The following is a 72,089-nucleotide window of genomic DNA, read 5'->3' on the forward strand; positions in this document are numbered from 1 at the left end:
CAGGGCACAGCTTGCTTTTATACATTTTAGGGAGACATGAGACATCAATCGATATGTATAAGATGTACATGGGTTCAGTTCAGTAATTCAGGATCTCTCGAAATGGAGGCTTTCAGATTAGAAGTAGATAACAGACAAAAGGTTGCATTCTTCTGAGTCCTTGATCAGCTTTCTACTGAGTACACAATTTAGGCTGGCTCAGTGAATCTGCACTTTTACATAAGCAATGGGCAGAGGAAGTTATCAGATAAGCATTTGTCCCAGGGGAGCCTTGGAAGGATGACTTTGAGCTCCGTCTGTCCTTTGTCCACACAGAATTTCCTTATGCACAAATTGTGACGTGGGTATGTAGCTTCTTATCTTTGTAGCTGTCTTATTGAAGAGTCAAATGGGAGGCAGTCTTGCCCAATACAGTTCCCCGCTTGCCTTTTCCCTTGGCTTAGTGATTTTGGGGAGATTTATTTTCGCTTCACACTGTGACCTGGGTGATATAGTTTGGCTCTGTCCCCACCCAAAGCTCATCTTGAATTGTGTCTCCCATAATTCCCATTGTTGTGGGAAGGACGGGGTGGGAGATAATTGAATCATGAGGGCAGTTTCCCCCCATACTGTTCTCGTGGTAGTGAATAAGTCTCACGAGACCTGATGGTTTTACAAGGAGAAACCCCTTTCGCTTGGCTCTCACTCCCTCTTTGCCTGCCACCATTTCTTAAGATGTGACTTGCTCGTCCGTGCCTTCCCCCATGATCATGAGACTTCCCCAGCCACGTGGAACTGTAAGTCCAATTAAACCTCTTTCTTTTGTAAACTGCCCAGTCTCAGGTATGTCTTTATGAGCAGCAGGAAAATAGACTAATGCATTGGGCAATGGGAATATTCAGCTGGTGAATATCCCAATAATCATAAATCACTTGAACCTAGGAGGTGGAGGTTGCAGTGAGTCGAGATCATGCCATTGCACTCCAGCCTGGGCAACAGAGCAAGACCCCATTTCAAAAAGAAAAGGGGGGGACAGGTGCAAAACGCTGTCACCCTGATCCTTCACTAAGCTATTTTTTTTTTTTGAGACGAAGTCTTGTTCTGTCGCCAGGCTGGAGCACAGTGGCGCAGTCTCAGCTCACTGCAACCTCCACTTCCTGGGTTCAAGTGATTCTTCCACCTCAGCCTCCCGAGTAGCTGGGACCAGAGGCATGTGCCAAACACCCAGCTAATTTCTGTATTTTTAGTAGAGATGGGATTTCACCATGTTGGCCAGATGGTCTCGATCTCTTGGCCTCATGATCCACCCGCCTCAGCCTCCCAAAGTGCTGGGATTACAGGCATAAGCCACTGAGCCTGGCCACTAAGCTATTAATACATAGCTATCCACGGATTGCAAGCTGAGTAACACAAGTAACTCCAGTTTCTGCCCACGAAGGAGGTCAAGGTCAAGGGAACAGTCCCATCTCAACATGACCCTTAGATTTTAAACTACTGGACAGGATTTTGAAATTAAATTTACCAAATTAATCTTACCAAAGATTACTAAAGGAATGTGAATTAAAAGTGTTTGAGCTAGCTTTTGGTTGTCTGATAAGCCCTTACTTTTCTTTAAGCCATTTGATTAGAGCTCTTTCATATGATTTGGTACTAAAATATTGCTTTCTCATGACATATAGAAACATATATGGTGGCTCATGCCTGTAATCCCAGCACTTTGGGAGGCTGAGGCAGGCAGATCACAAGGTCGGGAGATGGAGATCATTCTGGCTAAAATAGTGAAACCCTGTCTCTACTAAAAATAGAAAAAATAAGCTGGGCATGGTGGCACATGCCTGCAGTCCCAGCTATTCAAGAGGCTAAGGCAGGAGAATCACTTGAACCTGGGAAGCAGAGGTTGCAGTGAGTTGACCTCATGCCTCTGCACTCCAGCCTGGGTGACAGAGTGAGAATCTGCCTCAAAAAAAAAAGAAACGTACAGACAAGGTCAGGCATGGTGGCATACACCTGTAATCCTAGCACTTTAGGAGGCCAAGGCAGGTGGATCACTTGAGCTCAGGACTGAGACCAGCCTGGCCAACATAGCAAAACCCTATCTCCAAAAAAAAAAAAAAAAAAAAAAAAAGAAAAACAGAAAAAATTAGCTGGGCGAGATAGTATGCACCTGTGGTTCCAGCTACATGGGGGGCTGAGGGGAGGCAGGAGGATCACTTGAGCCCAGAGTTCAAGGCAGCAGTGAACCGAAATCATACCACTTCACTCCAGGCTGGGTGGCAGAATGAGACCTTGTCTCAAAAATAAACAAATAAATCAAACAAACAATATATAAACATATAGAGAGGCAGACAGAGACACATCCTATACAATTTTTCATTTGCCTGTTTTCAAAAATTCTCTGTCTTCCTTTAGACTACCAATTTAAAAAGTTACAGGAGCTAGCATAAGTTGAAGGAGAGAGTTACCATCCCAGGCCTTTTCCAAAGAGGGAAAGCTCTGAAGCAAGCAGGACACAGCAGAAGTTGTCAGCCTGAAGAATTTCAAGAAGAGACTGTGGAATTCAAAAATTAAAAACTTCTTGCAATTTCATTAAGAGTAAATCAATATTTTAAGACATTCTTGTTCTAACCAATTCTTTACTTTTGCATTACTGTATTTCTATTATCAAAATCCAACACCTAGAATGATGATTATAATTTCCTTTTATTTATAGCAAACTTAATTACATAAATTTTTTTTAATTCCTTTTTTACAGACAGTATTATGACTTGCACAGACCATATGCAACCTGCCTGGACTTTCTAATCTGTCCTAAATAACTAATTATTTTATGTGAAAAGACAAATTAAACATACAAGATTCTTTCTCATACAAAATTATTTTTCTTTTAACATATCTTACCAAAAATATCTCCTTGTAACTTTTATTTATTTATTTATTTATTTATTGAGACAGAGTCTTGCTCTGTTGCCCAGGCTAGAGTGCAATGGCATGATCTCCACCCACTGCGAATTCCACCTCCCAGGTTCAAGTGATTCTCCTGCCTCAGCCTCCTGAATAACTGGGACTACAGGTGTGCACCACCACAACTGGCTAATTTTGTATTTTTAGTAGAGAAGGGGTTTCATCATGTTGTCAGGCTGGTCTTGAACTCCTGACTTCATGATCCGCCTGCGTCGGCCTCCCAAAGTGCTGGGATTACAGGTGTGAGCCACCGTGCCCAGGCTACTTTCTTCACATCCCTTATTTCTTGGTTCCTTTAACTGTGTTTCATAAATAACCCTTAAATGAACGTGGAATCTGGCCGGGTGCGGTAGCTCACATCTCACGCCTGTTATCCCAGCTCTGTGGGAGGCTGAGGTGGGCAGACCACCTGAGGTGAGGAGTTGGAGACCAGCCTGGCCAACATGGTGAGACCCCATCTTTACTCAAAATAGAAAAATTAGCCAGGCGTGGTGGTGGGCACCTGTAATCCCAGCTACTCTGGAGGCTGAGGCAGGAGAATCGCTTGAACCCAGGAGGTGGAGGATGCAGTGAACTGAGATTGTGCCACTGCACTCCAGCCTGGGTGACAGAGCGAGACTCTGTCTCAAAAAATATAAATAAATAAATAGGCCGGGCGCGGTGGCTCAAGCTTGTAATCCCAGCACTTTGGGAGGCCGAGGCGGGTGGATCACGAGGTCAAGAGATCGAGACCATCCTGGTCAACATGGTGAAACCCCGTCTCTATTAAAAATACAAAAAATTAGCTGGGCATGGTGGTGCGTGCCTGTAATCCCAGCTACTCAGGAAGCTGAGGCAGGAGAATTGCCTGAACCCAGGAGGCGGAGGTTGCGGTGAGCCGAGATCGCGCCATTGCACTCCAGCCTGGGTAACATGAGTGAAACTCCATCTCAAAAAAAAAAAAAAATAAATAAATAAATAAATAAACCTGGAAATAGATGAAAATAACTTAGCTTTGAATAAGAATATATTTTTTAGAAAGGTTTTACTATAATATAATTTTTTAAAGTTGGAAATGACCCAGATAGTTAATGAATATCTACTATTTAACTTTAGATCTAAATTACGTTTATTTACAAGCATTTGTTTCATTACATTTACCTAATTAATTTATAAAATGTTTTACCTAGATTATCTATAAAAACCGTGATTGTCACCATTTAAAGTTATTTCCCTGTTAACCATTTTTATAGCCTATGAATTTGGTGTGTTTACCTAAGTAAAAATTTTAAAGTTAAATATATAGGTATTTTACCAATAACTTAAGATTTAGCTATTTTTATTACACCGATAACATCAAATGTCTTATTTATTAAAAAGTGCACAAAGATTATTCTGTGTTATGCTGGGTTGCTGGGCTTATGGTTTTATAAGCCTTATGTCAAATTTTGACATCTTACAATCTGTCAGAGGTAACTATGAAACCACTTGATCAACAAATGCAAACTAACATGTATGTTGACAATTTTTAAGATATTTCTAATACTATTTGACCAATAATTTTAAAGCTAGCTTATTTATTAAAGATTTATGTAAGTCATGCGAACTTGAAAAGCGTTTTGGCTTATTATTTAATTTATGAGTACTCTTTTTTTTTTTTTTTTTTTGAGACGGAGTCTTGCTCTGTCACCCAGGCTAGAGTGCAATGGCATGATCTTGGCTCACTGCAACCTCCACCTCCCAGGTTCAACGATTCTCCTGCCTCAGCCTCTCGAGTAGGTGGCATTATAGGTGTATGCCACCACACCAGGCTAATTTTTGTATTTTTAGTAGAGGTGGGGTTTCACCATGTTGGCCAGGCTGGCCTTGAACTCCTGATTTCAGGTGATATGCCCGCCTCGGCCTCCCAAAGTGCTGGGATTACAGGAGTGAGCCACTGCACCGGTCTGTGAGTACTCCTTAACTTGAAGCCAATCCGATACTTCATGGCTAAAATACATAAAAAATATATGTATGTACACATATATTTGCATGTACATAAAGACATCTAAACACACATAGACACTCATACAAAGATCCTATAGCTTTTACTTCAGCACTCTAGCCAGGAGATATCAACACAAAGTCACCAGTTTATACATACAAAAAGTTTGGATCCCAACAGTGATTTTACCTCAACAGCAGTAGAAAAGTAACAGAAGGGCCAGGCGTGGTGGTTCATGCATGTAATACCAGCACTTTGAGAAGCTGAGGCAGGCGGATCACTTGAGGTCAGCAGTTTTAGACCAGCCTGATCAACATGGTGAGACCCTGTCTCTACTAAAAATACAAAAATCAGCCAGACGTGGTGGCAGGCCCCTATAATACCAGCTACTCGGAAGGCTGAAGCAGGAGAATCATTTGAACCAGGGAGGCAGAGGCTGCAGTAGGTTGAGATCGCACCATTGCACTCCAGCTTGGATGACATAGTAAGACTCTGTCTCAAAACCAAGAAACAAACAAAAAAGAAAAGTAAACAGAAGATTTAAAGTAGGCAGAAAAGAAAATAGAGGACTTAGGAACTGTATGGTTGCAGGTTGACCTTTGGGCTGGAATCTTCTTTGATGTAATGTGTGCAACAGCTTAAAGTTTGAGCAAGCACAGACATAATACGTAACAAGGAAGTTTCTTGTTTCACCTGGTATGCCCTCAAACTTTTCCCACTGACACAAATACTTGTAAGTAGAGGAACCGTAAAACCAAAAGGGGTGCCCAAAAGGGGGTCATTCTCCCTGCTTTTCCTCATTCTTACCTGACATGTCTCCCATTTTTTTTTTAATGAGGAACTAAACTGTAACCCAAGCTTTAGTAGGGTGGATTGAAGTGTGCTGGCTGTGGGAGGGACTACAGTGTGTCACCACTGAGTCATTCCACCCTTTTACGTGTCTCAGTTTCCTTGTCCAGAGGTCTAGATGTCAAAGAGGGCTCAAAATAACAAGTGATCAGCTCTTACACCTGTTTCCTGGATGAGCCTCTTCAAATTAATTTTGTTGTCTGGTTCCCTGTAGGGTCACTGCACATCGTGGCACAAGTCAATCCCCCAGACACTCCTACTCAACCCCCACCACCCAGGGGTATTTTTGGCTGGGAGGAGCAAAGCTCCCTTTCTTTTACAAGCTGAGGAGCTCAGCCTCTCATCTACAGAAGTGGCGGTTCAGTTCTGCATGCAATTGCACACACAGGCCAATGGAGATTAATTTAGGGGGAAAATGCAGTGAAGAAGACCCTTCAGAATGCAATGCCAAACCTAAATTAGGATCCTATATAACCTAGGAGAAAGAAGCAAGAGAAAGAGCTCAGAATGAACCAAGGATCATCAACCAAATGGAAGGTCCAGAGCTCTGGAGGAGTCACTGGTTCCACTGGAGGAGAAACCTAAAGTCAGGGAGGGTTTCCAATGGCCCTGCTGGTACCTTAGCTCCAGGTTCGGGGAACTCCTTCAGGGATTCTGACTCTTTTCTGAAGCCCCATGTGTAGGGCACCAATTATTGTCCATGAAAACTCCATAAAATATTTGAAGAGAGTTATTCATGTAACCAATGCTCACAACACAGCCCCAGGAGGTCCTGAGAACAAGTGGCCAAGGTGGCTGTGTTACAGCTTGGTTTTATACATTTTTACGGTGACAGAAGACATCAATCAATACGTGTCAGATGTATATTGGCGTGGTCCAGAAAGATGGGATTCCATTCAAAGTGGGGGGCTTCCAGGTTGTAGGTGGATTCAAAGATTTTCTGATGAAAGACCTGTAATCAATAGAAAGGAAACATCTGTGTTAAGATAAGGGGTTGTGGAGACCAAAGTTTTTATTATGCACATGTAGCCTACAGGTACCAGGCTTCAGAGAGAATAGGTAGTAAATGTTTCTTATTATACTTAAAACGGTGCCAGACTCTTGTTTAACCTCTCCTGGGTCAGAAAAAATAATAGTTTTACAGTGGAGAACTCCAACAGACACCACTTAATCCAGGTGCTCAGATTTAACATCACCAGGACAAGACATAAAGATATCATGCACTCCCTAACATGACCCACTGAAAACTTGTATCAGTTCTGATTTTTTTTTTTTTTTTGCCAAAAATGCATAACCTCAATCTAATCATGAGAAAACACTGGACAAAATCAAACTGAAGATGGGTTGCAGTGCCTCACATCTGTAATCCCAGCACTTTGAGAGGCTGAAACGGGTGGATCACCTGAGGTCAGGAGTTCGACACCAGCCTGGCCGACAAGGTGAAGCCCCGTCTCTACTAAAAATACAAAACTTAACCAGGTGTGGTGGCAGGTGCCTCTAATCCCAGTTACTCTGGAGGCTGAGGCACAAGAATTGCTTAAACCTGGGAGGCAGAGATTGCAGTAAGCCAAGATTGTATCATTGCATTCTGGCCTGGGAGAATAGAGTGAGACTCTGTCTCAAAAAAGAAAAAAAAAAAACTGAAGGATAATCTATAAAATAATTGACAATTACTTAAATTGGATAGTGAAACAGAATCATATCAAATGCATCCGTTTATTTTTAACTTTTTTTTGTTTCCTTCTTTTTAATTAAGCTGCCTCTTGCACTAATGTATGTCTGGATTTTGTGATTATTTCCCCATTCAGAAAGTCTATCTTTTTAAAAAGGAATTTTTGTCCATTTATGTTTATTATGATCACTGTTATATTTGGATTGAGTCCTGGAGTTTCATTTCATGTTATTCTCTCTCTTTTTTTTTTCTTTTTTTTACATGTATCAGACTTTCAACTTCTTTGGTGTAATTCTTTTCCACCCACCTCTGATTGCATGAATCAGGTTTTCTTCAATCCATGCATATCCCATGAAGGCGCTGTATACAAATCTTTTCTAGTTTTCTGGTGGTAACCGCCTTTCAACTGCCTAAGCTGATATTTTCTATCAAATATAAAGATAGTCATTATCTATGTCTTCTTCCCAGATGAAACAAAAAAGTGAACATATGCTCATTCTCTCTTTCTTCTCTGCTCTTTCAATTATCTCCCATGTGAAACATTAATTCCAGATTATTTTCATAGCTATGGACTAACAGATTCATACTTAACATATGTGTTTTATACATATATTTATCCAGCACTGCTTCCTGTGGCTCCCTTCTTTTTATTATTATTATTATTTTGGGGCAGGGTCTTGCTCTGTTACCCAGACTGGAGTGCAGTGATGTAATCATAGCTCACTGCAGCTTCAATCTCCTGGGCTCAAGTGATCCTCCTGCCTCAGCCTCCTGAGTAGCTGGGACTATAGGCATGTGCCACTACACTCAGCAATTTTAAACAAATTTTTAGTAGAGACGAGATCTCACTTGTTGTTCAGGCTGGTCTTGAACTCCTGGACTCAAGTGATCCTCCCACCTTAGCCTCCCCAAATGCTGTGGTTACAGGCATGAGCCACTGCACTTGGCTACTCTCACCTTTCTTGGATTTGCATTCCATTTTTCTGTAGTCAATCAACTAACTTTTCCTCAAATGTCTTTGAGGGATAAAAATTTTGAGTATTTGCAAATTTGAAACACTCTGTAAAAACCAAAATGGCACATTCATTTCTTCAGTCTCTCCATACCTGAGGTGATATGGTTTGGCTGTGTCCCCACCCAAAGCTCATCTTGAATTGTAGCTCTCATGATTCCCACATGTTGTGGGAGGGACCCAGTGAGAGATAATTGAATCATGGGGTGGTTTCCCGCATACTGTTCTCATGGTAGTGAGTAAGCCTCCCGAGATCTGATGGTCTTATAAGAGGTTTCCCCTTTCACTTGGCTCTTTTTTCTCTCTTGTCTGCCACCATGTAAGATGTGCATTTTGCCTTCTGCCATGGTCGTGAGGCCTCCCAAGCGATGTGGAACTGTGAGTCCATTAAACCTTTTTCCTTTATAAATTACCCAATCTTGGGTACACCTTTATCAGCAGCATGAGAACAGACTAATACCTGTGGTATATGTTCTATGTGGCAAACATGCAGGGCAGAAAACATAAAGGCACTCTGGAGGTGTTTGTTAAATCTCCTTCCTACCACCTTAACAATTCTCAAAAATATTGCAGCAGGTTTTGGAAAATACCATAATGAAGGAAGGGGAAGGGTTTGCTCCCATCACCATGTTGCCAGCTCTCTAGCAAAACCACAAATCCCAGAAAATCTCTTCTCAGACACCTTCCAGAACTCACCTCTTTAAGGTTCATGGTATGAGGGGGGAATGTCCCTGATGAAGACTCTGTCTGTCCTTCACTCTCTCTCAACTCCCCCTGTCCTCTTAATATGTGACTTTTCACATCCCAGCATGGGATGATAGAGAGATCAGGGCAGATGGTTTGAGCGAGACTCCTGCCTCAGCTGCCTCATGTTTCTTAGACATTCATTTAACACCTCTTATTTGATCACCATTTTATTTTTATTTTTAATTGACAAATAATATGCATATATATGTGGCACACCATGGAATGCTTTGATATATGTTCACAATGTGGACAAATTAATAAATCAGTCCCCTCTCAGGAGCAATAAGCTTAGTGATCTATTGCACAGAATGGTGACCATAATAAATAATCGCGCATGGTAGGGTTTAATGACCATTTCTTCCTAATCTAAGTTCTGGGTAAAGAAAATTTAACCTCAGCCTTTCTTGTAATAAAATAAAATTACTGTCATCTTAAAGTGCTTGTTCCAGCCTCTTGTGTTTTAGCGTATTTATCTATTTAATCTTTGCAACAACTCTATAAAGTGTTTGCTATTGTAGTCATTTTTAAGTTGAGACACTGCAGTACAGAGAAATGACACTTATGTTTTACTAGCCAATAGATAGAAATAACTCGAAAAGCAGACATTGGGTTTTAGAGTCTGCATGTTTTACTACCATCTTTATTTCTCTAAAAATGCTGAATTGTGAAGGACAGATTGGCTACTTTGACTCTCTGAAATGGACATGTCTGGTTGGTAAATATCTACCATCATCCCCTGGATTAACATAAAATAAACCGAGTCTGTTACTCCTAATGGCTCAAGAAAACATCAATGACAAGTCTCTAGCAAGAATACCTGCAGCATGCTTGAACGCATTGACCAGTAGTTGAGAAATGTTTGTCTAGCGGCTCCTAGTGGCACATTAGTGAAGTGGGGCCATAATTAATTGGTTCATTCCGGTCAAAGTCTGCAGTATGGCTACAATGTAAAGAGGGATTTTTTAGAAAAAATAGCAGAATTGGGGTCGGGAGCCATGACACGCCTTAATCCTAGCACTCTGGGAGGCCAGGGTGGGTGGATCACCTGAGGTCAGGAGTTCGAGACCAGCCTGGGCAACATCACCCCATCTCTACTAAAAATACAAAAAAAATAGCTGGGTATGGTGGCGGGCACCTGTAATCCCAGCTACATGGGAGGCTGAGGCAGGAGAATCCCTTGAATCCAGGCAGAGGTGGCAGTGAGCTGAGATCCCACCATTGCACTCCAGCCTGGGCAACAAGAGCGAAACTCTGTCAAAAAAAAGAAGAAGGAAGGAAGGAAGGAAGGAAGGAAGGAAGGAAGGAAGGAAAATAGCAGACTCGGGTGGGGAGCTGCGGCTCATGCCTGCAATCCTAGCACTTTGGGAGGTCGAGGCAGGCAGATCATGTGACGTCAGAAGTTCGAGGCCAGCCTGGTCACCATGGTGAAACCCGGTCTCTACTAAAAATACAAAAATTAGCCAGGTGCGGCAGCACACGCTTGTATTCCCAGCTACTCGGGAGCCTGAGGCAGGAGAATAGCTTGAACACCTGGAGGTGGAGGGTGCAGTGAGCCGAGATTGTGCCACTGCAGAATTGAATGAAGAGAAAGTGACGGATTTGGGGTGATATAGGGACCTGCTAGCTGCTCGCTCTCTTTCTCTTTCTCTTTCTCTCTTTCTCTCTCTCTCCACACACACACACACACACACACACACACACACACACACACACACAATTTGAGAACAGCATTAAAGACAAGTAATCCAGGGGAGCTCAGTGAAATAGATTACCTTCAAACGACAAAAATTGCAAAAGATGTTGTTATTGCATTTGTTTTTTAGGTTTTTTGGAGGGGGTTGTTTTGTTTGTGAGATAAGATCTCCCTGTGTTACCCAGGCTGGAGTGCAGTGGCAGGATCATAGCTCACTGCAGCCTTGAACTCCTGGGCTCAAAAGATCCTCTAGCCTCAGCCTCCCGAGTAGCTGGGGTTACAGGAATCACCACTCTTGGCTACTTTTTTATTCTTTATAGAGATGGCTCTCACTATGTTGCCTAGGCTGGTCTCAAACTCCTGGCCTCAACAATCCACCTGCCTCAGCCTCCCAAAGTGCTGGAATTACAGGCACGTGCCACTGCGCCTGGCCCCTAGGTTGTTTATTTCAACAAAGACTCCCCTCCTTGATGAAACTTAAGCCATGCTACCCTGAGCTTTCTTCTTGGCTAGGTCTCAACCTTGGATTTACGTGTTCATCTTCCAAGCCTCACTTTAAAATCCTGCTCACTCAGTCTAGCAAAAATCCTCTACCCTTCACATACGATCAAGTTCCTCAGCTCCAACCTTTGATGTCTGAATCTTGAACTGAACTTTAGCGAGAATCCTGTTAAGCCACTTTAACAAGAACCCCCTATCCACGACGTAATTTAGTACATCATGGGTAATTATGTGCTCTTGCATTATTAGCAATCTTTCATTCACTGAGCCCCCCTCCCCCCATTTTCTGCCCATGGTTGGCTGTGAATTCCCAACTGTCTTCTTGCATTTGAAGTTGAACTCAGTTCTCTTTTAAAGCCTCTCTGCTACTGTAGTAGCCTGAATAAACTCTGTCTTACCATTTTTATTTTTTATTATTAGTAGAGACGAGATCTCACTATGTTGCCCAGGCTGGTCTGGAACTCCTGAGCTCAAAATATCTGCCTCATTCTGCTGTCCAAAGTTCTAGGATTATAGGCATCAGCCACATGCCTGGCCTGTCTTGCCATTTTTAACAAGTGTTCAATGCAACATTTTTCTCTTATGGCTAGTTGTGTGCGCATTGGATGCGGGGAGGCTTGGGTGGATGCTGACTTCTCTGGCCAAATGCTGGAGAGTGGTGTGAGAAGCCAGGTAAGTTATAATCAAGAAAGCAGCAGGTAATGTTTCACTCTAGGTGAATTTAGAGTCCAAGTTCCCACTGAGGCAAGAGGGTGGAAAAGTCTAGTGCAGTAGCATAGAAAAGGGGCCTGAGGCAGGCTTTGTAAAATGCAGTTGCTGGAGACCTTATGTTCTTGCCTGACATGAGAAATGCATAGTGCAGAACCAACACTCTTTGAGTTTCACTGCCGGCACTCCTAAGTCCAGGAGGAAGGACTGGGGAAAGAATCACATCATGCTGTCAACCTAGGTTCTCCTCCTCTTCCTCCTCCTCTGCCTTCTTCTCCTCCTGCTCCTTCTCCTCCTCCTCTTCCTCCCCCCTTCCTCCTCCTTCTTCCTTTTCTTCTTTTTATTCTTCTTCTCCTCCTCCTCCTTCTCCTTCTCTTCCTCCTCCTCCTTCTTCTCTTCCTCCTCCTCCTCCTTCCTCTTCTTCTTCTTCTGTTCCCAGGAATCTAAAACACTACAGAGCCAGGAACAGTGGCTCATGCCTGTAATCCCAGCACTTTGGGAGGTTGAAGTGGGAGGATCACTTGAAGCCAGGAGTTGAAGACCAGCCTGGGCAACATGACAAAACCATGTCTCTACAAAAAATACAAAAATTAGCTGAATGTGGTTACATGCTACTTGAGTGGCTGAGTTGGGAGGATTGTTTGAGCCAGGCAGGTGGAAGCTGCAGTGAGCTGAGATCGCACCACTGCATTCCAGCCCAGGCGGCAGAGGGAGACCCCATCTCAAAAACAATAAAATGAAATTAAAAATGAAACATCACAGATTTTGTTTATTCAACCAAGCATTCCCTCATCCAACTAGAGTAACGTGAGAAATGGATGAGAGTTGCATAACCACAACTTCTGTTGTGAAATATTTCTTCTTTCCACTGTCATGAAGTCACATTCTTTTGTGAAATCTTTGGAATGTTTTCCAAATCTAAACGAGGAAATACCTCACTACCTGGTTCTGTCTATGTCCTCACAGTTAATGTCTCACACTGCACTTTGCCTTCAGGGAAATCTAAACCAATTATCATGCACATTATTTTTAATCCGAAAGAACAATGAGAGTGCTTTTCAGCCTTTTAGCTAAAATCAAGCATAGGATCTGGATCTATTTCTATTGGTTTAATATCTGATATGTTCTCTATCCAAGGACAGTGTATTAAATGGATTTGGGGATCAGGGAGTGGGTATTGCAGTAACTATAGAGGTGGTGGGAAGAAGAAGCAGAAGTAGAGGAAGAAGAAGAAAGGAAGGAAGAGGAGGGAGGAGGAGAAGAGGAGAAAGGGAGGAAGAGGAGGAGAAGATGAAGTAGATGGAGAAGGAGGAGGAGGAGGAGTAGAGGAGGAGGAAGAGAAGGAGGAGGAAGAAGAGGAAGAGGAAGAAGAGGAGGAGGAGGAAGAACAGGAGGAGGAAGAGGAGGGAGAGGAGGAGGAGGAAGAAGTGGAGGAGGAGGAGAAGGGAGAAGAGGAGGAGGAAGAGGACGAGGAGGGAGAGGGAGAAGAAGAAGAAGGAAGGGGTAGAGGAAGAGGAGGAGGAGGAGAAAAAGAAGAGAAAACAACACAGAGGTTGCTGAGGATTCAGTCCATCTGTGTGCGGCAGGTGGAATCATGGTTACCCAAAGAAGTCCTCGCCTTAATGCTTGGAACATGTGAATATGTCATACTTCATAGCAAAAGGGAATTATGGCTGCAGGTGGAATTAAGTTTACAAATCACCTGGCCTTGACATGAAAAGGTGAACCTGCATTCTGTGGGTGGACTAATATGATCACGAGGTCCTTTTCAGTGGAAGAAAAAGGCAGGAGGGCAGTCAGAGCCGGAGAGAGGTGACAGAAAGGCTTGGCTGGCCATCGCAGGCTTCAACAGTGGAGGAAGGGGGCATGAGCTGGGGCTGTGACCAGCTTCCAGAAGCTGGGAAAAGCAAGGAGACGGATTCTCCCCTATGGACCTGGGAAGACATGAAGCCCAACCACTGCTTCAGCTTCAGCCTGGGAGACCCATGCTGCACTTCTGGTCTACAGAACTGCAGACTGTGTGCGTCTACAGTGTATGGGTTTAAGCCACTTGTTTTGCAGCACTTTGTCACAGCAGCTAAGAAAGAAGAAAATAGCAAGAAAATACACGTCGAAATATCAAGAATCAAATTTTTTCTTTGTGTGTGTGTGTGTGTGTGTGTGTGTTTTAAATAGAGATGGGGCCTTGCTCTGTTACCCAGGCTGGTCTCGAACTCCTGGCCTCAAGCAATCCTCCCATCTTGGCTTCCCAAAGTGCTGGGATTACTAGGCGTGAACCTCAGATGTTTTCTTCTAAATTAAACTGCTCTGGTGGGAGTTCAATCGTTCCCTCAATCACACAATGCTAAGGCATTTTTGGGATTGTGAATCTTGCTGTCAGCAGTATGTGCAGAACCTGAAATATACCAGGCATTTATGATGAGTTAAGCAAATGTTCTTGAATGAATCACAAAGGCAGATTTCCCTGTTTAAATGTACAGTTATCAAATCTCTCTCTCTCTCTCTCTCTCTCTCTCTGCCTCTCTCTCTCTCTCTTTCTCTCTTTTATATTTTTTAAGATGGAGTCTCACTTTGTCACCCAGGCTGGAGTGCAGTGGTGTGATCTCAGCTCACTGCAATCTCTGCCTCCCAGGTTCAAGTAATACTCGTGCCTCAGCCTCTGCAGTAGCTGGGACCACAGGCGCACACCACCATGCTCAGCTAATTTCTGCGTTTTTAGTAGAGACAGGGTTTCACCATGTTGGCCAGGCTGGTCTCCAACTCCTGACCTCAAGTGATCCACCCGCCTTGGCCTCCCAAAGTGGTGGGATTACAGGTGTGAGCCACCACACCCAGCCCATTCATTTTTCAATCGAAGACCAATTTAAGTGTTGCTATCCTTCTTATATATTTCTATGTGCTCTTTTTACCTGAAAGACACTAATATTTCATAGACATTGTTTTCATCCTGATTTTTCTTTAAATTCTATTTCTAATTGCATTTGACATTATGTGCTTATTAAAAGTCATCTAATGAGGTTTACCAGTTGTCTCTGTCTTAACGTGTCTCTGTTTCCAAGTTTAGAAAGCCATTCTCCATCCCAAAATAAATCCTTGCACTGGATGCTCCTCTGGCGATAGTTTAATTGTGCAGCCTTCACCTTTTATTTAAGCAAAGTTTGTATTTAGGTATGATGTGATGTCATCTAAATTTTTTTTTTTAGACAGAGTCTCACTCCATCACCAGGCGCCAGGCTGGAGTGCAGTGGCGTGATCTCAGCTCACTGTAACCTCTGCCTCTTGGGTCCAAGCAATTCTCCTGCCTCAGCCTCCTGAGTAGTTGGGACTACAGGCACACAGCACCACACCCAGCTAATTTTTGTATTTTAGTAGAGATGGGGTTTCTCTATGTTGGCAAGGATGGTCTCAATCTATTGACCTCGTGATTCGCCCACCTCGCCCTCCCAAAGTACTGGGATTACAGGTGTGAGCCACTGCACCTGGCCAATGTCATCTAAATTTTAAAAGAGCATCTCTTAGGCCCTAATCTTTAAGAGGATTTTTTAAATTAAAAAAAAGTAGAGGTGGTGACTATTTTTTTAATGATTTTTAATTTTAAAAATGCCTTTTAAAAATTTATTAGCACGATCCTGTGATTTCCATAGATACTTTGAATTTGAAGATTTAACATCTGCAGTTTTGATGGTTATCGGGTGACTTGGGAGAGCTAGTTCAGTATGCCTTAAATTATTATTTTTAATCAAACATATCTATTGTCAGCCAGGCATGGGGGTTCACACCTGTAATCCCAGCACTTTGGGAGGTCAAGAGATCAAGACCATCCTGCCTAACATGGTGAAACCCCGACTCTACTAAAAATACGAAAATTAGCTGGGCATGGCAGTGTGCGCCTGTAGTCCCAGCTACTTGGGAAGCTGAGGCAGGAGAGTCGCTTGAACCCAGGAGGTGGAGGTTGCAGTGGGCCAATATCACGCCACTGCACTCCAGCCTGGTGACATAGCAAGACTCTGTCTCAGAAAACAAAACAAAAAACAAAAAACCATATCTATCGTCATGAGGTAAAGCCTATTTTTTAGTTATTGGGGTCTTGGGAAATTGGTATGCATTATATTGTTCTTTTTAAAAAAAAAATTTGGCCAGGCGCGGTGGCTCACACCTGTAATCCCAGCACTTTGGGAGGCCGAGGCGGGTGGATCATAAGGTCAGGAGATTGAGATCATCTTGGCTAACACGGCAAAACCCCATCTTTATTAAAAAGAGAAAAAATTAGCTGGGCATTGTGGCACGCACGTGTAGTACCAGCTACTTGGGAGGCGGAGACAGGAGAATCGCTTGAACCTAGAAGGTTCAAGCGATTGCAGTGAGCTGAGATCACACCACTGCACTAAAATTAATTTAATTGTGGTAAAATAACACATAACAAAATTTGTCATTTTAAATCATGTTTAAGTGCACAGTTTAGTGATATTCAGGACATTCATTGTTGCTGGGCATGGTGGCTCACACCTGTAATCCTAACACTTTGGGAAGCTGAAGCAAGTGGATTGCTTGACATCAGGAGTTTGATACCAGCCTGTCTCTACTAAAAATACAAAAATTAGTTGGGTGTGGTGATGTCTGCCTGTAATCCTAGCTACTCGTGAGGCCGAGGCAGGAGAATCACTTGAACCTGGGAGGCAGAGGTTGTAGTGAGCCGAGATTTCATCACTGCACTCCAGCCTGGCTGACAGAGCAAGACTCTATCTCAAAAGATAAAGTAAAATAATAAAATAAAATAAAGAACATTCAGGCTGGGTGCGGTGGCTCACGCCTATAATCCCAGCACTTTGGGAGGCCGAGGTGGGCAAATCACGAGGTCAAGAGATCAAGACCATCCTTGCCAACATAGTGAAACCCCATTTCTACTAAAATAAAAAAATTAGCTGGGGGTGGTGGTGTGCACCTGTAGTCTCAGCTACTCAGAAGGCTGAGACAGGAGAATTGCTTGGACCTGGGAGGCGGAGGTCACAGTAAGCCAAGATCATGCCACTGTACTCCAGCCTGGCTCCTGGTGACAGAGCAAGACTCTGTCTCAAAAAAAAAAAAAAAAAAGAACATTCATTGTTGGCCACATGATGTGGTGGTTCACACCTGTAATCCCAGCACTTTGGGAGGCCGAGGCAGGAGGATTACTTGAGCCCAAGCAGCAGAAAGAGGATTGCTTGAGAAGAAGCAGCAGAAGCAGACAGAGGACCAAATTGAGGACTAGCTAAAACATGGAAGTAGCTTTTCATAAGACATGCCACCAGTGTGCCATGTCAGTTTACTGTTGCCATGGCAACACTTGGGCGTGACTGCTCTTCTGTGGCAATGACCTGAGCACTCAGAACTTACCAACCTTTTCCTAGAAATTTCTGCATAAACTGCCCATGAATCTGCACGCAATTAAAAGTGGGTATAAATATGACTGCAGAAGTGCCCTGAGCTCCCGCTCTCTGCAGGAGCAGTCACAGAACTGTGACACTACAACCTCCATAAAGCTGTTTCTCCCACCACTGGCTCACTCTTGAATTCTTTCCTGAGGGAAGCCAAGAGCCCTCCCAGACTAAGCCCTAATTTGGGGCTCACCTGCCCTATATCCATCTGTAGATCTTTGTCTTTTGTAGTCTGCAGTCACAGATGCTTCAAATTTTCTATTTATTTTTGTTTATCCTGCTTAGATTTACTTCCTATGTGTATTGCCAAATGCTTTCTTCAATGAAATAATTGTTTTATCCATGTTTCTATTTTTTTCTTAAATGTTAACTCTTCCCCATTTTTCTTATTTTGTGTTTAAGGAATCATAATTAACTGCAATTGCTGATGCTTACAACGACAGTATTCATAATAATAATATTTATTGACTGCTTATTCTACACAAGGTGATTTCACATTAATTAATGCGTGTAATCCTCATAGCAACTCTGTGAAGTAGTCATTGGTTTTCCTCATTTTACACATGAAGAAACCAAATCACAGAGACAGCTCCACAATGATACAGTTACCAGAAAGCAAAGTCAGGAACTTCAGCCCAGCATTTTTTCTCAGAACCAGATGTGTGTTGGACAGGAAAAGAAAAGAAGAAAAAAGAGAAAATCAAGAAGTCAAACTGACTATAATAGTACTACCTCAAGTTTTATGTGACCCTCGGCTTCACGATAAAATTAAGTACTTATAATGATTTATTACAAAGCTTGCATCTCTGGGTCTAGGATCTGCAAGCAGAAGCTTCTAACTTAGGACATTGGACCTGATGCTTCCGTGAATTCTAGGAACAAAAGCTCTACAAGAATCTGCTGAAGTCACCTTGATCTGCTCTTTTCCTTGGGCAATGGCACAATTATATACTAGAAAAAAATTATACAACAAATGCTCCCTTCCAGGTTCACTGTTATATGGATCCACTTTCATTTCACTGAGCTCTTGAAGAAAGAACTGAAGTCTGAGGATAAAACAATGGGTGAGGCCATCAGTTTTTATCCCAAGCGGATAAAAACTCCCAGTCACCTGACTGGGGTTATAGTCAGCTGAGCACTGCTCCTATGACCATTGTAACAGTAAGTTTGTGGTGGGTAACAAATGGTCCCCATGGTCTCAGGGAGCTGTGGGAAGGATGTCATCTTCCTTGTCACACCCACAGAAGGGGAAGGTCCCACAGCATGGCTGCAGCCATGGTTTCCAAATCGTGTTGAACACAGAGAACTGCTGTGGGGCTGGTGTTAGTGTCCCACGATGCTCTTTTATGGCCGCCTCCATCTTCTTGATCACGGAGTCAAATAATGGCTCGTTGTCAGGGTTCAGTGGAATGGCTTCCGAAGGGTCTCTTGAGATGTCAAAGAGGAGTGGTGGGTCATGGTAGGTTACATCCCCCGAACATGAGCATATTCCACTCCCATAGCAGGCACCAGTTCCTTCAGGGTAGAATTTAGGAGTCACATAATGAACTTTCCACACAGTTGCACCTAAAAAAAAAAAAAAAAAAAAAAAAAGTTGCATTGTGATGCCATCTTTGTGGTGATTTTAGGACTCTTTTCATTAAAAATGTTTTTTCTCAAATGCTTTTTCTAGTGATTGATAACACTATTCTGCCCAAAAGTACACAGCAACAGTAGCACTTCTTCAACTCTAAGAACAATGTACAATTTTACTGCAAACTTGAAGACGTTTTTAGAAATCTTGTCATGAGGACATTTGGAGATAACAGTGATGATCCAGGTGGGAATATGGTAATTCTGGGAATTCCAAATTAAAAATTCTACCTCAATCACATCACAAGTGATTGATCCCATCAGAGAAAATTCCTCCTGCAAAGAAAGTCAAATTCAACCAAGTAAGAATTCTGGAATTTCATGCAATGACTCCAAAAGACCTTTCTTTACAGGTGTAAGGCAATTAATATTATTTTTTAATTTATATTGTTTGCATGACTCCCATAGCATGAATGTGGGACAGAAACAAGCACTAGCATATTAGGAAGAAAGTGGAGAGGAGCAACTGCCATGCAGGTCACACGGAAGAATTTACTCCTTGTTGCTAGAATAATTACTTCAGTCATCCCTAAGTTCATATTCTCTTTTTCTCTCTCTCATGTATACATTCACACAAGCTAATGCACACATACACACCCACATTCATCATGTTTTCTCAATTTTCTGCATCCTATAATGTTTTGACTTTTTTTTTTGAGACAGGGTCTCACTGAAGAATTTACTCCTTGTTGCACCTTTACAGCCAGCTGAGTTTTGTATTTTTTAGTAGAGACAGGGTTTCTCCATGTTGGCCAGGCTGGTCTCGAACTCCTGACCTCAAGTGATCCAACCACCTCAGCCTCCCAAAGTCCTGGGATTATAGGAGCGAGCCACCATGCCTGGCCCGCAGTAGGATTTTAGAGAGATGTGTGTGTGAGAGAGAGATTTGTGCCCAAAGGGTTTTATTTTAAATTTTTTAAAGTTTTAAAAGATAAAGATCTTACTATGTGGCCCAGGCTGATCTCGAACTCCCAATCTCAGGCGATCCTCTCTCCTTGGCCTCCCATATGTGTGACCCACCAGTGGAAAGGGTGCAGTGAGTCACACCTTGGGAGGTAAATAAGTGTTGACACAGACAGGTCAATGCCATTGCAATATTTTCATGACTTAGATTTCCCAAGAGAAGGGGATAATACCTCACCACACGGGTTCACCATGGGAAGCACCAGGGCTTGGCCAGGAAGCAGACGCAGGAAGGAATGAAGAGCCCAGGCCACAGCCATTACTGTTAGAGTTTCCAAGGGAAAGGTCAGGCAGGACAATGTGAACAGCTTCATACTGGCTAGTTTGAGTAATCACAGTAAGTTTTGGGGCAACAGGGGCTGTCCCTAGCTGCCAGGCATCTGGTGCTTGGTTGATTTAGGGCAGAGGAAATATCAGCTTACTGCGTGAAAGTTAGATAAAGTAGGTGGTCGCTTGCTTAGGAAGGATGTGTTCCTAAGTGACTTGTGTCTCTTTGTAGTAGTCCATTCTCATGCTGCTGATAAAGACATACTCAAGACTGGGTAATTTATAAAGGAAAAAGAGGTTTAATGGACTCACAGTTCCACATGGCTAGGGAGGCCTTGCTATCATGGCAGAAGGCAAAAGACACATCTTACTTGGCAGAAGGCAAGAAAGGATGAGATCCAAGCAAAAAGGGAAATGCCCTATAAAACCATCAGATCTTGTGAGACCTATTCATTACCATGGGAACAGTATGGCAGAAACCTCTCCCATGATTCAATTATCTCCACCTGGCTCTCCCCTTTACATGTGGGGATTATTACAATTCAAGGTGAGATTAGGGTGGGGACAGAGCCAAACCATATCACTATTTTTAGTAATTAACTAGCCCTGGGAGGAGCAGTCTTTACCCAAGTCGATAAGGCCCCTCAAGCTGTCAAAGTACTAATCTGGTACAGCGGCTTACAGGTGCCATCTCAGCGCTTTAGGAAGCCAAGGTAGGAGGATTATTTAAGACCAGGAGTTTGATGTCAGCCTGGGAAACATAGCAAGACCCTGTCTCTAAAAAAGAAAAAAAATTAGTCAGGTATGATGGCACACAGCTGTAGTCCAGCTGCTCTGCAAGCTGAGTGGTAAGTTTGAGGCTGCAGTTGGCAATGATTGTGCCACTGCACTCCAGCCTGGGCAACAGAGTGAGACCCTGTCTCAAAAAATTAGTCAAAACATTATAGGATACAGAAAATTAAGAAAACATGATTTTTTTTAATTGCATTTTAGGTGTTGGGTACATGTGAAGAACATGCAAGACTGTTGCATAGGTACACATGTGGCAGTGTGATTTGCTGCCTTCCTCCCCTTCACCTATATCTGGCATTTCTCCCCATGCTATCTCTCCCCACCTCCCCACCCCCATGTCCCTCCCCCATTTCCCTCCAACAGACCCCAGTGTGTAGTGCTCCCCTCCCTGTGTCCATGTGTTCTCATTGTTCAACACCTGCCTATGAGTGAGAACATGCTGTGTTTGATTTTCTGCTCTTGTGTCAGTTTGCTGAGAATGATGGTTTCCAGGTTCATCCATGTCCCTACAAAGGACACAAACTCATTGTTTTTGATGGCTGCATAATATTCCATGGTGTCTATGTGCCACATTTTCCCTGTCCAGTCTATCGTCGATGGGCATTTGGGTTGGTTCCAGGTCTTTGCTATTGTAAACAGTGCTGCAATGAACATTCGTGTGCATGTGTCCTTATAGTAGAATGATTTATAATCCTTTGGATATATACCCAGTAACGGGATTGCTGGGTCAAATGGAATTTCTATTTCTATGTCCTTGAGGAATCGCCACACTGTCTTCCACAATGGTTGAACTAATTTACACTCCCACCAACAGTGTAAAAGTGTTCCTATTTCTCCACATCCTCTCCAGCATCTGTTGTCTCCAGATTTTTCAATGATCGCCATTCTAACTGGTGTGAGACGGTATCTCAATGTAGTTTTGATTTGCATTTCTCTAATGACCAGTGATGATGAGCATTTGAGAAAACATGATGAATGTGGGTGTGTATGTGTGCATTAGCTTGTGTGAATGTATACATGAGAGAGAGAGAAAAAAAGAGAATATGAACTTAGGGATGACTGAAGTAATTATTCTAGCAACAAGGAGTAAATTCTTCCGTGTGACCTGCATGGCAGTTACTCCTCTCCACTTTCTTCCTAACATGCTAGTGCTTGTTTCTGTCCCACAGTCATGCTATGGGAGTCATGCAAACCATACAAATTAACAAATAGTATTGACTGCCTTATGCCTGTAATCACAGCACTTTGGGAAGCCAAGGTGGGTAGATCACCTGAGGTCAGGAGTTCGAGACTAGTCTGGCCAACTTGGTGAAATCCCGTCTCTACTAAAAATATGAAAATTAGCTGGTCACGGTTGTAAGTATCTGTAGTCCCAGTGACTCAGGAGGTCGAGGCAGGACAATCACCAGAACCTGGTAGGCAGACGTTGGACATAAGCCGAGATTGCACCATTGCACTCCAGCCTGGATGACAGAGTGAGATCCTGTCTCAGAAAACTAAAAAATAAAATAAAATCCTACTGCAGTACACTATCTGTTTATGTGGCTTTCCCAGCAGAAAAGAGCCACCACGGCTGGGCAATATCTGCATGTGACGCAGTTTCCCCCAGGAGATGAAGGAGACAGGAACAGGGCCCTTATCATCTTCCCACGTGTCCACGGTCTTCATACTTACAGTCCTTCTGATGCCACCTGACCGTGTGCAAATAGACCCCGCAGTAGTGGAAGAGGAACTCGTGGTGGGAATGAGACGCCCTTCCTTCCAGCAGGGGCATTAGGTTCTGGCCGTCAATCACTCTTGGGAGAGATGGGGGTGTGCAGAAGGTGATGAGAGAGGCATGGTTCAGTCAAGCATTTTTTTTTTTTTGAGACGGGGTCTCACTCTGTTGCTCAGGCTGGAGTGCAAAGGCGAGACCTGGGCTCACTGCAATCTCCACCTCCCAGGTTCAAGCTATCCTCCCACCTCAGCCTCCCAAGTAGCCAGGATTACAGGTGCATGCCATCATGCCAGACTAATTTTTGTATTTTTAGTAGAGATGGGGGTTTCACCATGTTGACCAGGCTGGTCTTGAACTCCTGACCTCAAGTGATATGCCCACCTCGACCTCCCAAAACTGCTTTATACATGTGTTTTTATTCAGTAATCATTTAACACTTAATTGCTTAATGGTCTAGAAGCTGTTAGGGATGTGAGGATAATCAGATCCCACCCATGAGAACGGTCAAACACATGCATGCACAAGTGTCATATGACAAAGGATATTAAGGTCCAGCATGCATCAAGGGGAGAAAGACATCTGGCCCTATGGGCAGAATATTGATAATGAAGTAATATACTATGTACATACACACACACATAGAATTATCAAGTATGTCCACATGTGTCCAAATATATCTCCCTAGGTTAGGAGCAACTGTTGTTTCCATACCTGTCCTGGGGCAAGATCCCTCCACCTATATAAGACAGCGTCGGGTAGATGTCCATTAGGCTGGTGGGCTCACTGATCACTCTCCCAGCCTCCAAGACCGTCGGCCACCGGAATATCCCCGGCACACGAATACCTCCTTCCCATCCTCCCATTCCTTTGCCACCTAAAACCAAAGATTACAACACAACCAAGGATGAGTTAAAACCTAACCATATCAGCTGAATGCAGTGGCTCATGCCTATAATCTCAGCACTTTGGGAGGCTGAGGAGGGCAGATCACTTGAGGTCAGGAGTTCAAGACCAGCCTGGCCAACATGGTGAAACCTGTCTCTACTAAAAATACAAAAAAAATAGCCAGGCGTGGTGGCAAGCACCTGTAATCAAAGCTACTTAGGAGGCTGAGGCAGGAGAATAATTTAAAGTCAGGAGGCAGAGGTTGCAGTGAGCTGGGATGGTGCCACTGCACTCCAGTCTGGGCAACAGAGTGGAACTCTGTCTCAAACAAACAAACCCAATCATGTTATTCTCTACTGAATAGAAAATTGAATCTATATGTAACTTTTTGGAGGTCTTACTCTATTCTGTGTGCTGTGTTCACAGAGAGATACAAAATAACCATGAGATAGCATTCTTGCCTTCCAATAGTTAAAACATTAGTTGTCAACTTTTAGCATACAGGTGATATGTTCAATAACAATAAATGAAAATAAGCGCCGTCTTAAGATAGCACACTATATGTGGCAATTAATGAGATGAACTTTCAATATTATAAGACGGGAAAGGAGGACATTTGATAAACTGGTAAGTTCGTAGTCCTTATTGGAATTAGAATGGGCTTGAAAGATAGAAAAGGTCAACTCTGTGTTTGGCATGCAAAGGCAAACTAGGACACATTTTGCCAGGCGTCTTGACACACGCTTGTAATCCCAGCATTTTGGGAAGCCGAGGTGGGAGAATTGCTTGAGCTCAGGAGTTTGAGACCAGCATGGGCAAGATAGCGAGCCCTCATCTCTACAAAAAAGTTTTTAAATCAGCCGGGCATACTGGGAGGCTGAAGTGGAGGTATCACTCGAGAAGAGGAAGTGGAGTTTGCAGTGAGCTGAGACTGTGGCGCTGTACTCCAGCCAGGGCAAGGGGTGAGACTCTGTCTCCAAAAAATAAAAAACTAAAAGAAAAGAAAAGAAAATGACAGGTTTTATCCATGTTATAATGGTCCTTGAGGAACACGCTAAAAAAATTTGACTTTACCCCGTGATATCCCATATAGAGGAAGCAAGAGAGGAGTGTGAGTAGAAAAATGGTCAGAGGCAGAAAACATGTTGAGAATCACTTGTTAGACAAAAGGCCCCTTGGACATTTCTCAGCACCAAGCAAATAATGAAGCCCTTGCTGTAAGATCAATCGTGAGACTGACGCATCTGTTACAGAATAGAAAAATGGCCCTATGCCAAATGCCGTTGCCAAGACCATATGTCTAGACTCTTTAAGAAAAAATAGGAGCCTCTCTGGGGGAAAAGATCTCTTCCTATGTGAAATGTTCATTGAACGCCTTCTGTGTGTGGACCTGTCTGACAGGCAGCATTACAGAGAAAACACAAAACCAGAGCCTCTAGCAGAAAATGAGGTAAAAGTCACTGCAGACACGTTCACTGATCTAACCACTGTTGAAAGGCATCTCAGCTTCTTGGCACCATCTTTTTTTTTTTTAGACACTGTCTCGTCCTGTCGCGCAGGCTGGAGTGCAGTGGCATGATCACAGCTCACTGGAGTCTCCAACTCCTGGGCTCAAGCGATCCTCCCCTCCTCAGCCTCCCGAGTAGCACCATTCTAAAGAAGAAAACTTGATAAAAAGAAAAACTTGACAAGCTCCCTGAACCAAATCTATGTGTTTTTAACACACAATCATAAAGCCATCCTGATGTTTTCTTCATCTTGTTTAATAACCTGTATCTTTGTGGGGCAGAGCTGCGGGATGTAACTAGACTAGAACAAAACCCAGCGTCTACCCAGGAGATTGAAATCTCTCTATCCAGTGAATTCGTTGCTTCACAGGAAGCACCTGAGAAACAGGTAACCTGTCCCAAAACGTGAGAAATGCTCGCAAGAATTTTGCCAGGCCTATTCCAGGGTTATGTGTGCTTTCTAAAGACAGGGCTTTACACTCACACATCCTCATGCAATCAGAATCATTATTATAATATATAATATATAATATGTACCGTTATTACAATCATCATGATTCGTCATGATTGTAATAATCACGTTTCATTAGAGGGCATAGAAATGGTCATCCAAATCTGTTCCTCACTTTTTCTACTAGGCTTAGTAGCAATTAATCTTTGCTAATTACAGTTATGACTACAGCAAGTTCGCATGACAAGCCAGAGGATGTGAATGCTTTCAGAGGCTCACTTCTAATAATTTACAATGTATGATCTAGTACATACAACCCTATATGTCATCCTATCTGTGTGTGCATATACATAGGATTTTCTATTGTAAATATATCATGAATATATATTGAATTATATATATTATACATAACGGATATAGTGACTGTATACACATAGTAAATACATATAGGATTATGTATATTATATTGAATACAGTGAATAGATAAATTATAGTATACACAATGAATATAGTGCATATATATGATTATGTGTAATATGTAATGAATATAGTGACTATATACAGTGAATATATAGAATTATATATACTATATATAATAAATATACTATGTAAATAGTAAATATACGTAGAATTATATATATTATATATAATGAATATATTAAAAAATAATGGTCTATACAATAAATATAGTAAATCTATAGAGAATTATGTGTGTTATATATAATGAATATAATGACTGTATATACATAGTGAATATGCACAGGATTATGTCTATTATATATAGTAAATGTGTAGAATTACATGCATTATATATAATATAGTGAATATATATAGGATTATATGTGTTATATGTAATGAATATAGTAACTACATAAAAATAGTGAATATATATAGGATTATATGTATCACATATGACATATATATGATATGTTTTATTATGTATAATTAATATGGTGAAAATAGACACAGTGAATATATATAGGAAAATACATATATCACACACACACACACACACACACACACACAAACACAAACTTTTTAATAAAATACAAGGAAGTCCAGACATTCTGATTTTATAATGATGACAATTTTGATACCCTGTTAGTTTTTTTGTTTTACGTAGAAGGTTAGAGGGTAGGGGGAAAATAGCAAATACCAAATTCTTTTTTAAATGATTCTTTCTGTTGGCATGGCTTTGTTTGCTGATGTCTAAGAGTGGGTGCCACGGAGTTCTTGAACAACACAACGTGAAGTCTATCAAAGTGAGCTGGAGGTAGGCACCCCAGTCAAATGAATAACTCTTTTTTTCTGATCCACATCACACTCACTAAAGCATAATGAATAGCATCATCGATGTTACTGAATTAAAAATGTGCATCTGGGTATCCAAGTGAGGATTAATCCAAAGGAGCACTTCTCACCCAGAGCCCAGGGATGCTGTTCAACCCCTACAATGCACAGGATGCCCCCAGCCAGTGAATCCTCCAGCCTCAAATGTCAATCGTGCAGAGGCTGGGAGAGCTGCCACAGATGATCACTGAGACCCTACGCTCCCTCTCATGGGGTTGGCATTGCCTCACACATTTTCATTTGAAGCTCTTGGAAACTGCCCCAAAATTTGCAGCTTTTTCCCCCCCTTTGTCTAGCATAGTAAGAGTCTAACTCACATAAAAATATCTGAACAGCGTGGCAAATGAATTAAAGCAGATACAAAGCCAATAGAGACTACAATCACCTTTGTAGATCCCGTTCCAGCCACCCAGCTGGGTATCCCCGTCCAGGGACTCCAGGTGGCCTCCGTTGTCAGAGGTGAAGTACACCAATGTGTGGTTGGCCAGGCGCTCCCGGTCCAGGGCATCCAGGATTTTACCTGGTGAGGGTCAGAGACACAAAAAAGTTGACCTCTCAATGAAGATCACCACTGCTTTATTACATGTCTGTTACTATGCACTTATTACTCACAGCGTTGAAAGCTTATTCTGCATTACACAATATTGTATAATTAATAACTATTATATAATACTGTAATCTAGACTATTTTAAACTGTATGTAATATAGTGTATATAATACACATATCCAGCAGTTAAAATGTTTAATATATAATGTAATGCAATCTGTATATGTAATGTAATAATGTACAATTTTATTCATTTTAAATTACTAATTATATATTTATTATATATTATAGGATGCATGGTACATATTTCTTCCAAGTACATGTTAATATATAACATGATATTTTAGTAATGCATAAAGAATTGTTATATATTAAAATATAATCAACTATGGAATAGAACAAAATATATTGTAGTATGTATAATCAATACATATTATGTATTATTATACCATATGATTTTATGATACTAGAAATGTATCATTATGTAATAGTTTGTAATGATTATTAATAATACCCTATATCATTGTGTAAAAATTGTTATATAATTATATAACGTATTATTTTATAATATAGTATTTTGTGTATCAGTGTAACACGTAAAATTATATGTTTATACAAAATATAAGAAAATATATTACGTATAAGATAAAATATGAATATATGTAATAAATATATACTATATAATAAATATATTAAATTTTATAACATATCTAATATATAAAATTTTATCATAAATTTATCATTTATAGAAATATGCACTGTGTTATTTTAGATAATTGTATATGTGTCACATATTATTATATTAATTAATCTTATATTGATGTAATTATAAATATATTATAAATATTAAATATATTAAATACACTATATTAATTTAAAATCTAGAATAGTTTATATATAATATACAAAGTATTGGTTTATTATATAATTAAATTGTATAATATGTTCATTATTTTATTACTTAATATATAATCAAGTATATTTTATTATACAAATCATGTAATAATGTGTAATGTCATCATTGCTTCAAACAATTCAAACAGTGCCAATTAGGCCCAGCAGTTAAATAAACTGATGAACGTTAATTTAAAAAAATACAGTTTGCAAAATGACATCTCCAGGAACACATCAGCAAAGCCATTCCCGTACTCCAGGGCACAGTGTCTCCTCTCTCAGACACTCTGCTGTCCTGGCTGCTACCTGAAGTCTACATGGAAATCACAGGTTACCCTTGCTGTTCAGGTTACGGTGAAGATCTAATGACAATCCTGCACTAGGCTTAGCAGACACTGTCTGTGATGTGTTGACAATCCCTCAGGAGGACAGTTTTTAAGAATAATAAGTAGAAAGCTGATCTAGCAAAATTCCAAACAACATTGATTTAGTTTCCGCTGTTGAGCATTTGCGAATCAACAGATAACATCACCCTGGGCCAGATGCACGCTGCATTTCTAATTTACACCAGGTCATTCTGTGCTATGATCTTGTCCCATTCAAAGATGAAAGAAAATGCTGTACGGAGAACTGTTTCTATGTAAACTCATTCATCTTCATTATCTATTGCTCAAAAGTCATTTGTTTTAGAAGTGACGTATACTATTTTTTAGAAATGTTATCATTAGAGATTAAGATTTTTTTCAGCCCAGAGTTTGTAAGATGAAAGATTATAAAGGCTTTCTGGGAGGAGAATAATTAGATGTAAATTGTTAATTCACATTAGATCTGGCTATAGTATAAAAAAATCATAAAAGTGATTTGTAATTTGTACTGCACAAATATAGCTGCAAATTATTTTTCTGTTTCAAAACAAATATATATGTAAATAATTGTCCATATAGTGTCTAAAGTGTATCTAGACAGATACATATGAATATATAAATACTAATGGTAATAGGTCACTTACAAGACCTCCTACCAAAGGCACCTGAAAAGAAACCAGTAATGGAAAGTGATCAGGGCTAGGCGCGGTGGCTCACACAGGTAATCCCAGCGCTTTGGAAGGCCGAGGTGGGATGTTTCCTTGAGCCCAAGAGTTCAAGACCAGCCTGGGCAAGATGGCAAAACTCCTTCTTTACAAAACACACACACACACACACACACACACACACACACACAAACACACACTAGCCAGACATGGTGGCCCACACCTGTAGTCCCAGCTGTTCGGGAGGCTGAGGTGGGAGGGTCACCTGAGCCCAGGAGGTCAAGGCTGCAGTGAGTTGTGATTGCACCACTGCACTCCAGCCAACCTGGGCAAAAGAGTGAGACCCTGTCTCTTAAAAAGAAAAACTGATTAATAGGCACAAGTTTCTTTGATCGGAAAGTTTAAAATGTTACTGAATTCTTCAAGATTCCTTAAGTTCATTTTGCTCGCTGTATTTGCATTTGCACGAGCATAGTATTGTTATGACTTACTTTTGAGTAAAGTTAATAACTTACTAAACCTTTGAGTTTTATGCTCATGTTGTTAAATAGGAAAATAATACCCACAGAGATATCTGTCTGACTTTCCATATGTCTTTATTTCGGTAGAAATTTTATAAGAAATGATGCAGAAAAGTCAGAATATTTGGGAGATGTTATGCAGAAAAATAGCTGCTCATCATTTCTCCAGCGTAAAGTAATACTCGCCATTTACTGATGCAATCGCTAGCTTTTGTAACACGTCTTCATCATGTATTTACATGTATTATAAAACAAACATAATTATTTCTTAGTGATAAGTACTCAGATATAGACTTTAACAGAAATTCCCTTTGCAGGACACTGTCCTTTGGCTAAAAGTACAACTACAGTAAGCAATTTCAAAAGAAGCAAAGAAAAAAATTCCCATTATCTAATTACATTAAGGCTACAATGTTATAGCTGTTTTTATTTTTTATTTATTTATTTATTTTTTGAGACAGAGTTTCACTCATGTTACCCAGGCTGGAGTGCAATGGCGCGATCTCGGCTCACCACAACCTCCGCCTCCAGGGTTCAGGCAATTCTCCTGCCTCAGCCTCCTAAGTAGCTGGGATTACAGGCACGCACCACCACGCCCAGCTAATTTTTTGTATTTTTAGTAGAGACAGGGTTTCACCATGTTGACCAGGATGGTCTCGATCTCTTGACCTCGTGATCCACCCGCCTCGGCCTCCCAAGTTATAGCTGTTTTTAACTGTAACACATTTCAGTGTTTGTATTTCATTACCGAGGAATTACACTGTATATATTATATGTGTATATATGCAACGTACAGTACTATGTGTATATATATAAAACATAACGTGTATATACATATAAACCATGTGGCGTGTGCGTGTATATATATATGTGTGTGTATAACATATGGTACGTGTGTATAGTTTAACTCATACTAAACCTGGCTGTAGTATTATGCATGAAAGTGATTTGTGATTTATACCATGCAAATAAAATAACTGTAACTGGGTGAGTATATGTATACACCGACATACACACATCCCACAGCAAAGATTAGATTAATAAATACAGAGCTTTGCTTTAGCTCAACAAGCTTAGAAGAGGTTTGATGTCAGGGATTAGCTCCCTTTAAGCCTTAAGTTTTTCCTGTTAATACATTCCCTCTTTTGCCCCCATTTCTGCTTAAATGCCTGCCTGGTAGCACTGACTTTCCTTTATTCTTTTTTTTTTTTTTTTTTTTTTTTTTTTTTTTTGAGGCAGGCTCTCACTCTGTTGCTCAGGCTGGAGTGCAATGGTCCGTTCTCGGCTCACTGCAACCTCTGCCTCCTGGATCCAAGCGATTCTCCTGCCTCAGCCTCCCGAGTAGCTGGGACTACAGGCCCACGTAATCACGCCTGGCTAATTTTTGTATTTTTAGTAGAGATGGGGTTTCACCATGTTGGCCAGATTGGTCTAGAACTCCTGACCTCAAGTGATCTGCTCGCCAAGGCCTCTCAAAATGCTGGGATTACAGGTGTGAGCCACTGGGTGCCTGGCCAGGAATTACGATATTCTTTACAGTGCAACTTTATTTATCTTGCCAATGAGTTTTTTCTGAAAAGTGGCTGTCTTTATCTTAAAGATGGGAAAACCTGTATTTACAAACTGTGACACTTATCTTGGGGAATATATTTTACTGGCATCGATGAACAACTAAAAGCCAGCTTTTAATTCAATTCAGGGATGAAACAAATACTTGTCAGGTATCTGTGCTACGCGAGGGCCTGGACATTGTTTGAGACTAGGTTTGTTTCCTGTAGCCTACACTTGAGATATTTACAGTTGCATCACGGAATACTTACCCACCATCCAATCCATTTCTTCCACATTATCCCCGTACCTGCCGTATTTACTGTGCCCAACAAACTTCTCTTTGGAGATGAGTGGAGTATGTACATGCAGGAAGGAAAAAAAGAGGAGAAAAGGCTCCCGTTTGTACCTGAGGGATAGAAAGTTAGCAAAATTACCTTCACAGCTAAAGTCATTTCCGCCCTTTAAATGTGATTCTGCATTGATGAAAAGATCTGATAGTAGATGTACTTTAGATGACAATACCACTCCTGTAAGTTGACAATGCCACAAGATTTCTGTTGAAAGGATATGAGGAGGAGTGATGGATAACAGAACATTTGTGTTCCCAGGAAAATGTTTAATGTAGCCAGGCACGATGGCTCATGCCTATATTCTTAGCACTTTGGGAGGCTGAGGCAGGAGGATTGCATGAGCCCAGGAGTTCAGGACCAGACTGGGCAACATGGCAAGACCCCGTCTCTACAAAAAATACAAAAATACAGCTGCATGTAATGGCACACCTGTGATCCCAGCTACTCAGGAGGCTGAGGCAAGGGAGTCACTTTAGCCTGGGAGGTGGGGGCTGCAGTAAGCTATTAACACGTCACTGCATTCTAGCCTGGGCAACACAGTGAGACTCTGTCTTAACAAAAAAAAAATGTTTAATGCAGTTCATTTTATACTCTCTTGGGTCCAGTTTAGCTTCTGACATAAAGTAGCAGCTTAATAAATCTTTTAATCTTTGTTGAATGGATTAAAAAATATGAATTCTCCTCATCTATTATCTCAAAGTGTTTTTTAGGTATGAGTTTAGAAGAATCATATCTTAAGGACACACCCAGATGTGCCTCAGTAAGGATTTGATGCTCCTTACTCTCCATTTTCCCTTCTTTCTTTCTTCCACCTCCTTCATGGTTCCTGGAACATAAGTCTGATGGCTGGAGCCTTGGCATTCACTTTGGGCCATGAAGCTGCTCACACAGGATGGCAGAGAACAAGATAAAAGCTAAGGTGTGAATAACCTCACTGTATCTATAGCCTGCCTACCACAAGAGAGAAATCAATTCCCCTCATTTACATCTTGCTTTTTGTGTTCTGCATTTTATGTATTTATTTATTTTGAGACAAAGTCTCACTCTGTTGCCCAGGTTGGAGTACAGTGGTGCAATCACAGCTCACTGAAGCCTCGACCTCCTAGGCTCTAGTGATCCTCCCACCTCATCCTCCCCAGGAGCTGAGACAACAGGTACACACCACCAAGCTTGCATAATTTTTGAAATTTTGTGTAGACATGGGAGCTCACTATATTGCCCAGGCTGGTCTCAAACTCCTGGGCTCAAGCAATCCTCCTGCCTCAGCCTCCCAAAGTGCGGGGATTACAGGCATGAGCCACCATGCCTGACCTTGTGTTCTGCTTTTTAATGTCACATGCAGTCATTCTAAAGCTACTGCTTTACACATTTTTACAACCAGCATAGAAAGAAGGGAGGGAGATGGAGATTGAATAAATTCACACAAAGCTAGCCCAAGCAAACGCGTTGGGACGGGAGGGGCAGGTAAGGTGAACGGAGAGCTGGCTGGGTGGCCACATCACCGTTCTTGTGGTTGTGTTGGCATAAATAACCCGGTGTGCACAGGGGCATATGAGTGAAGGATATTCCCCTGCGTGCCCTTCAGCCTGGTAGAGTAACAGTATGTCCTCCCCTCTCCCCTCCCTGTCAGCCCCACTAAGGAAGGTGACAAACAGTAGAGTTTCATTACTCTACACCAACAATTTGAATGTGCCTCTAATTTATAATCTAGGCTGGCACAGTGGCTCACGCCTGTAATCCCAGTATTTTGGGTGGTGGAGGCAGGAGGATTGCTTGAACTCAGAAGTTTGAGACCAGCCTGAGCAACATAGCAAGACCCTGTCTCTACGAAAAAATAATTTTATAAAATTAACTGGGTGTGGTCATGTGTGCCTGTGGTCCCAGCTACTCAGGAGGCTGAGGTGAGAGGATCACTGGAGCCCAGGAGTTTGAGGCTACAGTGAACTATGATTGCACCACTGCACTCCAGCCTGAGTGACAGAGTGAGACCCTGTCTCCAAATAATATTAATAATAATTTGTAATGTAGAAGTGAACTGGTATGGGGTGATGAGCGCTCATTACAGTCATGCCTGCATAGCTTGTATTGAACATAGAAAAGTTAAAACCAGGTTTCTATAAATACAGAGCCACTTCCCAAAAGTTCATGGACAGAGAGCTCTTCCAGCTGTGTCTGAGACAGAGAAAAAAATATTTACCCTCCAAGTTTAATCAATTTAGATAACAATCCACACTGAAGCAATGTAGACTAAAATATGTAACTCCAGGTTTTTTTGTTGTTGTTGTTTTGGGTTTTGTTTTGTTTTGTTTTGTTTCTTAGACGGAGTCTCACTCTAGCCCAGGCTGGAGTGCAGTGGCGTGACCTCAGCTCACTGCAACCTCCGCCTCCTGGGTCCTGGTTCAAGCGATTCTTCTGCCTCAGCGTCTGGAGTAGCTGGGATTATAGGCACGAGCCATCACGCCCAGCTTATTTTTGTATTTTTAATAGAGATGGGGTTTCACCATGTTGGCCAGGCTGGTCTTGAACTCCTGACCTTGTGATCTGCCTGCCTCGGCCTCCCAAAGTGCTGGGATTACAGGTGTGAGCCACTGCACCTGGCCTAGTTTTTTGTTTTTTAAAAAGGGGTAAGTGGCCAGACACAGTGTAATCCCAGCGCTTTGGAAAGCTGAGGTGGGCAGATCACTTGAGCCCAGGAGTTTGAGACCAGCATGGGCAACATGACAAAATTGTTTCTACAAAAGAAAACAAAAATCAGCCAGGCATAGTGTGTGTGCCTGTAGTCCCAGCTACTCCGGAGGCTGAGGTGGGAGGATCACTTGAGCCAAGGAGGTGGAGGCTGCTGTGAGCCATGTTCACACCACTGCACTTTAGCCTGGGTGGCAGAGGGAGATCCTGTCCCAAAAAGTAAAAATATTAAAACGTTAAATATGGGCAAGTGAGCAAAAAAATATGGCTTTTTTTTTTTTTTGCCTTTTGAGCACTCAAAATTTGCAGGAAATTTAACTATTTTATTCAACCTAAGAGGAGATTCAAGTCTACCATAAATGTCACCTAAAACGTTTTTTCCTCAGCTTTTATTTTAGATATAGGAGGTGCATGTGCAGGTCTGTTACATGGGTATACTGTGCTCAGACAGTGAGCATAGCACCCAGTAGGTAGTCTCCAACACATGTCTACCTGTCTTCCTCTCTCCTCTAGAAGTTTCCATGTTTACATCGATGGAGGCTGAATGTTTAGCTCCCATTGTATCCCATGAAATACTACACAGCCATGAAAAAGAATGAGAGCATGTCCTTTGCAGCAACATGGATGTAGCTGGTGGCCATTATTCTAAGCAAATGAATGCAGGAACAGAAAACCAAATACCGAACATTCTGTCCAAAAGATTTTTAAAGGCCTGTATTATCAAGGTGTGATGTGATGACCTGCTATGAAATAAACATAAAATTTCCATGCAGGAAATCAGGCAAGAAATGACTAAATACCTTTCAATGAAAGCAAGCGCTTCCTTCAGCAGGAGGGAAGCTACTTTCTCCTCTTTCATCGGCTGCTGGATAATTTCATGGTTCCGCATAAGGATGCAATTCCAACGCCGAATAAATCCATAACTGGAATACCAGGAAGTGAAAAACAGAAAGGCAAGGAGAGCGAAGAAAAAGATGACCTTCCACGGCACCGAGAACCAGCGGGCAAACTTGGGAATGAGAAGCAGAAAAGGAACGAGGCCAACGAGTGCCGTGGAGACCCACAGTCTGATCCTGAGCCAGCGGTGCAGTTCTGGCTTCCTGGACGCCTGGCAGTCACTTAAAAGTCCGAAAGGCATCCCATAAAAGTAGTGAAAACCATGGTTGAGCGGGTGGTAGCAGTGATCATTCCGAGAGGCGCAGCTCAAGCCCAGGTGCCATTTGCCTAAAAGTAAAATAAAATAGTAGCATGGCAGTGTGGCAGTACTCAGGCTGATCGGTCTCTGGAATGTGGGCTTCCCTTTGAAAAAGTCGAACATAACTCTCAGTCTGTTGTCATCATGGTTTTTTCTTGGTATTCCCAAATACTTCGCTGGTGTAGACATGCCGCCAACAGGCTTCTCCCTAACATATGCCTCTTTCAGACAAAACCAGGCAGCACGAACCTCTTTGCTTGCTACAAGGAGAGGAGCCTAGTGTTGGATTCAGAAGAAACCTTTTGCTTGATACCAAACAACCTCATGAGCAATTAGAAACTCCCCAGGTATCTGGAGCTTGCTAGGAAGCCAGAATCGATGTCTTGGTTGTTTGGTGGGGACAATAGCAAGGATTTCCAGGGCACCTTACACATTCATGCTTTTATCTAGCAGTGCCTTCCGACCCTCTCATTCCATCTCACTGAAATGTAATAGAGATTTTCTAGATGGAACACCTCTTCTAGGTCCCCAAGCTAGGGATGACAAACTAGCCAAAGAATTTCATCAAGAGCCAAATGATTCTGATGATGCAAGTAATTCCTTTGATCAAGCACATATGTGAGGGGGCCAGGTCATGCTCTGATTTGTCTGCACACATTATTGTGTTCAACATTCCCAGACCCTTTATTATGAATAGAAAACACATTATCTAGATTTTTTTTTAAGAGACAGGGTCTTGCTCTGTTGCCCGGGCTGGAGTGCAGTGGCATGATTTTAGCTCACTGCAGACTCGAACTCCTGGGCTCAAGCGATCCTCCCACCTCAGCCTCCTGAGTAGCTGGGACTATAGATGTGTGCTACCACACCCAGCTAATTTTAAAATGTTATTTTTGTAGACCCAGGGTCTTGCTATGGTGGCCCAGGCTGGTCTTGAACTCCTGGCCTCAAGCAATTCTGTCTCAGTCTCCCAAAGTGCTGGGATTACAGATCTGAGCCTGAGTCACATTTAGAAGCCTGAGTCACATTAATTAATAGTGGTAGAGTCAGATCTGAATCCCATGCTCTGACAATGTGAACACTGCAAAGCTGATCTAGAGAATTATTCACAGGATTCTGCTGGGGGTTGCATGGGAATACATGCCCTATTGATGGAAACATTTTTTTAGCTGAGGATATCTCAGAGCTGTGGCTTATAATTCACATTAAAAATCCTCAAAAACAGGGCCGGGTGTGGTGGCTCACGCCTGTAATCCCAGCACTTTGGGAGGCCAAGGTGGGCGGATCACCTGAGGTCAGAAGTTCAAGAACAGCCTGACCAACATGGAAAAACCCTGTCTCTGCTAAAAATACAAAATGAGCTGAGCATGGTGGCAAATGCCTGTAATCCCAGTTACTCGGGAGGCTGAGGCAGGAGAATTGCTTGAACCCGGGAGGCAGAGGTTGTGGTGAGCCGAGATTGTGCCATTGCACTCCAGCCTGGGCAACAAGAGTGAAACTCCATCTCAAAAAAAAAAAAGAAAAAAAAATCCTCCAAAACAGTGAACCATACAATGCTTTTGGGTAGCATTTCCCAAAAAGATTTGGTCACAAAAGTCATTCAGAGGAATATCTTCTAAGGCTGTAATTCTACAAACAAGCTTATTTTTTGGTGAAAGGCTCCCTCACAAGCTCATGTCCACCCCACTCCAAAAGGGCATAGAATATTATGTGATCTAAATCGACCAGCAATTGCCTCCATTTGACAACTCTTCATGCTTTAAGTTCTCAATTTCAACAGTACTCTACAAATTTACTAGTTTTTCTGCTGTTAATGGTATCACAAACGTCGTATCCCTCCAACACAATACTTCATTTTAGGGGCAACTTTGGGTACACTTGTTTGCTTTCTGTTCTTATTGTTTTTCCAAGATTATGCCCTTGATTCTAGACATCCTCAATCAATGTGTGATCAATTTCTTCTTCAAGTGTCTTATCTCAAAGAGAAGTCAGTGAACTGTCACACATAGAGCCAACATCCCCAGAAACACCTTAGACGCTATGACAGGGAGGCTGCAGGATCATGTTTCTATTGTCAGAGTTCCAGGGCCATACCTATGAGTCCCGTGCGGTAGCCACGGTGCTGTAGCAGCTTGGCAAAAGTCGTTTCATTGGTAGGAAGACCACTTGATCCACCGAGCCACGTGAGGGCACGATTCAGGTTGTAGGGAGACACCATCCCTAAATTCACAGACGTCAATGGGTTAGCACCATAGTCTTTGCTACTAGCAGATTCATTGCAACATGCTTAAAATTCTCTCCTCCTGCACCTCCTCAAAGCCATTCTTCCCCAAGTTTTCTGTTGCCTTTCTGGCTATATGTCCTTGACTCTCCTTTTCCCGCTTGCTAAATGCAAACATTACCTTGGAATTAGGGTTGCCAGAATAAACATGGGACACTCAGTTATATTCATATAAATTTCAGACTAACAACAAACAACTTTCATTAGCTTTTCATGTAGAGGCTGATAACCTTCAATGCTTCAATAGTATCTGAGGACACCATTGTCTTTTAGCTGGGTATAAATACTTGGATATTTAGCTGGGTATAAATACATTTTTAAATGTGTCATTGAGAATCTGAAATGAAGAAGTGTTGCAGTGACAATGTCTTTTCCATACATATATATGTGTGTGTGTGTGTGTGTGTGTGTATAGGAGATGGAGTTTCACTCTGTCACCCAGGCGGGATTGCAGTGGCACAATCTTGGCTCACTGCAAACTCTGCCTTCCAGGTTCAAGCAATTCTTGTGCCTCAGCCTCCCGAGGAGCTGGAATTACAGGTGTTTGCCACACATCCGGCTATTTTTGTTTTTTAGTAGAAACAGGGTTTCACCATGTTGGCCAGGCTGGTTGGTCTCTAACTCCTGGCCTCAAGTGATCCACCCGCCTTGGCCTCCCTAAGTGCTGGGATTACAGGTGTAAGTCATCATGCCTGGCCTCCGTATTGTCTTATGTAGATTTATACTGGTAGATGAATTTACACACCTATAGTTTAAAAGGAATTTACAAGAAAACCACAAGTGAAGATCAACAAGAAATAAATAAATGATAATTTCAGGCCAGGCTTGGTGGCTTATGCCTGTAATCCCAGAATTTTGGGAGGCAAAGGCAGACAAATCACCTGAGGTCAGGAGATCAGTCTGGCCAACATGGTGAAACCCTGTCTCTACTAAAAATACAAAAATTAACTGGGCATGGTAGTAGGTGCCTATAATCCCAGCTGCTCAGGAGACAGAGGCAGGAGAATTGATTAAACCTGGGAGGCAGAGGTCACAGTGAGCCAAGATCATGCCATTGCACTCCAGCCTGGGCAACAAGTTTGAAACTCCATCTCAAAAGAAAAAAAGTATTTCAGGGTCCTACCTTGGAAGAAGAAGAAAGTAGACTCTACATAGCGTCATCGATAGGAAAGAGAAACAGTTTCATTAAGGGAAGTATTAGACTGTTATCTTGGCGTTGAACTGTTTTGCTGAAATTTTTGATAAGTAGAATGAATTAAACTGAACAGTTTGTGTCAAATGATTAAAAATATACACATGGCAATGACCACCAATCACTTAATTTTTTTCTTAATTTTTAAAAATAAATTTTATTTCACTGTACTCAATACTTAAAATTTTCTGAAATTACACCAGGCATGGTAACTTACTCCTGTAATCCCAACAGTTTGGGTGGCCAAGGTGGTTGGATTACATGAGGCCAGGAGTTCGATACCAGCCTGGCCAACGTGGTGAAACCTCATCTCTACTAAAAATACAAAAATTAGCCAGGCGTGGTGGTGCATGCCTGTAATCCCAATGACTTGGGAATTGAGGCAGAAGAATCACTTGAACCAGGGAGGTGGAGATTGCAGTGAGCTGAGATCACACCATTGCACTCCAGCCTGGATGACAGAGCAATAGTCTATCTCAAAAAAAAATTCTGAAATTATAAGTGTGATTTTTTTGGAAACTTATACAGATTCATATCTTTATCCCTTTCCATACATGATACTGTGTTATACAGAGACTACTTACCTAGAAGCCAAACAGTTTTGAACAAAATGGAAAATCTTGAATCATGAAAGAAGGTCAATAGGCAACAAAAATAGATAATAATATAACAATATTTATGAGACAAAAACTTTCAATGTTTGCTCTTAATTTTAGTATAATTCTCATTAACCTAATTAGTTCATTCTTCAAGTGTATTGGATGAAAACCTACTACTTGGAAGAAAAGTCATACAGAAAAATTTTTCACTGAAAAATTAAGCTGTGAAGACAGGTATAGTAAAATTATGACAAACAAATACCAGAATTAAATAAAATACAGCAGTATGGGGCAATATTTCACATAGAGGCTGATAACCATGAATACTTCAGTTGTGTCTAAGGCCACCTCTGTATTTTAGCTGGATATAAAAATTGTTGTTCATAATATTGATTTTGAGTGGATGTTTGTAGGTATTGATTCTAAGCTAAGCTGCAAAGGAAAACATTTAATTGTCATTATATCAATTTAGCAAGTCTAAATCTTGAAATTACGGGGTCAAGTAACGGAATATGTAAAAGTGTCATTTTCTTTTTGTTTTCTCAGTTATACTTTTTTCCCAACTGTGTCTAGTTTTCCAATCTCATTCTCGGAGATGGATTAGATCCACTTATCTCAGAGCCACTGCACAGCCTCTGCTAGCTTAAGACATTGGAGCCTCTTGGGAAATCTCAGCACAAGTACCTGAAAATGGGAGTGTTCACCATAAGTTGGCAAATTGCCCCAAGAGGCCTAAACTCTGTCACTATATGCACAGAGATGGGCAGGTGTGGTGGTACCCAGTGAGAGGCACACCTGTTTAAGCTGTCCAAGGGATAACATCCCCCTTTGAATTTAGATTCCTAATACTCTGAGTGACCGTTTGAGAATTCTTATAAAGATTTTCAAAAACTAATCATCATAATACATTCTGGTGATACTGAAATGTTGCTGCCTCTTTATTGCCTCACCTGATCTGATGGGGTACCGGCCGGTCAGGAAGGCAGCCCGACTTGGGGTGCACATGGAAGCAGCTGCAAGATGCTGGGTGAGCATCACTCCCTCACTTGCCAGGCGGTCAACGTTAGGTGTGCTACAGACCGAAGAAGAATTCAGCAGGTGAGTTTCTGAAAATTCTCAATACAATGATTAAGGCTCAAAGCTATTCTATTTTGGGTCAAGTTGACTCTATTTCTGGTAAACCTAAAATCCATCTTTTAAAAACTTTAACCTGAGTACTTCCTTAGATTTCTGGTAAACCTAAAATCCATCTTTTTAAAACTTTAATCTGATTACCTCCTTAGATGCATTGATGGTTAGAAGCAAATGGAAATGTAAGTATAAAATATATATTCAGTCAAAACTATTACAAATGAATACAGATCACTGTGTAATACAGTTTTGTGAGTCTAAGAAAAAAATGCATTTCAATGGAAAAGTTAGCCAATTTGTTCTTATCAAGGACATAAAATTAATAGGTAATTTAGATTAAGTAAAATTTTAATGTGTTTCATATTTTTTTAAGAGACAGCCTCTTGCTCTCTTGCCCAGGGTGTAGTACAGTGGTGCAATCATAGCTCACTGCAAGCTTGAATTCCCTGGGCTCAAGTGATCCTCCCACCTCAGCCTCTCAGGTAGCTAGGTCCACAGGTGTGCACCACCATGACCTACTAATTTATTTAAATTTTTATTTTATTTTATTTTATTTTATTTAGACAGAGTCTCACTCTTTTGCCCAGGCTGGAGTGCAGTGGTGTGATCCTGGCTCACTGCAACCTCTGCCACCTGGGTTCAAGTGATCCTCCTGTCTCAGCCTCCCAAGTAGCTGGGATTACAGGTGTGAGCCACCACACCCAGCTATTTTTTGTATTTTTAGTAGAGATGAGGTGTCGCCATGTTGGCCAAGCTAGTCCCTAACTCCTGACCTCAGGTGATCCGCTCGCCCCAGGCTCCCAAAGTTCTGGGATTACAGGTGTAAGCCATCACGCCTGGCCTTAAAATTGTATGCAGAGATACAGGTCTTGCTATTTTACTCAGGCAGGTCTCAAACTCCTGGCCTCAAATGATCCTCCCACCTCAGCCTCCCATTAATGTATATCTTACAGTAAAATTGACCTATTTTATAATCAAATTGTGACATTTTGGAGTTTATTTCCATTTTGTTTGTCTAATATTTTAAGGTCTTCAAAATGTTGTAAAAATTTTGTAAAACTTATAGAATTCTACAGGTTAAAAAAAAGAAAGATGTGCCTGTTCTCCCGTAAGCTAAACCATACCCAATCTTCATCCCATGTGTATGACTTTTTTTTCCCATAATCCCACAGAAAGATGATAATAAAGGCTGGGCATGGTGGCTCATGCTTATAACCCCAGCACTTTGGGAGGCCAAGAGGGGCTAAACACTTGAGTTCAGAGGTTCAAGACCAGGGTGGGCAATATGGCAAAACCCCACCTCTACAAAAAGAAACACAAAGAAACACAAAAAATCAGGTGGGTGTGTGGGCTCATGCCTGTAATCCCAGCTATTCAGGAGGCTGAGGAGTGAGGATCACTTGAGCCTGGGAGGTCAAGGCTGCAGTGAGCCAAGATCATGCCACTGCACTCCAGTCTGCCTGACAGAGTGAGATCCTGTCTCAAAAAAAAGAAAAAGAAAGAAAGCGAGAAAGATGAAAGAAAGAGAGAGAAAGAAAGGAGAAAGAGAAAGAAAAAAGAAAGAAAGAAAGAAAGAAAGAAAGAAAGAAAACAATAAGAAGGAGACCAATGACTTTCAATCAACAAATATACTTAAAATACAGCACTAGCCTGTGATCTGCATTCCAAGAAGGAACAGTGTTATTTAAATCCATACTAAAAGATGCTATGGATTTTCACAGGAGCCAGATTGGTCTATCAATAGAGAGTAGAGAAATAAAGAGCCCTGGGTACCAGAGACTTTAGAAATAATTCAAGGAAGTTATTTTTAAAACTGTAGACTAATGTGGTATATCTATATAATGAAAAATTATTCAGCCATGGAAGGGAATGACGAACTGACACAGGCTACAATATGAATGAACCTTGAAAACATTACGCTAAGTGAAAGAAACCAGACAAAAAAGACTACATATCATATGAATTGGGCTGAATTATGTCCCTCCCAAATTCCTATGCTGAAGTCCTAACCCCCAGGACCTCAGAATGTGACTGTATTTGAAGATGGAGTCTTTGAAGAGGCGATTAAGGTAGCATGAGGTCATTAAAGTGAACCCTCATCCGATAGGACTGGTGCCCTCATAAGAAGAGGTGAGGACACAGACACACACAGAGGGACGACCCTGTGAGGACACAGGAAGAAGAGAGCACCTCCAAGCCCAGGAGCGAGGTCTCAGGAGGAGCCAGCCCCGCTCACACCTGGATCTTGAACTTCAGCCTCCAGGATTGTGAGAGAATAAGCTGACGTTAGCTAAGCCACCCAGTCTGTGGACCTTTGTCATGGCAGCCTGAGAAAATACTGTATATGATTATTTGTATATGAAATTCCAAGAAGAGACAAATCCATAGAGGCAGAGGCTCCCTTTGGGCTTAACAGGGCATGGGGATAGGATGGGAAATGGGGGTCTTCGTTGGGGGGTGGTGAAAAATTCTGCAACTACACAGAAGTGATGGCTGTCCAACACTGCGAATGTACAAAATGCCACTGAATTGTTCACTTTAAAATAGTTAAAAGGTGAATTTTTTTTTTGAAACGGTCTCCCTCTGTCACCCAGGCTGGAGTGCAGTGGTGGGATCATAGCTCACTGCAGCCTCAGTCTCCCTGGCTCAGGTGATCCTCCTGCCCTAGCTTCCTGAGTAGCTGAGACCACAGACACACACCACTACTTCCTGGTCGATTTTTAAAGCTTTCTTGTAGAAATGCGGTCTCTCTATGTTGCCCAGGCCGATCGCAAACTCGTGGGCTCAAGCAATCCTCCCACCTTGACCTTCCAAACTGCTGGGATTACAGGCTTGACCTACCATGCCTGGCCAAAAAAGGCCAACTTTTTAATGTGAATTTTGCACAACGATGAAAATACCACCACCAATGGCTAGAAACTAAGGGAACTGGGATGCTAAGCATTTTGCAATTTTCCCTGGTAACCTCAGCTTTTCCTGCTGAAAAAATCAGACAATACCTTCTCTCCAGAAACCCTTCTCTGCAATGGCAAAGACATGAGCACTGTGACCTGGGCAACTGCCACATACAGGGAGGGGTCAGAGTCCATCTGTACCTCACTGAGTTGTTACCATAGCAGCACAAATCCCCCACTCCAAGGTCATCTGCCATCAGCAGGACGATGTTGGGTCTGGAGTTTCTTGTCGTAAATGTGCCATCAACACCGCAAAACAAGCAGCACAGGGACATCGACAGCCAGCAGCTCCTGTAAGTATTTTTAGAAATAAGCAAATAAACGAGCAAGCAAAAAACCATGCACTATCAATTAACATTTACATTTTAGATAACGTAAAATATGAAATAGTGATATTTGTTATCAATTCTCACTGTACCTGTGTTGGCTTACTCAGAAACTAGTATTTTTTTTCTTAAAAAAGTAATGTTCTTTTTTTTTTTTTTTTGAGACGGAGTCTCACTCTGTCACCAGGCTGGAGTGCAGTGGCGTGATCTCAGCTCACTACAACCTCCGCCTCCTGGGTTCAAGCAATTCTCCTGCCTCAGCCTCCCGAGTAGCTGAGGTTATAGGTGCCTGCCACCACACCCAGCTAATTTTTGTATTTTTAGTAGAGATGGGGTTTCACCATGTTGGCCAGGATGGTCTTGATCCCTTGACCTCATGATCCACCTGCCTCGGCCTCCCAAAGTGCTGGGATTACAGGTGTGAGCCACCGTGCCTGGCAAAAAAGTAATGTTCTATACCAGAGATCCCCAGTCCCCTGGCCATGGACCAGTACTGGTCCGAAGCCTGTTAGGAACCAAGTCACACAGCAGGAGGTGAGTGGCGGGCAAGTGAATGAAGCTTCCTCTGTGTTGACAGCCACTCCCTGTCGCTTGCGTCACTGACTGAGCACTGCCTCCTATCAGATCAGCGGAGGCATTAGATTCCCATAGGAGCATGAATCCTACTGTGAACTGTGAATGCAAAGGATCTAGGAAGTGCGCTCCTATGAGAATCTAATTCCTGATGATCTGTCACTGTCTCCCATCACCGCCAGATGGGATCATCCTGTTGCAGGAAAACAAGCTCAGGGCTCCCACTTACTCTACATGATGGTGAGTTGTATAATTATTTCATTATGTATTTTAATGTAATGATAATTAAAATAAAGTGCACAATAAATGTAATGTGCCTGAATCATCCTGAAACGATTCTGCATCCCCTTCCTGTCCGTGGAAAAACTGTCTTCCACAAAACCGGTCCCTGGTGCCAAAAATGTTGGGGACCATTGTTCTATACGAATATGGTATCATATTTTACCAATTCATGATGACGTTTAACTCTTATAACACCTTTTCATACTGTTTTAGTGATAGCAGAGGCTTAAACTTTGTAACAGTGATTACGGTTGAGGGTAAGGTTTAAAAATTTAATTTTGCTGGGTGCAATGACTCATGCCTGTAATCCCAGCACTTTGGAAAGTCGATGCAGGTGGATCATTTGAGCCCAGAAGTTTGAGACTGGCCTGGACAGCATGGTGAAACCCCATCTCTATAAGAATACAAAAATAGCTGGGCACAGTGTGCATTCCTATAGTCCCAGCTACTCAGGAGGCTGAGATGGGGGGATTGCTTGAGCCTGAGACGTCAGGATTGCAGTGAGCTATGATTACGCCACTGCACTGCAGTAAGACAGAACAAGACCCTGTCTCAAAAAAACTTTTTTGTTTATTTTATTACATAAAAATGTAAACAAGACCAGGCATGGTGGCTCTCAGCTGTAATCCCAGGGCTTTGGAAGGCCGAGGCGGATGGAATAACTGAGGTCAGGAGTTTGAGACCAGCCTGACCAACATGGTGAAACCCCGTCTCTACTAAAAATACAAAATTAGCCGGGCTTGGTGGTGCGTGCCTGTGGTCCCAGCTACTTGGGAGGCTGAGGCAGGAGAATCACTTGAACCTGGTGGAGGTTGCAGTGAGCCGAGATTGCACCACTGGGCAACAAGAGTGAGACTTTGTCTCAGAAAAAAAAAAAAAAGGAAAATCAGAGACTAGGAGGTAGTCATTTCTGATTTTTCAAGTGTTCGGCTGTACTTTTTAATACATTTTATAACCTCACAGGTTTTCTCTAAGCCACATGGAGTGGGTGGACGTGGTGGAGTGATAACAGAAGCTCTAGCAACTTCCTGGGTCTGAATCCAGAGCTAGATGATGAAATACTGATATTTTGGGACTGAATACATGTGTGTATAGAGAATGTTTTCTCAGCCGGGCACACTGGCTCATGCCTGTAATCCCAACACTTTGGGAGGCTGAGGCGGGCAGATCATGAGGTCAAGAGATCAAGACCATTCTGGCCAACATGGTGAAACCCAGTCCGTACTAAAAATACAAAAATTAGCCGGGCCTGGTGGTGCACGCCTGTACTCCCAGCTACTCGGGAGCCTGAGGCAGGAGAATCGCTTGAACCAGGGAGGCGGAGACTGTAGTGAGCTGAGATCGTGCCACTGCACTCTGGCCTGGCGATACAGCGAGACTCCGTCTCAAAATTAAAAAAAAAAAGAGAGTGTTTTCTCCTTTTGTTCATCAAGAACATATGTCCACAGAAGAAATCAGGTGCAGAAAACTACACTTAAAAAAAAAATCTAGAAATTAATTAAAATCTATAAAAGAAAATTGAACATTTTTAAGATTCTGCTAAATTTTTAAAATTTTTTCAGTTCAAGGAAAGGCAGATTTTACTAAATTTTATTTTATTTTTTAGTGGATCAATGTTGGAATAGATGTATTAAATTTTATTTTATTTATTTATTTATTTAGATGGAGTCTGCTTCTGTCTTCCAGGCTAGAGTGTAATGGCACAATCTGGGCACCCTCCACTTCCCAGGTTCAAGCAATCCTCCCATCTCAGCCTCCTGAGTAGCTGGGATGACAGGTGTGCACGACCACACCCAGCTAATTTTTGTATTTTTAGTAGAGATGGGGTTTGCCATGTTGGCCAAGCTGGTCTCAAACTCCTGACCTCAGGTGATCTGCCTGCCTCGGCCTCCCAAAGTGCTGGGATTATAGGTGTGAGCCACCACACCTGGCCTAAATTTTAGATTGTAAAAGAACCTTCTTGTAACAGCTGAATTGTATAATATCCTGAAAAATCTACAACAGCCATTGATCAAAAATGATTACTATGAATTGAAGACCAATATCCCCTCAGTCAGGTTCACCAACTCCAAATTCCATTCAATCAATTCCAAGTCCTACTAATTCAACCTCAAATATTATATCATACATCCTTTTATGTCCATCCATCTTCCCTTCTGTTTCATTTTTATATTTTTGTCAAAACAATTTTTTTAATTGAGATAGGGTTCTCACTATGTTGGCCAGGTTGGTCTTGAAGTCCTGAGCTCAAGCAATCCTCCTGCCTCAGCCTCCCAAAGTGCTGGGATTACAGGCGTGAGGCACAGCATCTGGCCTACTTCCTTTTTTAATGTTAATAGTAGTAATTTTATTAAATCTCGAGCTCATGTTTTTTTTTTTTAATGGACTTATTTTTTAGAGCAGTTTTAGTTTCACAGAAAAATTGAGCATAGGTACAGAGAGTTCCCATATATGCCCTGCCCCCACATACGTAATAGCTTCCTCCGCTGTCAACGCCCAGCAGCAAGACGGTACATTACCTGATACCATCAATAAACCTATATTGAGACGTCATTTTCTCCCAAAGTCCATAGTTTAAATTAGGGGTCACTCTTGGTGTTGTACATTCTATGGTTTTGGACAAAAAGTCCCAGCCTACCATTAAGAGGGTTTAAAGATGAGGACAGGAGAGGATATACTGAAAGATATCTTGGCTAAGAATTTTCAGGATTGAAGACGGACATAAGTTTCCAGACCAAACCCAGTTAAAAAAGTAAAACATCTCCAGTTAGATCTAGCTCAGTAAAGGGCAATGGTAGAGACAAGGAGACTTGTATAAACACAACCACAGGTAACCTAAAATGGGAGGATAACTGGAATGTCAACTGACTTCCCAACAGCCACAGTGGATGCCTGAAGACCAAGGACCACTGCTTCCGGAGTGCTGAGACTCAGACTTCCAAACCCTTCTAGTGCATCATTGAAGAATGATAAGGGACTATGGGCATTTGGGATGTACATGAACCCAAAAACTCTTGATGAAAAAACTACTAAGGAATATTTTCAGCAAAAGGCAGTTATCTTAGAAAGAAAGGGTAGGCAGGCTGAGTACAGTGGCTCATGCCTGTAATCCCAACACTTTGGGAGGCCAAGGTAGGCAGATCACTTGAGGTTGGGAGTTTGAGACCAGCCTGGCCAACATAGTGAAACCCCATGTCTACAAAAATACAAACATTATCCGGGTATGATGGCACATGCCTGTAATCCCATCTACTCGAGAGGCTAAGGCAAGAGAATTGCTTGAACCCAGGAGGTGAAGGTTATGGTGAGCTGAGATCACACCACTGCACTCCAGCCTGGGTGACAGAGCAAGACTCCATGGCAAAAATAAATAAATAAAAATAAAAATAAAAGGGTAGACATAAGAAAAGATGTGGAAAAAAGATAAAACATGTTCATAACGCTTTATATGTGTTGACAGAAAATATTATTAATTATAATTATTTTGGAAAGGAGTAAAGAATTAACTAAGCAATAATTACATGGAAGAAGAGAGAGAGGGGAAGGATGGTGGTGTTCAGACATTCTCCAGTCTTTCTTCAAAAGGAAGCTGGAAATGCAGATTAACCATCATAATTTTGATAAGTTCATAATAATTATATGAATATGATTAAGGGAAATATGAGGTGTAGTTTTCAGGCCACTTGAAGGAAGGAGGATGGGCCAGTGTATTAGTCTGCTCTCACGCTGCTAATAAAGACATACCTCAGATTGGGTAATTTATAAAGGAAAGAGTTTTAATGGACTCACAGTTCCACATGGCTGGGGAGGCCTCACAATCATGGCAGAAGGCAAAGGAGAAGCAAAGCCACATCTTACATGGAGGCAGGCACGAGCCTGTGCAGGGGAACTTCCATTTACAAAACCATCAGATCTCTTGAGACTCGTTCACTACCATGAGAATAGTATGGGGGAAACCACCTTCGTGATTCAATTATGTCTACAGGGCTCCACCCTTGACACGTGGGGATTATTACAATTCAAGGTGAAATTTGGGTGGGGACACAGCCAAACCATATCAGCTAGGAAATAGAGAAGCCTTGATATAGCCCATAAAACGCAAGAGGGGCAAAAAGAAAACCATATAACAACCTTGAGAATATAAAATAGTGTGTAAGATGACAGAAATAAGATCAACTATCTTAAGATGTATAACAAATGTGGGTGGGTTTACCTGCTTGTTAAATAATCCCAAACTCATTTTTTTTTTCCTTTTTCAGACAGAGTCTCGCTCTGTCACCTAGGCTGGAGCTCAGTGGCGTGATCTCAGCTCACTGCAATCTCTGCCTCCTGAGTTCAAGCGATTCTCCTGCCTCAGCATCCTGAGTAGCTGGGATTACAGCCGTGTGCCACCACACCAGGCTAGTTTTTGTATTTTTAGCAGAGACGGGGGTTTCACCATGTTGGTCAGGCTGGTCTCGAACTCCTGACGTGATCTGCCCACCTTGGCATCCCAAAGTGCTGGGATTACAGCTGTCAGCCACCACGCCCAGCCCCAAACTAGCTTTTAAAAATCTATCATATGCTTTTCTTAAAGGACACACCTAAAACCTAATGACAAGTAAAACTCGAAACTGAAAAGATGTAAACATCTACGCCAGCCAGGTAGTAATCAAAAGAAACTGTTGTAGCAATAATAATATCAGCCAGGAGAAATTACAACTGAAAAATCATTAATATGGAATGGCAGGGCTATTACAGAATAACAAAGATGATGTGGATATCATACATCAGTGTGAATTTACTTGTGGCTTCAAAATATGGAAAGTAGGGCAGGCACGGCAGTTCATGCCTCTAATTCCAGTACTTTGGGAGGCCAAGATGGGAGGATCACTTGATTTCAGAAGTTTGAGACCAGCCTGGGCAACATAGTGAGACTCCACCTTTGTAAAAAAGAAAAAAAATTAAATAAATAAATAAAAGACAAAATATAGAAAGCACAGCTTGAATAAAATGTGAGCAATGATTGATAATCCACAATCATAGAGAACATTTGAAGCACATATTTAACCCAGATCCTCCAGGATAGAGACAACCTAGACAAAGCACCCTTCTCCCTAGAAATGGAGGGTGAGGAATGTTCGTGAACTTGCCAACTCACCAGTCACACAGCACTTGTCTCATGGCTTCTTCTCAGATTATCTAAGGAAGAGAAGAATAAAATAAGAACATCTGCAAAGCAAATGTTTTCCTCATAGCTAGGCCAATAATGGTCCGAAGACTTACCTAAACTGCTTTTGATGACCCAGTAAACCCAGCACGTTCTTTCTTTTTTCGAGACAGAGTCTCGCTCTATTGCCCAGGCTGTAGTGCAGTGACATGATTTCAACTCACTGCAACCTCACCTCCAGATTCAAGCAATTCTCATGCTTCAGCCACCCAAATAGCTGGGACTACAGGTACACACCACCATGCCCAGCTAACTTTTTGTATTTTCAGTAAAGACAGAGCTTCACCATGTTGCCCAAGCTGGTCTTTAACTCCTGACCTCAGGTGATCCACCCACCTCGGCTTTCCAAAGTGCTATGATTACAGGTGTGAGCCACTACTCCTGGCCAGCCCAGTATATTCTTTAAACCTATTTGCAAATAAGTTATATTTGCTAACAAAGAATAAAGCAACATTTTATGCGTGGTCTATACAGCTCAGGATAATTCTAATGGCAGAGTTATAAGAAATTATGTTGGTATAGCAACAAAAACCTACTATTCCAGTGCCAGTAAAATAAATCAGTGATCAATGCATGTGTATATGTTCAATAACTGTTTGTCTCAGATCTACTTTATATGTGGTACTATTCTGGAAAGCACTTTGTCTTCATACATAGTGGACCAACTGTGGTGTCTACCTTAAAATGCACAAGAAACACTGTAGACCTGTAACAGTCAGGGCAGCCAAGCTTGTTTGCTGGAGGAAGACGTGTTTAGCAGCTGTAATTAAGATCGTGTTATAGGAATGCAATGAGTGGGACAATCTGGTGTTTCCCTGCCTAGAATCCTCAAGTGATTCCAAGTTGGTGAGGCTTTATAGGCTGAGGAACTGCCCCACAAGACAAGTAATATATAATAAAGATCAATAGCACTGCCATATTGTTTGCAGCGCTTTATAATTCCCCAGGCATTTCCACACACTTGTTACCATTTGACCCTCAAAATAGCTCACCCTGCTTGCCTCAAAGGGTTAATCATGACTCCCATTTTCTAGGAGAGGGAATTGGGGATCATGGAGCTTAAAAGACTTTCACAAGGCTGGTAAATTGAAGAGCTGGGATTCAAAATGAGGACTGATTTTCAGGAGACAGAGAGAGAGAGAGAGAGTGTGTGTGTGTGTGTGTGTGTGTAAATTAGCCAATTCCCAAGGCCATCTTCTCAACTTCAACCCTCCAATAAGGCTCGCAAATGTAATATCTCTAGAGACTAACTACCTTGGGGCGTTTGGTGAAGCCAATGTCCTAACCATTCAGTGTGGTCCATTTTCTCTATTAGACTTGCTCACAATGTGGCATTTAAAAAATATCATATTCTGGTTTTCATGTCTGTAACTCCACTGCTTAATATACTACATAGCATTCCCATAAAGTTCATACCAGGAAAATCCAGAGTTTCCCAATAGTTAGGTGAGAGAAACATGGACGAATGGAGAATATCGCCTTTCTATTCACTTTATTTAGCCATTTCCATCCTCCTTTATCTCTCCAGAACAAGATTAGTAAGAATCACCATAAATGGTCCTGGCCACCAGTGCAATGTTTTCTCCAACTAGCAAGGAATAAAGATTATTTGTATTTATTTATTCATTTAGAGGCAGGGTCTCACTCTGCTGCCCAGGCTGAAGTGCAGTGGTACAATCATGGCTCACCGTAGCCATGATTGTAATGTGAGACTAAAATAGCAAAGACACGGAATCAACCCAAATGTCTATCAGTGATAGACTGGATAAACAAAATGTTGTACATACACACCATGGAATACTATGCAGCCATAAAAAAGAAAGGGATCATGTTCTTAGCAGGGACATGGATAGAACTCGAAGCCATTATTCTCAGGGAAGTAATGCAGGAACAGAAAACCAAACACCACATGTTCTCACTTATAAGTGGGAGCTGAACAATGAGAACACATGGACACAAGGAGGGGAATATCACACATTGGGACCTGTTGGGGGATCAGAGCAGGGGGAGGGAGAGCATCAGGAAGAATAGCTAATGCATGCTGGGCTTAATACCTAGGTGATGGGTTGATAGATGCAGCAAACCACATGGCACACATTTACCTATGTAATAAACCCGCACATCCTGCATATGTACCCCAGAACTTAAAAATAAAAATAAAATGTGAGATTATACACACACATACACATGCACACACACATATTTATATATGTAAGAAATCTGACATATATATAGCCATTCTGTGTGTTTTTAAATAAATGTGAGATATGTAGATATATAAACAATATACATAATACACACACACACAATGGAATACCACGCGGCCATAAAAAGGGATGAAATCAAGTCTTTAGCAGCAACACGGATGGAACTGGATGGCATATCTTTTTTTTCTTTTTTTTGAGACGGAGTTTCACTCTTGTTACCCAGGCTGGAGTGCAATGGCGTGATCTCAGCTCACCGCAACCTCCGCCTCCAGGGTTCAGGCAATTCTCCTGCCTCAGCATCCCGAGTAGCTGGGATTACAGGCACGCGCCACCATGCCCAGCTAACGTTTTGTATTTTTAGTAGAGACGGGGTTTCACCATGTTGACCAGGATGGTCTCGATCTCTTGACCTCGTGATCCACCCGCCTCGGCCTCCCAAAGTGCTGGGATTACAGGCTTGAGCCACCGCGCCCGGCAGGGGGATGGCATATCTTAAGTGAAGTAACTCAGACACAGAAAGTCAAATATTGCATGTTCTCACTTACAAGTGGGAGCTAAACAAAGTGTCCACATGGACATAGAGAATGAAATAATAGACACCTGAGACTCTGAAGGGTGGGAAGGTGAGGAGGAATGAGAAATTACTCAGTGAGTACAATGTACACTATTCGTGATATATTCACTGAAAGCCTGGACTTCCCCACTATGCAATCTATCCATGCAACGTAACTGCACTTGTAGCCCTCTACTTTAGACTAAAAAATAAATCGTCACTGAGCATTGTCTGCACAGCATCAACTTGGTTGACACTCTTAAGTGGAAAAAAAAAAAAAAAAAAGAAGGAATCACTGTAATGGGAAAAGAGAGAAGAAAGATCAAAGATCGCAGAACCGAATTCTGGATTCCATTTCAAAACGGTGGACTTGGGCCAAAGCCACAGAATCAGACAAAGATTGCAAGAGCACAGCCATGCTTTAAGAGCAAGGAAGATATGGTTTAAAAAAAAAAAAAAAGTCCTGCTCTAGAAAAGAAGGAAGACAGATGGGAACCCACAGTTGCTAGCAATGTCAATGCTGGAAGTATCTGAGGAAGCCAGAGAAACACCTATAAGACGAGTGAGAGGTCACCAGCCAGGACACAGGGAATTTGATGATGGTTAATGATGGCCTATTATGGAGTCACCACACAGCGGGGGTCAGCCAACAGCAACGAATGAAGGAAATTATTTGTGTACAAGTCCAGTGAATTAACAGATGACTCAGCGGCTGGGCGCGATGGCTCATGCCTATATCCCAGCACTTTGAGAGACCAAGGCAGGAGGACTGCTTGAGCCCACAAGTTAAAGACCAGCCTGGCCAACATGGCAAAACCCCATTTCTACAAAAAAAAAAAAAAAAAAAAAAAAGAGTTGTATGTGGTAGCACACGCCTGTAACCCCAGTTACTCGGGAAGCTGAGGCAGGAGAATTGCTTCTTCAGCCCACAAGGTGGAGCTTGCAGGGAACCCAGATCCCACCACTGCACTCCAGCCTGGGTGACAGAATGAGACCCTGTGACAAAGAGAAGAAAAAAAGAAAGGAAGGAAGGAAAGGGAGGGAGGGATGGAGGAGAGAGAGAAAGGAAAGGAAAGGAAAGGAAGAAAGAAAGGAAGGGAAAGAAAGAGAGAGAAAGAAGGAAAGAAAGAGAAGAAAGAAAGAGAAAGAAAGAAAGAGAGAAAGAAGGAAAGAAAGAAAGAAAAAGAAAGAGAAAGAAAGGAAGAAAGAAAGAAAGAAAGTCCATCTTATCCTGAGTCATCTGTTTTTTGTTGTTTTTGTTGTTGCTGTGTTTTGTGGTTTTTTTTTTTTTTTTTAGACATAGTCTGGCTCTGTCTCCCAAGCTGGAGTGCAGAGGACTTTTTCTTTTTCTTTTCTTTTTCTCTCTCCTCTCTCTCCCCTCCCTCCCTACCTCCTTCCCTTCCTGCCTGCCTTTTTCTTTTCTTTTCTTTTCTTTAGTCACAGGGTCTCACTCTGTCACCCAAGTTGGAATGCAGTGGTGGGATCTTGGCTTACTGCAACCTCCTCCTCCTGGGCACAAGCCATCCTCCTGCCTCAGATTCCCAAGTAGCTGGAACTACAGGCATGAGCCACCACATGAGCCACATACTATTTTTTGTAACGATGAGGTCTTACCATGCAGCCCAGGCTGATCTTGAACTCCTGAACCCAAGCCAACAACCCACCTCATCCTCCCAAAGCGATGGGATTATGGGTGTGAGCTACTGTGCCTGGCCAGGATAGCACTTTCAAGTAGCTATATTTTCAATTCCTCTGATTAAATAAGGGAGTAGCATCTTTTATAGGCTGAATTGTGTCTGCCAAAAAGTCGTATGTTGAAATCTTAGCTCCTGGCCCCCAGGATGTGACTATATTTAAAGACAGGGGCTTTAAAGAGTTAATTAAGGTAAAATGAGGTCACTAGGACTGGCCTTAATCCAATCTGACTAATGTCTTATAAAGCGAGAAGATGAGAACACAGACACAGGGACGGCCCTGTGAGGACACAGGGAGAAGACGGTGCCTCCAAGCCCAGGAGACAGGCCTCAGGAGGAACTGGCCCTGCTCACACCTGGATCTCAGACTTCCGGTCTCTGGTACCAGGAGAGAATAACTGTCGCTTTAAGTCACCCACTTTGTGGTATTTTGTTTCAGCAGCCACAAGAAACTAATATAGATAACTGAAAAGAGTTTTATAGACCATCAGCAAAGCAAAACGGAGTTATAGGGAGGAGAAAAATATCTGTAACATCTTCCCTTTTTTTTTTTTGAGACAGTGTCTTGCTCTGTCACCTAGGCTGGAGCACAGTGAATCGTAGCTCACTGCAGACCTCTATCTCCTAGGTTGAAGCAATTTTCCTGCCTCAGCCTCCTGAGTAGCTGGGACTATAAGTGCGCACCACCATGCCTGGCAATTTTTTTAAGTATTTGTAGAGATGGGGTCTCGCTGTGTTTCGAAGGCTGGTCTTAAACTCCTTAAGGCCTTAAGTGATCCTCCTGCCTCGACCTCTCAGTGTGGCAGCCAGGTCTCCCTGCATCTGCGTCAGCACTGACCGAGTGGTGAAGTGAAATATTAAAAGCTGAGAGAGCCAGCACCGTATACAAAGGCGGGAAGGTAACGAAAGCCCAGGAGTTCCGTCCAGGCCTCTCCTCGGCCTTGAAGCATGACAAGATAACAAAGGAATTCTGGGATTTTCTGGAGACGGAGTCTCACCTTGTTGCCCAGGCTAGAGTGCAATGATGCAATCTTGACTCACTGCAACCTCCGCCCCTTCTGTTCAAGTGATTCTCCTGCCTCAGCCTCCCAAGTGGCTGAGACCACAGGCACATTCCACCATGCCCAGCTAATTTTGTTTTGTATCTTTAATAGAGACGGGATTTCACCATGTTGGCCAAGCTGGTCTTGAACTCCTGACCTCGTGATCTGCCTGCCTCGGCCTCCCAAAGTGCTGAGATTACAGGCGTGAGCCACTGCGCCCGGCCAGAAATCTTAACAGAACCTGTTTAGGATTAAACAAGTTTTACTGGGTCAGGGGGTGCACTCTAAAGAAACTCCACAGACAAATTTATTGGGGGTCTGAAGGAATTTCCCAAAACTCCATGATTTAGTGGGAGACAAGATAAGGATAATCATCCCAGCACCTGGAGCCATTTAGAGTAAGTGAATTCACCGAGGATCCAGAGGAAGGTCTTCAGGATTCAGACCTTAGTTAGAGATGAGAAGTTAATCACTTGTGTTTAGGTAACTGCACACTTACACATAGACATATAGCTTAGAAGTCTATAAGCTCTGAAAAACTTGGTAACTTTGAGTTGGTCTGGCGGTAACGTCGATGCCTTCTCCCTGCACCCAGTTACAGAAATAAGAACTCCCTTCTCTACCAGTTCATCTGCATCTCATTATTGGGCCAGGAGAAACAGCAGCTGAATCCTTGGTTTGGTCTGGGAACAGAAGAACTAGGATTACAGGCATGAGCCACAGCACCTGGCCATATTTTCTATAAATAAATTAGAAAAGGGACCCCCAAAATTATAAATTATCAATAGGCACGGAAAATATTTTTAACTTTCCCAGCAACTAGAAAAAGTAAATTTTAAGGATAATGAGATAGAATGTCTCACTATCAAAACACCAAAAACTTTTAAAGTGTAATAATATATGTTTAAGAAGAATTCACGGCAAGTTACTTTCATACTCCCACTGAAAGTATTGGTGTTCCTAAGTTCCCACGAAATATCAGGATTTAAGCCAGGACACAGGAAAGTTGTTTAATGCAGCATTGTCTTTAAGTAGAGTCATATTGAAAAAAACTGGAATCTCCACTCTTTGAAGTAGATTGGCTGAATACATTAGTATGTATTGTACTACGAGATTCCATACATCAGATGAAGTGTAAGATAGTTCTATGTCTAGTAATAGGAGTAGATTTCCAAGATACATAGTACAGGATTTTTTTAATTTAAATAAGTTTTTAAAAAATACATACAGTATGATACCTTTTATTTAACACATGCACACATGAAGATTTTCCTTTGCATGAATGCTTATAAACGTGGGGCAAAAGTCTGAAAGGAAAAGACTCAGGAATTGTAACACCCAGGTTAAGTCGGGAGCCACAGTGGTGAAGACAGGTTTTGGCCAAGGTGAACTTTACCTATAATAGTTGTTTAAAACTTAAACAAAAACAAAGATGATGCCTATTTCATATTAATTCACTGTATGGCTTTTGCAAGTTTCCGTACTGAATCTGAAAAGCTCTTTCCTTTAAAATAGCGAGACTGGGGCCAAGTGTGGTGTTCACACTTGTAATCCTAGCACTTGGGGAGGCCGAGGTGGGAGGATCTCTTGAGCTCAGGAGTTTAGGACCAACCTGGGCAACTTAGTGAGACCTTGTCTCTAATTATTTCATTAAACTAAAAGTAGGCCAGGCACGGTGGCTAACGCCTATAATCCAAGCACTTTGGGAGGCCGAGGTGGGAGAATCACTTGAGCTCAGGAGTTCAGGACCAGTCTGGGCAACACGGTGAAACCCCATCTCTATTGTGAAAATAATAATAAGAATAAATTACTAAATAAAATAAAAAACAAAAAAATAAATAAAACAGGGAGATTATATAATTTACTGCATATTTCAAAATAGCCAGAAGAAAGAATTGTAATGTTCCCAACACAAAGAAAAGATAAATGTGGTGATAAATATCCAAATTTTTCTGATTGGATTGTTACACATTATATACAGGTATAAAAATATTATATGTACCTCAAAAATATGTACAAATATGATTTATCAATTAAAATGTAATTGTTTTTTGAGATGGAGTCTGGCTCTTTCACCCAGGCTGGAGTGCTGTGGCACGATCTTAGCTTACTGCAACCTCTGCCTCCAGGTTCAAGCAATTCTCCTGCCTCAGCCTGCCAAATAGCTGGGACTACAGACGTGTGCCACCAAACCCGGCTAATTTTTATATTTTTAGTAGAGATGGGGTTGCACCATGTTGGCCAGGCTGGTCTGGAACGCCTGACCTCAGGTGATCCACCTGCCTCTGCCTCCCAAAGTGCTGGGATCACAGGTGTGAGCCATGGCACCAGGCCTAAGATGTAAAATTTTAATAATTAAAATAACAAGAGAGATGCCCTCAGTCACTTAGGTGACTTTGATGGTTGAACTGTGTAATTCTACAAGGCATTTCCCAGCCACAGGTGAAACCAAAACGATAATTACTTTTACGAGAGGCTTTCATCTCAGGAAATAGCAACGCTACCAGGACATTACCTTCTTAACCTTTGCTGTTCTCAGTGAGGAAGGACGGTGGTAACATCAATAGTCCCAAGTCTTTGTAAGTAAATTGGGCTACATGAGGAAAGTGTTGTTTAAGGTCAACTAGTAAATTCCAAAGCAGCCTCTGCATCAATTAAAATACTCCATTAACATTCATTAATTAAAATTGTATAGGCACTGAAACTACTCTTGAAAGTGCCTATGTTTTCCAGATTTAAAAATAATAATAAACTCTTTTTTTCTGTTCTCTATACACCTGCAAAATGTGCTGTCCTACGTGAAACCCGTAGTGAATTTTCACCAAGTGCATGGCCACCAAGTCATTTTGGTGATAATAATTCAAGTTTAGACAAAAAAAGTCTGAGACATAATCACAACCCAGGCAAAATTCAGCAGGATTCAGCAGTTGGTACCTCAACGTGGAGAAACGTGATTTATCGCACTTTTCATTCTCATCTCTTCTTCCTTTCTTGGCTCAGAACAGAAACCTGGAGAGGAATTCTGTACACCAGCAAGAGCAGAGGAGATTCCTGAGGATCTATACAGAAGTAAAGCTCCACACGGATGGGGGCGGCACAAGGGTGAGAAGTGCTTTGAAGAACTGGGTAAAATGCACTGGACCAGGGTTTTTCCACCTTGATCCAGCTTGGAGCTGAATGACTTGGTGGCCATGCGCTTGGTGAAAATTCACTGTGGGTTCCATGTAGGACTGGACATTTTGCAGGTGTATAGGGAATGGAAGAAAAGAGCTTGTTTTTTTTCTGGAGAATGCAGACAGTCCTGGGCACGTAGGCTGTTGAGCAGTGTCCTTGGACTTCATTCACCAGGTTCCAGGAGCACCCATGTCCCGCCAATTTGACACCAAAAATGTCCCCAGACATGGCCGAGTGTTTCCAAGGGGACAGAATTACTGCCTCCCCACAGTAAAACAGAGCAAAAATAATGGGAATTTATAAACTAGGACTAGTATGATAAAACTAGAATAACAGGGCTGGCATGGTGGCTCACACCTGTAATCTCAGCACTTTGGAAGGTCCAGGCGGGAGGATTGCTTGAGCCCAGGAACTCAAGACCAGCCTAAGCAACATGGAGGGACCTTGTCTCTACTAAAAAAATGGAATTACAAATATATATAGGCAGACATGGTGGTGTGCACCGTAGTCCCAGCTACTTGGGAGGCTGAGGCAGGAGGATCATTTAAGTCCTAGGGGTCGAGGCGCCAGAAAGCTACAATCACATTGGTGCACTCCAGGCTGGACCACAGAGTGAGACCGTCTTTCAAAGAAAAGAATAAAGACACCAAACAGAACCTGCAACTAGAATAGAGGGAACTTACAAAAAGTGTCTTCTTGGATTACATCAAATGCTGCATTGTATATTAAAGAATCAAAATTCTGGCTTTCTCATTCAAAGAGTTATTGATTTGGAATATAAGCTATGCTCTCCGTAGCTGATAGTATCTTATTTTTAAAATTAAAATAGTTTAATAATTAAAATTTAGTAGTGCCTTATGTGTTTTATTTTACTCATTCACTGCTGGAAGAAACTTATTACTAGATTACTGCTTTCTCAGGTGGTTTCTCACCTACACATAGAAGTAATTTTTAAAGATTTCTAAAGAAATTTATACCAATTCCCAAACTTCCTCCAAATGGTCTGATATTCAATGATTCTTGGAATGTTATTATTATAAAGTAGAAAGAAAAGTACTCAGCAGTCTAGAAAAATGATAAATAAGTCTGTAACTAAAAGCCTTTCTTTTTCTTTTCTAGCCATTAGGTTCTTACATTGGATGAGATACATGTTACCAACTCATTATTTGTTTTTTACTCAGACTCCACCAACAAAAAATAAAGCAAAATAAAATATACCCAGTATGAAAGTAAATGTAACACAAGAAAGTCTGGTGGCAAAATCTTTATGTTATACAATGTAAGTCAACTTTGGATCTTTTTAAAAGTGAAGAAAATACAATGCTAATTTCTTCATTGCAATGCTATGAGATGCATAATCCTCTCCAGATATTATAACAGTTACCCTTTGAGAGAATTAAAGATAAAATACAAGACTTTGGGTATTCACAGTTGCTTGTGTAGACTTCCTAATTCTACCACAGAACAACCTACCTCTGTGGTCTTGGATATGCCTACTTGGTTTTCTTTCTGAAATTAGCATCACTAGTCTTAAACTGGAATGCGCTGATGGCTATAAAATCCACTACAAAAAATATGATTTGACATCCAAGGTATTCATCCACTCACAGGTGAGTGAAAAATCCACTCCAGGACAGTCAGAATCCAGTGAAAGTCAACTCCACAATAACCAGGAATCAACTATCGATATAGGCAACAATATTCATGGATGTCATGAGAAGCCACACAGAACAGTACATATTGTACGATCCTATTTATATAAAAATCTAGAAACATGCTAAAAAAAAAAATAGAACAACTACTCAACTCTTCACTGTCAACCCCATTGCTTACCTAAAATCTCAAGCACGCCCAACTACGATTACAGGAAACTTAACATATTTTACTTACCTGTGACAAGTTGATTCCCCAGCTCCTGCATTTGTGGACACTGGTTCTACAATGCTAAGTTCCTGCTGCAGTCCTTAGCTGCTCTTGTCATTATTATAATTAAGTATCTATTAAGTGCTGGGACTGGACACTGCTCCAATCTACCAATTATTTTTATATTCAACATAACTTACCGTGACAGCTGTTACATAGTTATTTAAGAAAGGATTAATTTATCTTAGCCTTTCAACTGGCACTCATACATATAGAAAGAAGGGAATTTGATAAAATTGAATATGATTTCCATCAAGATAATTTTTTTAGAAAACTAAGAGCTACAGCTGGGCTTTAAAGGAAGGGAAAAAGGAAGAGAATTGTAGCAAGGTGAATTTTAGCATTTGAAATATGACTGCAGACCTTACAGTACAGCTTCCACCTTTGGGTCTAAATGCATCTTATAAGAGGTACATCGTAAGCCTCAGCACTCTCCTCTGAGGTGGGTGAATGGCATTGCCTGCATTTGCATGTGGAATTATCAAGACGCGTTTCATTGTTTCATGCAAGATTAGCTTAGACATTCCTCATGAAGCACTTTCTTCACAAGAGATTTTCTCATTTGTTTTCACCATTGATTGAAGTCTAATGTATGTGATAACTGTGGTTGGGGAAGAGCAGGCTGTTCTGGGTAAGAGTACAAGATGCAGATACGAGAAACTGAGTGGAAAAGAACTCCAGTTAAGAGTTACCAAAAAATGAGCATTTTGTTAGGACACTGTTAGATTTATGTATACTTACATTTGCCTTTGTAATAAATAACATGCAAACTACGCAGACATAGGAACGGTTCTTAATAATTATATTCCCAACACCATAACAATATTCTCAATTACATTTTAGGGATCATAAATGGGAACTTAGAGGAATTTAACTAGTTTTCTTATTTCTTGCAATAAAGAATTTTAGTGAAAAGTGTCTATGAGTATTCTAGTTCAGTTAAGGAGATGATTCCAGCTTTAGAGGAAGCCAGAAATACTCTTTCTTCAAGAGCAAAGAGCCAAGGTGGAGGCTGGGCATGGTGGCTCATGCCTGTAATTCCAACACCTTGAGAAACTTAGGCAGGAGGGTCACTTGTGCCCAAGAGTTCAAGATGAGCCTGTCTCTGTAGAAGACAGGGCAACGTAGTGAGACAGTGTATCTACAGAAATAAAAGCAAACAAACAAAACAAAGGGTCATCTCGTGCCAATCAGAACCACTTATATTACAAAGACAGAAAACAACAGGTGCCAACGAGGCTGTGAAGAGAAAGGAACACTTCTACAGTGTTGGTGGGAGTGTAAATTAGTTCAACCATTGTGGAAGACAGTGTGGCGATTCCTCAAAGACCTCAAGGCAGAAATAACATTTGACCAAGCAATCTCATTACTGGGTATATGCTTAAAGGAATGTAAATAATTTTATTATAAACTTACACACACATGTGTTCATTGTAGCACTATTCACAATAGCAAAGGCATGGAATCAACCTAAATGTCGTCAATGATGGACAGGATAAAGAAAATGTGCTACATATGCACCATGGAATACTATGCAGCCATCAAAAGGAAGGAAATCGTGTCTTTGCAGGGACCTGAATGAAGCTGGAAACCATTATCCTTAGGAAACTAATGCAGGACCACATGTTCTCACTCATAAGTGGGAGCTGAGGGATTAGAACAATGAACAAGGGGGGGGAACAACACACACTAGGGCCTGTTGGAAGTGGGGATGGGAGGAAGGAAAGCATAGGAAGAATAGCTAATGGATACTGGGCTTAATACCTGGCTGATGGGATGATCCGTGCAGTAAATCACCGTGGCACATGTTTAGCTACGTAACGAACCTGCACGTCCTGCACAGGTACCCCAGAACTGAAAATACAAGTTGAAGGAGGCCAAGCACCGTGCCTCATGCCTATAATCCCAGCAATTTGGTAAGCAGAGGCAGGTGGATCACTTGAGGTCAGGAGTTCAAGAGCAGGCTGGCCAACATGGCAAAACCTCGTCTTTGCTAAAAATACAAAAGAATTAGCCAGGCCTGGTAGCAGGTGCCTGTAATCCCAGCAACTTGGGAGACTGAGGCAGGAGAATTGCTTGAACCCAGAAGGCAAAGGTTGCAGGGAGCACCACTGCACTCCAGCCTGGGCAACAGAGTGAGACTCCACCTCAAAAATGAACAAACAAATAAATAATTGAAGGAAATAAACAAACAAACAAACAAACCCACGAAGGACCAAGATAAGTGACTATTTCCAGGCCTCCAGTGGACATGCAGGTTACTATGACTTTGTCCTTGCTTAAGAATGAAAGAAAGGATTAGAAGGGGTAAGTAAAGGTAGCAAATAGGGTACTTTTGTGTCCCGCAGGGCAGTCACTGCAGCCATGCCTTTTTCCTTTGGGGAGGGTGTCTTGCTTTTAGGGAGGTGACAAGGTCTTTGAGAGATGTGTTCGCTATTGCTGGGGATTGTAAAACCCAACCTGCACTCTACTGTGAGGTATAAAAGGAAATGCAGATTTTAGCTAAGACAATTTCTAAAAGCAACAACTCACCGAAAAGAACTAGCAAAAAAGAAATCACAGAGCGAGGAAGATGGTTCTGTCTGGCTATGTTGAAAGCATGGGGACGAAAGGCAGAAAATCTAGACCTAGAATTAAGACTAAGGCCGGGTGCTGTGGATCGTGCCTATAATCCCAGCAATGGAGAAGCCGAGGCACGTGGATCACTGGAGCCCGGAGTCTGAGACCAGCCTGGGAAACATAGCAAGATGCCACCAGTAAAATTAAATAATAACATTAAATAATAAAATAACACAAAACATAATAAAATATTAAAGCCCATTAATGTATCAGGAGGGTCAGATATCATTCCTGGACTGGAAGATCCAGTGGAAGCCCTGAGGGGGAAATAGAGTCCAAAGTAGAGCTTATTCTGAAGGAATTTCTGGAAAGTTACACAGACACACACATACATGTCACTTTGGAGTCCAAAATGACTCAAAGGCAAAACACACCATGACTTTATTTCAGTGCAGCAGAAAATGTCTTTGTTTGTCCGAGACACGGTCAGTGGGAGTCCCTTCAAACTGGTTCACGTGTTCACAGATCAGCCCTCAGACCATTGTAGACAGTGAGTCCTTACAGCATATTAAAGATCCGGCTGGGCGAGGTGGCTCACGCCTGTAATCCCAACACTTTGGGAGGCTGAGGCAGGAGGATCACTTGAAGTCAGGAGCTTCGTACCATCCTGGCCAACATGGTGAAACCCCATCTCTACTAAAAATATAAAAAATTAGCCGGATGTGGTGGCACGCACCTGTAGTCCCAGCTACTCGGGAGGAGAATTGCTTGAACCCGGGAGGCAGAGGTTGCAGTGAGCTGAAATCGCGCAGTTGCACTCCAGCCCTCCAGCCTGGAAGACAGAGCAAAACTCCGTCACACACGCACAAAAGAAAAATATAAGAAAGAAAAAGTCGGCCAGGCGCAGTGGCTCACCCCTGTAATCCCAGCACTTTGGGAGGCTCAGGCAGGTGGATCATGAGGTCAGGAGATGGAGACCATTCTGGCCAACTTGGTGAGACTCCATCTCCACTAAAATACACAAAGTTAACAGGGCATGGTGGGGCATGCCTATAATCCCAGCTACTCGGGAGGCTGAGGCAGGGGAATCGCTTGAACTCGGGTGGTGGAGGTTGCAGTGAGCAGAGATTATGCCACTGCACTCCAGCCTGGTGACAGAGTAAGACTCCGTCTCAAAATAAAAAAGAAAGGAAAAAAAGAAAGAAAAAGTAAGATTCCATAAACACCTGTATCCAAAGATTTCAAGCAAGTGTGGTCTCAAATTAACACATACAGGTCAATGGAGCAGAAAGGAGAATTCAAGAATGACAGGCTCATTTACGGTTAAAGAATTTTTCCGCATAGTTGCCAAATTAAGCAAAAAGGCGGAAAATGTTTTTTAAAACAAATAAAGTGCCAGAACAACTGATGTGAAATTTGACCTTTCTCTCATGCCATAAAAAAAAACCTCCCCTATTTCCCCCCAACAGACCCCAGTGTGTGATGCTCCCCTCCCTGTGTACCTATGCAACAATCTTGCATTTTCTTCACATGTACCCCAAAACCTAAAATGCAATTTTTAAAAACCCTCAAATTGTATTAAAGATTTAAATGTAAATGTAAATTTATACGATTTGTAGAGGAAAACTTAGGAGTTTCAGCCTTAGGGGCAGGTAAACATTACCTAAAAGGACATCAAAAGCACATGCTATTTCTTTAGCAATGATATATTGAACTTCACTGAAATTAAAAACTCCTGCTGTTTGAAAGATAGTGTTAAGGAAATGAAAAGGAAAGCAGCAAATTGTTACAATATATTATCAGTTCATATCTATGCCAAACATACATCTGATTTCTGGACTATATAAAGAATTCTTTCAATTCAATAATGAAATGAACAACCCAGTTCTTTCCATTTTTATTTTTGACACAGAGCCTTCTTCTACCGTGGGAGGTGGCAGTGGTGGGAGAGGTGGAAGAGAATCAGGGGTGGCTGAGGCAGGAGAATCACTTGAACCCAAGAGGCAGAAGTTGCAGTGAGCTGAGATCGCACCACTGGACTTCAGCCTGGGCAACAGAGCAAGACGACCTGTCTCCAAAATACAAGAACAAAAAAGTCAAACATACACTCTTCATGTGACTCTCAAACTTCACTCTTACATACTTACCCAAGAGAATTGAAAAATGTGTCTGCACACACAAAAAATGTTTATAGAAGTGTTATTTATAATTGTCCCCACACTGGAAACAATACATTTTCTACAGCTGGGGAAGAACCAATGGATTGATATCTACACAATCTGCTAGTACTTAGCTAGAAAAAGGAACACACTGATAAGGCATGCAACAGGATGAATGAATCCTAAAAAATAGTATGGTGACTGAAGGAAGCAAGATGTAAAATAGAAATATTTTATATATTTAATGTGACTCCGTGTATGTGAACTCCTAGGACAGGTACACCTACAGTTGATCCTTGAAAAACTCAGGGGTTAGGTGTGCAGTCAGCATATAGCTTTTGACTACCCCAAAACTTAACGTCTAATAGCCTACTGTTGACTGGAAGCCTCACTAAAGCATAGACAATTAATGCATATTTTGTATGCTCTGTGTATTATATACTGTATTTTTTAAATTTTTGAGACGGAGTCTTGCTCTGTCACCAGGCTGGAGTGCAGTGGCGCAATCTCAGCTCACTGCAACCTCCGCACATGGGTTCAAGTGATTCTCCTGCCTCAGCCTCCCGAGTAGCTGGGACTACAGGCGTGCACCACCATGCCCAGATTATTTTTATATTTTTAGTAGAGACAGGCTTTCACTGTGTTGGCCAGAATGGTCTTGATCTCTTGGCCTTGTGATCTGCCCGCCTCAGCCTCCCAAACTGCTGGGATTACAGGCGTGAGCCACCACGCCTGACCTATATACAGTATTCTTACAATAAAGTAAGCTAGAGAAAAAAAAAATGCTATTAAGAAGATCATGGCCAGGCGCAGTGGCTCGCACCTGTCATTCCAACACTTTGGGAGACCAGGGTGGAAGAATTGTTTGAGGCCAGGAGTTTGAGACCAGCCTGGGCAACACAGTGAGACACCCGTGTCTACAAAAAATAAAACAATTAGCCAGGCATAGTGGCATGCACCTGTAGTCCCACCTACTCTGGAGGTTGAGGTGAGAGCATTGTTTGAGTCCAGGAGGTTGAGAATGCATGAGCCGTGATTGCACCACTGCACTCCAGCCTGGGTGACAGAGTAAGACCTTGTCTCAAGAAAAGAAAAAGAAAAAAGAAAGGAAAGAAAGAAAAGAGAGAGAGAGGGAGGGGGGAAGGAAGGAAGGAAGGGAGAGAGGGAGGGAGGGAAGGAGGAAGGAAGGAAGGGAGGGAGGAAGGAAGGAAGGAAGGAAGGAAGGAAGGAAGGAAGGAAGGAAGGAAGGAAGGAAGGAAGGAAAGAAGGAAATCATAAGACAAAATATGTGTACTGTTCATTAAGTGGAAGTGGATTATCATAAAGGTTTTCGTCCTCGTTGGCTTCATGTTGAGGAGGCTAAGGAGGAGGAGGAAAAGGAGTTGTTCTTGTATCAGGGTGGCAGAGGTGGAAGAAAATCCTTGTATAAGTGGACACATGCAGTTCAGACCTGCGTTGTTCAAAGGTCAACTGTGATCTATAATGACGGAAAGATCATCAGCAGCAGTCAGGAAGTGAGGAATTGGGAGACGCGGTGAACTAGCTTTTGACACCAAGGAGCACGAAGGAATATTTTGGGTGTCTAGCAACATTTCCTAGACCTCATTTGTGGCTGTGGTAACTTGGGTGTATACATTAGTTGAACGTTATTGGACTGTGTGCTTAAAACTGATACTTTTATTGTATGCAAAGTACTGATCAATAAAGTTGATTGTTTTAAAATATAAACTAAAATAAAAATAAGACTCCAGGCGCTCTAAATATTTTTTTGGAGGCCATCCAGTGCTCCTAGCTAAATTAAGAAAATCTAAGTGCCTTTCCCAAGCTTACTGAAGAATATGTGTGTTTATATGTGTATATATATGCGTATGTGTATATGTGTATGTCTATGTGCATGTCAATATGCATGTGTGTATATTTATGTATATGGTGTATATATGCATGTATGTGTATATATGCATTTGTGTATAGGTATGCACGTGTAGTACATGCATGTACATGTAGATGCATATATGGATATGGTATATGCATGCACATGTATATATGTGAGTGCATGTGTGTATGTGTATGTGAATGGTATGTATACATATATATGTATCTGTGCATTGCATGTGTATATATGCATATACACACATATGTCTATGTGTATATGGTATATAAATGTGGTTTGTGTGTATATGGCACGTGTGTGCATATATGTATGTATGTGCCTCTTTATAGATACGTGTTTAGATATATGTTTAGATATATGTTTTTATATATGTATATGTGGGTATGCATGTATATGATACATAAGTTTATATCTATGTGCTTGTGTGAATGTGTATGTTTCTGCATATGTGTATAGCATGTGCATTATGTACGAGTAAGGGGATTGAGGGCAGAGGCTGGCACCTGTAAACCCAGCACTTTGGAAGGCCTAGGCTAGAAGATCACTTAAGGACAGGAGTTCGAGAACAGCCTTGGCTCCATATCAAGACCTCATCTATACAAAAAATTTTTAAATTTACATATAAATTAGTATGTGTATATGCATGGTGTATGTATACATGTATATATGTGTACACATATGTATATGAGTATTTGTGTGTTATGTGTATATATATGCATATATGTGTATATATCTGGTATGTATATGTGTATATGTATATATGGTGTGTATGTGTATGCACCTCTATATGCACATGTGTAGGTATATGTGCATGATATGTGCATGTGTATATGTATACAGGTGTTGTATATATGTATATCTATGTGTATACATGTGGGTATCATATATAAATATGTGTGTATCTATGTGTTTCTATAGATTGTGCAAATATTTATGCGTATGGTATATGTATGCATATATGTGTATGTGAGTGCATGTTTATACATAGGTATAAGTGTATGGTGTGTCTATGTACACATGTGTGTGCATGTGTATATATGCATGTGTATATGCGTGTATGGTATATATATAAGTGTATCTTTATAAGTGTGTGTGAATGTGTATATATTTATGCATCTGTGTATGGTATGTGCATGTATATATGTCTGTATATGTGTATACACATGTGTGCATGTGCATATATATAAATATGTGTGTAATTCTAAGAAAAGTGCTCTTTTGCAGAATTATACATATATTTATACATATTTAAAAGAAAAATATAAATTAGAGCTGAACGCTGTGAAGCATTCACAATTGTGATTGGGCACAATCAACTAGAAAGATTTTTTTTAAAAACAATACTGCATCGAGTCCAAACCTAAAAGCCCTGGGAAGCTTTTAGATAGAAAGGTGGATTGAAACCCACAATTTGAAAAACTGCCTAAGGCAATTCTGGTACAGAGCCAACCTCTAGAAATTGACTTACAGGTTTTTTGGATCTTTTTTTTTTTCTTCTCTCTCTCTCTTTTTTTTTTTAATTTGAGACAGCGTCTCACTCGCTCCCCCAGGCTGGAGTGAAGTGGCATGATCTTGTCTCACTGCAGCATCAAACTCCTGGGCCCTGAGATTCTCCTGCCTCGGCCTCCTGTGTAGCTTGGATTACAGGTGTGAACCTCCACACCTGGCTAATTTTTGTATTTTTAGTAGAGAAGAGGTTCCACCATGTTGTCCAGGCTGGTCTCCAAATCCTGGACTTAAGCAATCCTTCCACCTCAGCCTCCCAAAGTGCTGGGAGTATACTAACAAGATACAGATCAATTTTTTAAAAAATAGCAAAAGTAATCTCTATGTTGGGGAAAAAAAAAGTGATTCTTGCAACCCATGTAAATCCTTTGACTGCAGTCATAAGGCAAAGACATACCTCTCCTTCAGGGTCTGGGAGTTCCTAGGGGCCAGGCCATCTCAGCCATCCCTTTGCCTAGTGACAAATCACCACCAAGACCACCCTGAAGGTTCTCTGCATATTTTTTGCTATTCTCCCAACAAAGCATGCCCCAAAGGACCACCAAACTCAAAGGAGCAGGTCTTTTCTCTCCACGAGAGTTTTTCTTTCTCACAAACACGCCTTAGGAGACATTTGTTCCTCCCCATTTTCCACTTTGATAAAGACGGGATAGGCTGGAGACGAGATAAGAAGCACACACCAAGGAGGACTTCGCCGTGTATTCTACCGCTTATGTCTCCTTTTCTATTCTTTTTGGACCCACGCTGGTATAAATTCCAGTGTTGGACCTTAGAAGCAGCATTGAGTCCTCCCGATTTGTGGGTTTACAATGAACTTGAGTTCCTTCTTTATTATCCTGATGGGACTCTTTACTGGATTTTTTTTGAAATTGCCACTCATAGAGTTTAGACACTTTTCTCTCTCTCTCAGTTTCATGTAAGCCTTTTTCTATTTTATTTTATTTTATTTTTATGGCTATTTGATACAGAATGGCTGGGCTCTTGGCTAAACTCCACCCTCAAGCCTGGAACCTTGGACCTAAGTGAAAACAGCTGACCCCGATTTTCCACCCAAATAGTTGCCCTTTTTGCCTGCTCCGCCCCCATCCTGTGCCCATAAAAACCAGACTTCCACTGGCAGAGCAATACAAGAGGTTGATGCAAGTGGTTGGGGACACAAGCTGCTGAAGCTTGGGGACAGAAGCGGCTCAGCATCAGAGATTACAGATAGACACACCTAACCTCAGACAGTGCAGCTTCCGAGGGGATCCTGGCCATAGATGGCCGGGCCTAAGGGAAAGATCACCATCTTTCCATACCATCCCCTTTTCAACTCCCCATTCCACTGACAGCCATATCCATCACCCAATAAAATCCTCCTCATACACTACCCTTTAATCTGCCCATGTTACCAGGTTTTTCCTGGATGCTGAACAAGAACTCAGCTGTCAGGAAGGGCAGGTACAGGAGGCTCTCACCCTGACCCTTCACTGGGCTGTTAACATTTAGCCGTCCAGGAACAGCGGGCTGAGTGAAACGAGCCACTCCAGTTCCTGCCTATGAAGGGAGTCAACAGAACAATCCCATCTCTTTCGGGGGCTCATCTAGGATACAAAAAGGGTGAGTTAAAATGCGGAATTGTTGGATCTGTCTCTTTTCTGAGACCCTGCCACCTCTCTCTTTCCTTCAGGTAAAAGGAATGTTGGTTCTGTTTCCCTTCATGAAAGTCTAGCTGATCTGAACCAGGGGAGGGATACAGTGACTAAAGGAATCCATTTCCACAGAGCAAGAGGCTCTTTCCCCAGGTTCCCTGACAACCATGCACTTTAAGTTGCTTTTCTTCTTTTCTAAGTGAGAGAGTTCTTTTTCTATGTCAACACTCTGCATATAACAGGGAAACAACAGAGGAGCATCCCCTGCGGCTGTTAGCTGTAAATTTGCCAAGGCCTGTTTGGGACTTAATCTAAATAAATCTACGCATTCCCTTAAATATTTTTTTTTTTGTCTCAAACTTGATTCCAAGCTTCAGGTTGAGGTCCTACAAAGGACAACCAGATCTGAGCCAGGCAACAGGCCTTGTGTAAATAAGCAGGACCATTTCCTGTCAATTAAACCCCCGCTTTATGGAAGGAGGCCATAACTTCATGGCATAAATGGGGCCCAGGAAACTCAAAGGCTATTGACAGTAGGGGAGGTAGAGGCATAGGTGAGTGCAGATAATTTTTATTCTCTATGTCTTCCCTGCTTCACAGGTGCAAGCTGTGTTGACAGCCCTGTGGTGGCACCTGCCAAGATAGCTGGGACTTGGGGATGAAAAGATGGAAGAGGAAAGAGGGACACCCACTTCCTCTCTCCCTCATACCCCAGGTTATCAATGAAAGAAGAAAGAGAATTGAGGGATGCCTAACTCCCTGTCTTTCAGAATGGGCAATCAACACACTTTACCACCTCCAGTTTATACTCAGAAATGGACCCTGGGAGCAGATAGTACTTTGAGGACATCCTGAAAATGATCCCCTTGGTCTTTTAGACACAAGAAAGAGGCAGAAGCTTTACTGGCTGCCATGCAAGCTCGTAAATCCCAGAATTCCTAAGGCTCACCTGTTAACTCCTACAGATGTGGCCAGAGCAGTTATCCGTCTCATAAAGTTTAACTGCTCCCATACGAGGTTGAATTTCTTTCACCAGGGTGAGACAGCTTGGGGTACAATGTTGTTAGCATGTTTTACTTCTTGTTTCTGAGATGTTTGGCACTAGATTCTTTCTTTGGATAATACACGTTTGACCCATGCTACTTAAGCCTGTTTATTGTTTCGCCTAGAGGCCATCAAGGCTCCAAACGGGCAGGCAGCTGGAGCCTCAGATGATGGCTCCCTTTTGCTGGGGATCCTTGGGTAAACATCTGGGAGGAATCTTACTGCCATTTCCTCAAATAACATTCTCTTTCAGCAGGAAGTAACTAAGATTGGTCATCATCCATTTTCTAACGGCAGTTAGATGTGCCTCTTCAAAGTGGGGA

At 41.8% G+C, this 72,089-nt stretch overlaps 1 protein-coding gene and 1 pseudogene across 1 annotated transcript; one reads left to right on the top strand and one right to left on the bottom strand.

Moving 5' to 3' along the window:
• The first annotated feature begins 13,135 nt into the window (after positions 1-13,135).
• LOC116542718 lies at positions 13,136-13,276 on the top strand (annotated as a pseudogene).
• Positions 13,277-18,219: 4,943 nt separating this feature from the next.
• ARSH (arylsulfatase family member H) lies at positions 18,220-44,260 on the bottom strand. Its single transcript, XM_032267783.1, has 9 exons — positions 44,134-44,260; positions 40,858-40,979; positions 37,930-38,055; positions 35,444-35,867; positions 31,878-32,014; positions 27,450-27,584; positions 23,582-23,744; positions 22,828-22,949; positions 18,220-19,065 (listed from the first exon to the last, which is right to left on the bottom strand). Exons 1-9 carry the CDS (start codon positions 44,187-44,189, stop codon positions 18,698-18,700), a joined length of 1,653 nt encoding a protein of 550 aa, XP_032123674.1. The 5' UTR covers positions 44,190-44,260; the 3' UTR covers positions 18,220-18,697.
• Positions 44,261-72,089: the final 27,829 nt, after the last annotated feature.

This window comes from Sapajus apella, unplaced genomic scaffold (assembly GCF_009761245.1).
Source record: "Sapajus apella isolate SASKATOON/1434 unplaced genomic scaffold, GSC_monkey_1.0 scaffold172, whole genome shotgun sequence".
In the NCBI taxonomy this organism is placed as follows: Eukaryota; Metazoa; Chordata; class Mammalia; order Primates; family Cebidae; genus Sapajus; species Sapajus apella.

Coding starts and splice junctions, on each gene's coding strand:
- ARSH (XM_032267783.1), bottom strand. CDS start 44,189: ATGGCAGATGACCTTGGAGTGGGGGATTTGTGCTGCTATGGTAACAAC. Junction 38,056..40,857: donor CCGGTACCCCATCAGATCAG/GTGAGGCAATAA, acceptor CTGTGAATTTAG/GGATGGTGTCTCCCTACAAC. Junction 22,950..23,581: donor GGGATCTTGCCCCAGGACAG/GTATGGAAACAA, acceptor ATCTCTCCCAAG/AGTGATTGACGGCCAGAACC.